The 72,089-nt window shown below is 42.2% G+C and overlaps 1 protein-coding gene across 1 annotated transcript; it reads right to left on the bottom strand.

Annotated features, from left to right (window-relative positions):
• Positions 1-32,306: 32,306 nt before the first annotated feature.
• Positions 32,307-36,595, bottom strand: Gpr50 (G protein-coupled receptor 50). The gene is made up of 2 exons (XM_013025921.1): positions 36,409-36,595; positions 32,307-34,000 (listed from the first exon to the last, which is right to left on the bottom strand). The coding sequence occupies exons 1-2, from the start codon at positions 36,593-36,595 to the stop codon at positions 32,307-32,309; spliced, it is 1,881 nt and encodes a 626-aa protein (XP_012881375.1).
• Positions 36,596-72,089: the final 35,494 nt, after the last annotated feature.

Below are 72,089 nucleotides of genomic sequence, written 5' to 3' on the forward strand. Positions count from 1 at the left end.
TGATAAAGATTTGAAAAGATGTTTGGTACAACTATTCATCAAGAAAATAAATTGTTGTGGTGAGGATAGATTGGTGCCAATTTTATAACAGGGAAACCTGGGGAAATGTAAGATACAGACAAGGATACAAAGAACCTGAACAAACACAGCCATCATAGCTTTGTGTGCAAGCAACATGTGAAATTATAAAAATGTCCCCCATTTGGTTAACTAAATTATTCTTAGAACCACACAAAGGAATACTATGAATGTATTCCAAATAATGATGAAAATATGTATTTACTGATGCTAGGACAATGTTCTCAACATATTATTGTGAGAAAATAAGGCTACAACAATATCCATAAAACAATCTTTCTTCTTCATGAGAGAAGCCTGCGCCTAGATTAGTTATAGATTCTCCAATGTGAAATTATATGAGATTTTTATGGCTTTCTATAGAGCTTTGAAATTATCTGGAAGTTTTGATGATGACGTTTGCAGTACTCTATTTATTTAATCAACACTGTTACAGCATTTATGTGTGTCAGGCACTGTTTCCGCAATTTCACAATTACTAAATTCATTAAATTCATTTTCTGGGAACAGAAAAATGTAATAAAGAATTTCTATGTGGGGGGTCGAGTGGTGGGGGAGGGTCTCCAAAGCAAGAGGATGCCAGATAATATGAGGCTCATATACAAGCAATGCACCGTGTTTTCACTCAAAGCTATCCTCTTTTAATGACACAACAAGGTCAGCAGGTCATGGGAGCCCCATTCCTTTGCCTTTCTCTGATTCCTTTTAATGATGGGACAACTAATTAGCCATTAAGGATTAGCCAAAGAGGGCTTAAGCTGAGGAGTATATTGAAGCTTGGAGAGAGAGGGCTTCCAGTCACATAGGCCTAACTTTGACTGTGAGCTGTGCTACTTTGGAGCTGTGATTTTTGGCAAGGTGTTTTTTATTTCTTAGAATCTCAGTTTCCTCAGCAGTGAGGGGAGGAAGGATTATTTCATTCCATAAAATTATCTGTCTCATAAATTAGAGCTCCCTTGTTTTTCCCTCTTCTTTACAGAGGTAAGAAGGATGGCCTCCGTCCATCCTCAATCACACCTCTGAGTTCATAGGAATCAAAATATCATAGTCATTTGATTACTAGGTTAAGTCTAGACCAAGTTTATAAGGCAATTTTGACTTATCTGCTGTGATCAGAAACGGTTGATTCTTGGCCTTGGATTTCTGAAGGTTTTACTTTTCAAATGAGTTTTGTTTTCTTTTCTGTTAAATCTACACATACATAAATGTAAAGATAGCCCATGCTCATGAATTTGGAGAAGTAATTGTCAAAATATGTCCATAGTACCAAAAGCAGTGTACAGATATAGCTCAATCCCTATCAAAGTAGCAATTACACGGGTCACAGAAGAGAAAAGATTCTCAAAATTCATATGGATCCGCAAAAGACTGATATTCGAAAAAGAAATCTTGTACAAGAACAAAGCTAGAGACGTCACATTTCTTCCTTTTGAATTATATACACAGTTATTCTAATTGAACTAAATGTGCAGCTCATTCTACAGTGTTTGACTAGCCTGCACAGACCTAGGGTTTAATCCTCTGCACTACAAGAAGCAAAGGTGTAATAATTAAAATAATATAATGATAGCACCAAACAAATCAGATCAATGGAACAAAGTAGAGAGCCTAGAAATAAATCAAATTTTCATAGTAAGTTGAGTTTTAAGGAAGATTTCAATAATACACAAGAGGACAAGAAAGTCTCTTTGATAAATTGCGTTCAGGAAAATAGATGTCCATGTGCGCTAAGAAATGAAATTACACTGTTACCTCACACCATGTGCAAAAATTAACTCAAGGGATGTGGAGTAGCTCAGGAATTAGCAGGAACAAGGCTTTGGTTTCAGCCCCAAGAATTAGGAAAATAAAACTCAAAATAGGTAAGACATTTGAATATAAGACCTAAAATGGTAAGAATGCTAAAAGAAAACCCAGAGAAAAGCTTGAGGACATGGGTTTGCGCAAGAGTTTTTTTTTTTAAATACGATACCCAAAGTGTACACTGAAAAAAAAGCAAAATAAAGGCAATAGGATTACATTAAACCATAAAACTTGTGCATAGTAAATGAAACAGTGAGTAACTATACAGCCTTCAGAATAAAGATATTTTTATCTTTTTAACCCAGTGTATTATGACCTAAACTCAACAGCAAAATAATAATTACTAGGCCTTAAGTGGACAAATATTTAATATATATTTTTGAAAATGAGATATACAGATAGCCAAAAAGTATATAAAATATATTCACCATCACTGATCATCAGGAAAATATAAATTAAAGTCACAGTGCAATACAACCTTTACCAGTCAACTTGGCCATTACAAAAAGTCAAAGGAGAAAGATGAGGCGAACACAGAGCACTTGTTTGTGACTGTTGAAAATATAAATTACATATATGTTTTGGACACACTGTGAAATTTCCCCAAAAATTAAAATTGGAACTAAAACATAATCCAGCCAGCTTATTTCTGAATATATATTCAAAGGAAATAAAATTAATAATGTTAATAAACAAAAGCTATAATGTATATCTCAAATAGATATATGCCCTTCTAATTTGATTATAAGGCCATTTATAATACTCAAGATATGGAAACAATGTAAGTGTCCACCAATGGATAATGAAAATTTAGTGCAAATACACAATGCAGATATAGCCTTAAAGATTAAAAGGAAATCCTGCCATTTGCAACAACATGGATTGACCCAGAGGACACCACACTCAAAGAGATAAGCCAAGGACAGAAAAATACATAGTGCTAGTGCTCATTTATATTTGCAATATTTAAAGACACAAGTAAAAATTATAGAAGATAGATGGTGTTGAAAAGATGCAAAATTTCATTTCGATAGGGTGAAGAATTTATTGCACTGAATGGTAGCTACCGATATTAAACGTATATGCTACAACTGAAAATTAGTAGAAAGTAGATTGTCAAGTATTCTTCCCAAAATGGTAAGTGCATGAGGTAACAGATATGCTAATTAATAGAATCTAGCCATTCGATAGTGCAAACTTGCGCAAACAGTAGGGTGTATAACACGAATATTTACATTCTTTATTTGACGGTCAAAAAGAAATTTAAATGAAGTTATATGGAGATAGTAGCCAGGTTGTGAGGAGTGCATTAAATCACTTAGCTAATAAGTGTTTAGGACGTTAGCGGACCTACAATCACCATGAGGAAAGCACACATAGAAGTGAGCTAAGAAGGGCTGTTTGGGAACCTATCATGAGCATGCAGCATCCTTACTGGAGTCATCAGAAGCTGATTGCATCAAGAGTAGCAGGAACAGGGTCTGTCTTTAGCCTGTAGGAGCTGGGAAAGGACTGTAGCACCATCTCCCCAACCCATGTGACTCTGCCAATTGTTTTCAGTACTCAGGTTAAAGTGGCCATTTGTCATGACAGAAAGACGTCAATCTGGAGAACTTCTGTGATGGCTGCCATTTGAGTCTAGGAGGATCCTCACAGCCTAGTGTGATGCTGTACAAGAAACTACTTCAGGAATTTGCTCTTCAGATTGTCATGGGCCATTCTTGTGCCTTCTCACTTAATGACATGTCTCCTATACAATTTGGTGCTTTTCAAAGGATGCCTTGAAAATGCCTTCAACAATTAAATCTTATTATTTTTCTACCTTCACTCCATCTCAGCATCTGCCCTCTCATAAAGGAAATTGAATCAGTAAGTAAACACTCTTTCTTCCATTTTAGGGTACATGTCACCCTGTCTTTTCAAATAGAGTTTTGTGCTTGTTTAGCTCACCCTAAAGATTGAGACGATATAAGGATAGGAACTCAGCTTCTTTCTTTTAGATACCTTCAAAGTTAGCAATTCGGAACCTTGAAAAAACAAGGACCAAGATACAGATGGACAGCATTACATGAAATTTAACTGCTTGAATCAGAGTGATTGTGGGGGAAATTTGTTTGAAAAACAATGCCCAACTGTCCTCTCCAGCTTTCTGAATCTAGTCTTGGAAGAAGAGAAGCTATAACCTTCATTTTTATCAGACGCTTTTAATAAGTTGGATGCGTCCTACAGTCTGAAGACTGCTGGGCTGGACTGTTCATTTATTAAAAGCTCAGTGAAGGAGCAATTGGTTTTCTCAACTGTCAGCTATAGAAGTAAACTAAGTATTAATGTCCAGCCCAGCACTAATATATTCTGCTTCCCAGAATACAATTTTCGAAAATCCTTTTTGTCCTCAAGGCCAACAAATGACTTCCACATACATCTCAGCAGACTTGGCTTCTTAAAGCAAATGAGGACATGAGGTCCCTTCTGAAGGGCTTTACTGGGTTATTTGGACAATTCCAATAGATCACCAGCAAAATTCCACCTGCCACAGAGAGAGACAGAGCAACTACTTTTCTTCCTTCCTGGCCTTAGTGTTTGGAAGCAACTCTTTCCCTTCTTTCCATGTGTGTGTCACAGGAATGCATGGGGATGGCCAGTGTCCAGGCCAGGCCTCATTCATCACCACACCCTCCCTGGGACTGTCCCACCAGTGCCCTGGCTCTTTGTCCTGAGCCACACTGATTCTTCTGCTCTTTTTGATGCCACCAATGCTCCCAGTGGACCAAAGTTCTGAGGGTAGCTCCATCTTGGGTCACACAGCCTCCCATCAATCACCTCATTCAGAACATCCCAAGTGGCGATTAATGATTGATGTCCATGTGGTGATCAATGTCTTTGAAAGTCTTTGTGACTTGATCCTGACCTTCCTATCGCCAGTCCATTATGTATGCTCTAGCCCTGTGCTTTTCTAATTGTGGTCCTGGGTCTGATGTGTTCCTACTGAATCAGAGTTATCCAGAGTGACACCTGGATATGAGCATTTTAACCAGCTTCCTTCATAATCGCGTAAATACCTGAGTTGGCAAATTGCTGCTCTGAACTCTGTACTCTCTTCTCTTCCCTGCACTGATGCGCCAGTCACTAAACTGTTTAGTCTACCACTAGAGGTGGAGTCACTAGATTAAAGAGGATATGGATCAATCAAAAGTAATTTAAATAAAACCAGTACTCAATGGAAAATTCAACTGCAGTTTCAAAGAAAACGACTATCCAATTCCTTAGAAAAAGACTGAGGAAATGGCCAGAAACATAAAAACTGTCCTGTTCACATCACCACTTTTAGAGGCAGGGATCAAAGGAGACAATTGGGAGAGAGCAAGAGAAAGAAAAGAAATGTACTCATTACCTGGCTCATACAAATGTAACCCATCTGTACAGCACCTGTATAATAAGAATAGAAAATAGAGAGATTAAAATTAAAAATTGAAAGAATGCTGAAGTCCTAAGCCTTGGTACCTCAGAATGTAATATTCGATATACATAGAATCTTTGTAGAAGTAGTTAACTGATACCCTTATAAGAAAGAGGAATTTAGATGCAGATGCTTACAAAGAGAGGACAAAGTAAAGACAAAAAGAATGGCCATCTCCAGGCCAAGGAACTAACTCTCAAATTACCAGAAGCTAGGAGGAGGTATGGAAAAGCTTCTCCCTCCATCCTCACAATAAAACCACTCTACCAAGACCTTGATTTCAGACTTCTGTCCTCCAGAACTTGGAGATGATATATTTCTCTTGTTTAACCTCTCTAGATCTAGATTGTGATGCTGTTACAGCAACCTTAGAAAACTAATGCATCCACTTTGGATGACAGAACCCTAGAAAGAAAGAAGTCTTATGGTAGAAGCAGAAGTAAGCACAATAGCTAAGCAGAAGGCTGTAGAAAATACAGAGCCACATGAGAGTAATAAGAAGGGTGTTAGAATCTCAGGAACAAAGTGTCGACCATCATTAAAGGCAGGAAAAGCTCTAAAAGAGGGCTTCCTATAGGAAATGTTAAGGGTCTACACTGAAGATGAATAAACTTCAGATAGGAAGAGAAGGGACTGCCCAATATGTAATCTGAGATTCAAATGGTGAAGTTCTTAAGTGTTGAGCTTGGATGATTTATCAATTATGTAAGAGGAACTTATATTTCTTTTATGCATCTTGGTGTTCATATGAATATATATAGATATATAGGTATGTATCAGAAGATCAAAATTTTACTAATACTCTCTAATAGGGCAAAATAGATTGTAATTTTTTGTCAGTCATGGGGCTTGAACTCAGGGCCTGGGCACTGTCCCTGAGCTCTTTAGTTCAAAGTTAGTGCTCTTGCCCTTTTAGCCACAGCGCCACTTCCAGATTCTCATGTTTATAATCATTTCTGTTTTGGTCGTTTTTGAACCAAAGGACCATAATAGGTCATTGATCATCTCTAAAGACTTTCAGAGTCACGAAGGGAAAGTTAACTCTGAGGCACTGGAATCCTGTTTTCTATTGTTTTCATGCAATTTATATCCATAAAGCAGTAAAAGAATACAAGAAGACAAGAGCCTGCGTTTGTGATCTAGACATAAAGGCAGAGATAACCAGATAAGTTTACCTACAGTAAAAATAAACCCTTGCTGTGCTCTGTTTGCTACAGTTATTTAAGTATGCTTTCATCTAATGAAGTACTTTCACAGTAGTGAGAGGGTACTATATATAAGACAGAAAATTCTACTAACTCACATGATGTATAGCATACAATTTACAACTAATAATAAAATGTAAACGAATCTACTACATGTCATATCATCAATTAATTCTCTTGGAATACTTTCGTTGATTTTTTCTTTTGCTAAGCTCTGATAGCCAGAGTGAATTTATGTCTGCAAATTAACCATGATTTGACAAATCTAACTACATGTCAATCTACTCTTCCCAAGTATATTTATTGTCACTAAACCTAGAACATGATTACAGAGAAGCTCCATTTCAACTTCATGCAAGGTAATATTTACTAAACTGGAACATTTTTCACCTTCAGCATTATATATGCCCAAACTCACTGGTCCATCTTTAATACAAGATTTACTGAAAGAATTCTGTCTACAAATTTTTTGTGCTATGCACAATGGAATGGCTACAAGACACAGTACATTTTGTTTCACTGACATTATTAAGGTTTTCACCACCAGTTTAAGTCTAGACAATAAAAAGAGCCCTGGCTTTTGCTGGTTTCCAATTTCCATGGTATAAGTACTCCCACTGTACATGACTTCAAACTACCAATAAGATATCACTGAAGCTCAGCACTTGTGTGTCACACCTGCAACCTTAACTGCTTGAGGGCCGCAATTGATGAGGTGATTAGAGGTGAGGCCTCCAATGAGCTCTTCATGAGGCCCTTTCTCAATGAAGAATGGGAAGCCTAATATGGGTGGACCACACCCAAAAACACACTGGGCAGGAAAGGAGACCTTATCTCAAAAGTAAAAATGAGTAAGTATCAGGGCTGGATGCAAAGCTGAGCTGTAAGAGTGCCTGTGTGGCAAACTTGAGGCCCTGAGTTCCAAACTCCCATACCAATAAAAAAGAAAAAATGAAATAATGAATGTCATATATAACTATAAAATGTGTAAATTAAACAGTAATGTGAATAGGCAGTAATGAGTTTAGAATATCCACTCCCTTTGTTTAAAATATGATTTATTAAATTATAGGTTTACAAAATTTAATTTTGAAGATGACTAAATGCAGCTCATCAAATTGCAGGAAGTTTAACATTCAACTGTGGAAAGCAGTATTTTTTGGTCATGTCATGTCAGAACTCTGGATAGATGATCTTACTTGGTTTTAGTAATAAGAATTTACAAATATACACAAGAGTAGGTAACACAATACATAAACCTCCATGCAGTCACAACTCAGCTTTAACAGCTTTCAGCATTTTGCCCAACTTTATTTCAGCCATTCTCCTTTCTATTTTTTTCTAGAATAATGTAAAACGGTTTTCATATTTATACCACTTGAATTTCATAACCATAATCACCAAGCAAATATTTTACAAATATTTTACAAGATAATCTCATTGCTCACATTGCACTATGGAATCACCAGAGAAGGTGATCCATCTGTTGGAGGCAGGATAGCCTTTGAAGGATTTAGCAGCTATAGGTGCAAGGGGGTGGCAATTGAAATGGACGGGGCAGCATGCTCATTGGCCATGGAGAATAAAAAAAGAAGGCTGAGGCCAAGAACTGGACCCCAGTAAAGATAAACTACAAACAATGGAAAGAGGGCTCAGGATGAAGGTATATTAGGGGAAGGTCTCTGTGGTAATGCTAGAGGTCAGGGGTCCATGCTCAGGAACACCTCAGTCCCCATTGGAAGAAGGATTTCAGGCCTTGCGGGGAGGATTGGCTGCCATAAGGCAAGAGCTAGTTTCAAGGAGGGACAAAGGGCACTAGTTGCTTTAACAGGACTGATGAATGATGTTCAAAAATGTAGAATTTTAGGTTTCAATTCAAAACTAATGACAAAGCTCAGTCTATGCATAGATACCATGTGACAGCAGCTGCAGACAGAGGACAGCTCACTCCCAATCAGGGAGCACTGCAAAAGGCAGCACTAGCCCTAACATAGCCCAGACCTGAGCATGTGTCAGTCATATAAATCCTAAACAGATTCTTGGGCTCCTCTTTAGTGACTCTGCTTCTGTGGCTATGGAGGAGGCCCAGGATTTTTTCCCTGGAACTGATAATGTGAGCCAATCTGGAAAAAGTGGGTCTAGGACTACCCTTTGAGAAATTTATTTTAAATCTCACTGGAAAGGTAGAACTTCCTTCCTTCCCCTTCTTATTGTATAATCAATCCCAATTCTTCCCTAACATGAGTGAGTTCAGCATTGTCTTTCACTGGATATGACAGATGAGCAAATAAACACCATTCACTTTGGAAGAGGAAAGAAATTTTTACTGAGTGTTTGCTGGGTCCCAGGCCTTGTACATGCTACTTTACAGAAATTGGTCCCCAAGCAAAGAATTCCTTAGTGGGAGGCAGCTGTGAGATGGTGTGGGAGCTCATCTTTATTGAGGACTTCTTCCGTATTGAGATGTACTCGGCATTGATTTACTTTCTCTCACCCTTAATAGAAGTTATGACCAGTATTAATACCCCTTTTGCAAATTTAAAAAAAATCCTGACACTGTGAGTCACTGGGCGAGTGAATGGAGCATCTGGGATTAAATACAGGCCCCGTGGCTCCAGAAACTATGTTTGACTTCTACCTCTCCTATCAAGGTCCTTGGCGAGGAATCAAGATGTCCTGAGTTTCTGCTTGTCCTCTGCTGAGTTAGCTGGCTCAGTGAAAGCTCTTCAGACAGAGGCTTCTATAAGTTCTGAATTTGTCCAGTTACATTCTTTCATTGTGGTAAATATGCAGAACATGAAAAGCACTCTCTTGACCCTTTCAATCCTGTGGTCCAGTGACACTAAGTACATTCAAATTGTTGTATTGTATATGGCTACCATCCCTCTCCAAGACTTTGTCATGTTCCCAAGCTGAAACTTGGGCCCTATGGAGCAGATGAATTTTGAGTAGGGCGTGTGATGGGTCACTGTGCGCTTGCTCGCAGCTCGGTCTCAGCAGGGTACATAGACCGCAGGTCCCCTGTCAGTCCCATGTGCCTCTTCATCTGGGGAAAGCATGATGTACTGAAATAACGGGCCCTTTTCATCTTTCTTTCGCTTTTCACGTTCACAATGCTCCTTTCTTCCTCCCTAATTCACCTTCACAATTGTACATCACAAAACTCACATCTCACAGGTCCAAGCCAATGCAAACTGCGTGAGAAACCCAGGCACAACCCCTTGTGCTGCTCCTCCCTCCCCCCCCCAGCCCCGACGGCTTCCCCCACAATACACTGTCCTCTTTGTATTCAGCCTTGTCTTCTGCTGAAGTGACATCCCTTTTCTCTTCTCCCAGGGCCCCAAGGGCTACCTCTCTGGCCTTCTGCATTCTTCAGCCTCTTGTTGTACACGCTCCTGCTCAGTGGTGCTGCTTCGTGCTTGTGTTATTTTAATGAGTGCTCCCAGGCTGGCTCTGAACTCCCTGTGCTCTGTTCCTTGCAGTCTGCCTCCACATCTTCCATAGGACGCCCTGATGACATGGCAGCTGGTGCTGCTGAACTCATCCTCTGGGCTGACTCCCTCCCTGGACTCAGCCCTCCTCAGGCCCTGCACCCAGCCTTCCTCCCCAGTCGTTGCCTACAAAGCAGCCAGTTCTCCATATGCTCCTGTCTCCTTGACCGCTCACTCCAGCCCAACACCTCTCCGTCCTCCTTTGCTCCTTTCCTAGTTGTTTCTTGCTGTCTGATATTTGAAATCAGCTTCCTGACTTTGTCCCTCCTTTCCCCCCAACTTTCCTGCTCAGACGTTCATGGGCTGATTGCTTCTTCCCTTTCCCCTTTCCTGCTGGCACATGGGCCTGCTCTCATCCTTCTACCAACACAGAGCTTGGGCTCAGTGTCCTTTGGCCAGGGACACTTCTATTTGGTGTGGATCATGGAAATGGAGTTTGAAGTCAGGGCCTTGCACTTACTCACCAAGGGTTCTATCAACCATGCCTCCAACCCTTTTTGCTTTAGTTATTTTCTTGAATAAGATCTAATGTTTCCCCCAGCCTGGGGCTGGCTTTAGAACCCAGTCCTCTTCTATATGCCTCTCAGTAGCAGCTGGGATTACAGGCATGTACCACTGTATCCGGCTTTTTAGTGGTTCAAATGGAATCTCAGGAAGTTGTTGACCAGACTGGCCTGGAACCGTGATCTTCACAACAAACAATTCCTGAACTAGGTAGTATTATTGGTGTGAGCCATGATATCCAGGCTGGCCAGGGATAAGTGTGAGCCACAAAAGCCAATCATCCTGCTAAGTATTTCTTATACAGTACAATGTCCTGTTTTTGCCTGTCCAGAATAACCAAAGTATCAACATTGAAAGCAATTTCCAAGCCAAAAATCAGAACAATGACAGTCGATTCTCTGCCTTCAATTTTGCCAGTATGTGGCATTCCCAGAGCAGAGGAGGCTAAACCCCATTGAGTCCTCACAAGACACAGCCTGAGTGTGACCTGGGAAATCAGCCCTAAGGAGCAGTGCTCCTGTCCTGCCTCAACCCAAACTAGAGTCCCCCTCTTCCCCTTCATCTCCTGGGCCATGTTTCCCAAGCTGTTTGTTTCTTGTGCCAGGACATCAAGTGTATCTCAAGAGCTCCTGGATCAGGTCAATATTTCCCTCCTGCAGGGAATGAGCAGAGTTCCTGATGGTGAGCTATCTCTGTTGTCACTCTGACCCCTTGGATCATCAGACATTCTCCAGCAAAATTGAAATTGCTCTGCTCCTGTGATGTGCCCATCAAACCATACCTTCCTCCCTAGGATGGGAATTACTGTGTTTAGTTACCATCAGATTGTCTCTGGCCCTGGAACAAATTCCCTGCTGTAGCTCTAGCTCCTTGACCCACCCTGAGGAGAGTCTCCCTACCCTTCCTTCCTCTGCAAGTTCCTTAGTCAGGACAATGCAGGTCCCTCAAAACCATTCCCATTTGTCTCCCTTCCTCCAATCTACCTCAGAGGCTGGCAGTTTCATTTGCATTCTAACTCCAAACCACATGGGGATTGCATTACACTGTCCTCCCCCACCATGATTTCAGCCTATATTGCCTCACCCAAATATATATTCCTGTTTTTCTACCTTTGAGCCTGTGACTTCTGATCTATGCGTACTCCTTGTTAACGGTGACCATGTTGTCTTGCTTGCAGCATCCAATTTACTCACAAGTGACCATACTTTTGCTAACTTCCCAAGCCCCCTTTAAGTAGACAGGGATCAGGTAGCATCTCCATTCTTTACTTGGAATGTCAAGGCCCAGAGAGATTTCATGATGGGCCCAGGGTCCCTTGGCAAGTTGGTATGAAGGGCAAGACTATGACTCAGGCTTCCTGGCTCTTAGCTGGGGGTTCTGTCTAGTAGAGACTGCCAGGACTCATTATCCAAATCACCTGTGACTTAGACCAACCAGCTCACAATGAGCCTCGTTTCTCAGACCAGGCCTGCCACTGAGCAATTGAGGATCTGGTAACAGTTATGTCTCTAAATGAGTTGTGCGCCTACCAGAGATTGTGAGCTTTGAATAGCAGACCACCGAGAAATTGTGTAGTAACTAAGCACTCCATTCATGCTCTCTACTCCTCCGTGAACAGTGGAAGGGCTTTGGAGCACAATAGTACACACACACACACACACACACACACACACGGTTGGTTTTTCACATGGCCTCCTTTTTCACCAATTACTAATCTTCTGCTCAAAATGTTCTTGTTTTCTTCCTTCTTTCTCTTGTAACCATGTAATTAATTTGTCATATAACCTCAGGATAGCCATTTACCCTCCTTGCACTTGGTATACACACTAACAGTCTCTTTAGTAAAATAATATAGCATGAGTTTTATCTTGATGAATACAAACACCAACACATGATGCACATATTTTGCAGAGTAAGATGAAAACATGATTCCAGTCATGCTGCTTTTTGTAACTTCATAAATTTATTCTCAATTTCTTCTGGGAGATTTCATGCAACAACAAATATCAAAAGAATTAGAAAAGTAATAAGAGGTGACATACTGCTTAATAAAATCTAAGATCTACTTTACGATTTAGGTGGGGGGGTATAGTTGTGGAGATGGGAGGGACAGGATGGTAGGGAAAAAACAAAGGAGGAGGCAACAATGCTTGATAAGAAATGGACTCATTACCTTGCTCATGTAACTGTAACCCCTCTGTACAGTATTTGCACAATAAAAAATTTAAAAAATATGGAACCAGCATAGAAATAGTTAAGTAGACCAACAAATCAAAAATTAATATTTTATGAACATGCAAATGCAGCCAGGTATGATAAGTCTCACCTGCAATCTCAAATACTCAGGAGGCAGAAATTGGGAGGATTAAGGATAAAAGCAACCGAAGAACAGTTTATGGAGACCAAACTTCAACAAATAAGGTGGACAATATAACCATGTGAAAGGCATAGATAAAATGATCAGAGTTGTTTGTTTTGCAGTGCTGAGGATGGAACTCAGTGCACAATGCTAGACAATGTTTCAGCACTGAGCTATATCAACAGCCCCAAAGATGGAGTTTTAGATGACAATATGCTAATGAAAAGGCCTGAAACCAGAAGTCAGAAAGTAAAATACTGACAGTATACCTATATAAAAAAGTTTAAACTATCTATGTAATAAAGACCAACTTAAAGAACAAGCAATAGACTAGGACAAATATTTGCAACACATCTAGCAGAGGACTGGTAATTTTCTTATGTTAAAAATTTTGTATGTCATATGAAAAAGTAAATGAAGAAAACCAACAAGTCATTCTGAACTTAAAGAAAAAATACAAATAGTTGAGAGCTGATGGCTCACTACTGTGATCATAGCTACTCAGGTGGTTGACATCTGAGGATCACAATGGGAAGTTAGACTGAACAGACAAATCCTGGAGACTCTAATCTCCAATTATCCAGTTGCCAGACTGGAGGCATGGCTCAGGTGACAAAATGCAAGCTGTGAGAAAAACAGCCAAGTGAAAACTGGAGGCTCACCTGAGTTTAAGCCTCGGTATCACAAACACACACACACACACACACACACACACACACAGTATGTGTGAGACAAGGAGAGAGAGAGAGAGAGAGAGAGAGAGATAATAATACCAAGCATGTTGATGCACATCTGTAATCACAGCACCAGAGAGAGAGGCTGACATGGAACAAACATGTGTTCAAGACCATTGTTTGCAGCATAGTGCATTCAAGGCCAGTCTGAGAAAGATGTTGTCTGAAAAGTATATCTAAGTAACCAATAAATATTTTTCAATTAACATATTTTTAAAGAACACAAAAAATTAAAATGATACTGCATGCTTCCAATAAGATTAGTAAGTATTAAAATACAGCTAATACCAAGAAGGTAAAAGCAAGTAGGTATTCTGGTGCTGATTAACAGAACACATGCATACCTATGCACACATATATGTATGAAACTAGGCAGTGTCTATTACAATTCTATGTCTACATGTTACATGTTGCAGGAATTCTATGTATAATCATCTATAAATTCATAATACAAAAACATTACTACGGGCTGGGAAGATGGCTCAGTGGTAGAGTGCTTGCCTTGCATGCATGAGGCCCTGGGTTCGATTCCTCAGCACCACATAAGCAAAAAGAAAAAAGCTGGAAGTGGCACTGTGGCTCAAGTGGTAGACCACTAGCCTTGAGCTGGAGGGATAGAGGTCTCGCCTAGCAACCCCAAATATCACCCCCACTAAAACAAAACACAACAACAAAAACCTGTTTGCAGCTAATAGTTATCCAATAATTCCAGTATCTCTTATAGAAGAAAGAGTAATTCTTTTTAGATCAAAATCAATACTCTTAACACATAGTACGATTTGCATAGTGGTGCCTGCTTCTGGATTTTTGTTTGTCTCATGAATCTTCGTCTCTGGTTTTGACAGCACTGTAACAACTGTCACTGTTCTGTGGTAGCTCCATAATACCTGTGACTATCCAATACATGCGCAGGAAGTAGCAGAGAGAAATAAGAGAAGGAAAAGCCAGGGTTGGGATGTAGCTCATCAGCAAAGTGCTTGCCTAGCAAATGCAATGTCCTGGGCTTCATCCCCAGTATCAAAAAAAAAATTGAAGAAAAACAAAAAGAGGAGGAAGGGCTAGACTTTGTTCCTAGACACTCAGACAACAGCTGCACAGTCAGTCAGTCCCATGATCTAGCAATATCAACCTAGTTTCTTTGAACTGCCCAAAGTTGTGTTTACTATTTATTCTTCTATGCTTCAGTCGTTTTGTTGAGTTTGACTTCATAAAGTTCCTGATGCAACTTCAAAGCACAGAGCTGCCTTCACCCACTTCCAAAAGGCAGAATAGAGCAGACAGGATGGAAGAGTTGACTCCCCCTGCCAAGTGTAGTCAGTGAGCTGGCACTGCCCTGGCTCTGAGGTTGACTGGTGGAAAGGACTGGTGACTTCTTGCTTGAGCAAGAATCAGTTTTACTACGTTAACAAAAGGGGGAGGGGCTGTAATCCTGGAACATGGACTCACACACTTGCCCCTGTCCTGCAGTCCCCACATGACACTTTCAAGAAGCACCCAGTAAGGTTTCAAGGACTTCAGATCAAAGAAGCCTAAACGGGGTTTTGTAAAACCCAGAGAAAATTTTACTTCCCACAAATTCAAATCATGGCTATCCTCTTCTCAATAGACCAGCCCTATATCACGCTTCCCAGGCCCCCCATCATTATTAGTTTATAAAGATTCATTGATATTCAATTAAGTAGTTCTAATGTTCTCAATGCTGCCCTAGACAGCACTTCAGAAAGAATACATCCGCCCTCTGGAGACAGCTGGGGAAGCCAATTAGTCGGAGGAAATTTGCATATCAATCCAGCTGTGGAATGAAGTCAGCCTTGTTCACCAGGCACAATGCAAAGAGCAATTGGAGGAATCCAAGTGTTCCCTGGTCCTTTATTCCCTCACCTCCAGTGAGCCCCAGCTTTCTGAAAAGGCTGGGAATACTGGGAGAGCAACCCCACAAATGCTCCCATTCCCTACCAAGTACACACTAGCTCATTTAGTAGCAATTATTCGTGAGGAATGTTTAATGCTTTCCCAAAGGTTAGTACTATTTCACATAAATATTGTATCATTTAACAAAGCATTTTTGTTACAGGGGTTGAAAAATGGCTAATAAGTCTGTTGTCAAGTTAAGCGTCAATATAATGAGCTTTCCATTTTCAAATGATCCCACTGCCGAGCAAAGATTCAAGTTGACTAAAAAAATAATTTAAGGAGTCACTAGCATGCTACAATCCTGCTCAAAACACCGGGAAGTGAAGGAGTAACTTGATAAGACACACACAATCATGAGTGGTCCTAAACTCCTAGACTGGGAGTTGAAAGGCTTCCTGAACTCACGGAGCCAAATTCTAGATACTTTAGCAAGTTCTGCCGCTATACTTCAGTACTACCTACTAGGCTACCAGTGCTAGTACTTGCTATACTTGTTGAAGTTTGTCCCTAACAACAGGAGGGCCAGATTTGGACACAATACCTGAGAACTGTCCTGACCGGTAGAGCAGGCCAAGATTTGCCCCTCCCTCTCCCTAGACAGCAGAGCTCTGCCTATAGTTAGATAGGCCACAGGCTACAGCTATGTCAGTCACACTCACGATTTTGTGCTGCTGTCTACCATGTCAACTATAGCCTGGTACAAGTTACTAACACTCCCTACACCTCATCTGTCCTTTATGTCTAAGTTATCCTTTGTGGGGTATGCTTTAGGAAGTGTCCTTCTATCGTTAAAGACTGCTTCTTAGAGCAAGGCGAATTCCCTTGCCAATTCTTCACTGCCCAGCTGAAAAGCGTCCACCTGTATGGCAAGTGCAATGTTTGCTATTGTGACTCACAGCCTTGATGGGCCTCCCAGCATGTGCTGTTTCTGCAGGACACTAGAAAATGGCAGACATGTCTGTCTCCCCAGCCAGGTCTGGAACTCCTTGTAAACATATTGTTTGCAAGCTCCTGTGTACACATTGTTCACTGCCTACATGATCTTTTTTTCTCTTGGAAGCTGGTTATTTTCCATTATGAACATTTCTTTTTCTTTCTTATTATTGCTTATTAACTGCACAAAGGAATTTCATTGTGATATTTCCATACATGCACATAATGTACTTTGATCAAATTTGCCCCCTCTAGTACATTGTCATTTTCCCCTCTTCATTTGATAACCATTTAAACAGGTTTTATTATTCTAATTGCATTCTTGTTTATGAAGAACTTGGATTCTATTTACTCCTTTCACCCATTTCTCCCACCATCCCACTGGTTCCTGTGCCCCTGTCATTCTTTGCTTTTTTGTTTTTAGGTGTATATTTTGCATGTCACAGAAAACGTGATATTTGTCTGTCTCACTCTGGCTTATTGCAGTTAACATGACGATCTCCAGATCCATACATTTTCCAGTAAATAACATAATTTCATTCTTCATTATGCTGGCATAATACTCCCTTGTGTATATGCACCACATTTTTCTTTTCAATCATCAGAGGATGAACATGTACATGATCAGCAAATTGACAAGAACATTTCTTCAAAGTAAGGGATGAAAATCCAATTATGCCATCAAAATCAACTCCTTGGATTAGTGCAATTTGATTGCCTGCAGTTTATTGTCCATAAGTTACACTTCAGTAAACTTGTTATAAAGAGTTAATGGTTGCTGGTGCCTGTGGTTCACACCTGTCTTCCAAGCTAATCTGGAGGCTGAGTGGAAGGATCAAGTTTGAGGACAGCCTGAGTGGAAAAGCTCAAGAGACTCTATGGAGGAGTGGGTCAAATGGTAAAGTACCAGCCATCCTAGCAATCTAAGAAAGCATGAGAGTCTAATTTCAAACCCCAGTACCACCAAAAATGTAAAATGATTATTTAAAGTCTAATAGCAGCCAAGCTCTGATACTTAGTTGTAATCCTAGCTACTCAGAGTCTGAGATCTGAGAATTGTGGTTCAAAGCCAGCCAGGGCAGGAAAGTCCATGAGACTCTTATGTCCAAGTAACCAGCAGAAAAGCAGAAGTGGAGCTGTGGCTCAAGGGGTAGGTTAGTAGCCTTGAATAAAAAATGCTCAGGCACAGCACAGCACTCAGGCCCTGATTTCAAACCCCAAGACCCACACAAAAATATTAAATACATACATAAATAGTCAAATAACAATGATGTCAAGTTTGGTTTAGAAGACAAAAACCTAAAGCATATGATGATAGCACAAAGTGTAGGGGATGTTTTACCACTTGAGCCCCAGTTCCACTTCCAGATTTTAATTGCAGGTAAGAGTTTGTCGGATTTCTCTGTCTGGACTGGCTTTGAGCCATTATCCTCAGATCTCACTCTACTAAGTAGCTACCACTATACAAGTATGCCACCAGCATCATTGAACACTGCCCCTTTTTAAATATACAGTTTGATGATACTTTTCAAAAATGCACATTCGTATAATCACTGACACTAGTTATGTAAGCATTTCCATTGCTCTCAAATGCCTCCCCATGTTTCATTGCAATCTGCCTAAATGTATCTCTCAAGGCCTTGGGAAATACTGAAAACCATGATTATTTCCCCAATTTGAAGGAAAGTATAATGTAGTTTATGTGGGTATGTTGCCAACAATTTTCAACCACAGTCTAATTTTGAAGATTACATATGAAAAAAGGTCCTCTACTTCTCTTCTGTCTCTGAAGTACTTTACAAATACAAGTGACTAATATGAGACACTAACAATGGCTAAAATTATTAGCCAAGGAGACTTGGTTCCTTCAGTCAGTTCTAAATTGCTTACTTCTCATATTTCCCAGGAGGAAAATCAGGCTCTGAGAGTGACAAGCCTTTCCCATGGCCTTGAGGCTACGCATGCCTATGTCTTCCCTATAGAACTCCCCTCTACCCTTGCTCTTGTTCCCCTTGGGGGAAGAGAGAGCTCATGGGAGGAAAGATTTGAGTCCTGATCTGACTGGTAGGATGCTAAAGATTTCAAATGGCTCTCTCTACCAACCCTGTTCCAAGACATCTTCAGATATTCATTTTCTCTAATTTAAGACTTGACATGTCAGATGCCCACAGGGAGCAGAATCTGAACAAATTCAAATAACATTCCCACCTTAGGTTTGGATCAAGAACAAACAGAAATAGAAGTCAAGTTTAAAGTATCTATAATCATATCTTCAATTTCTCACTCCTTTTTGTTTAATTTGCATCTGCTTTGATAACTAATTAGACTTCTTTTAATTTATCTCAACAGATGCCCACCCCATACCTGTACAAGATAAAGGTACATTTAAAATATTTTGACATCCCCTGTAATTCCATGACTACTGAGAGTGACAGGTTTCATAAAACAAAGCTAGAAAACTCAATTATGAGCTAGGAAATTCAAAGTCACACATGAGGTTGACACATCCCTGACAGTACTTCCTAGAACAAGAAAAAAAAATATCTTTTTCTTCCAAAGGCATCAATCAAAGTATAGAAGCCAGTATGGATTCCATGTGAGGTTTCACAAAGAGCAAAGCTTCACAAGTAGAGGTGAAGGCCAATTTTGTCCCCAAGGGTACACCTGGCAATCTAATGCCAACTTTACTTGTTACAGCTTAGGAAATGTGCTACTAGCATCTCAATGGGTACAGATCAAAGTTACTGCTGAATATGTTACAGGTCAATGGGCAGCCCTACACTACAAAAGTACCTGGTCCTAAGGTTAAGGAGCCCTATTCCAGGGAGCCAATTGTCCAGTCAGCAAATCTTGGATACTCTGAGTTCCAGTTTGTCATTGGCTAGCAGGTCCCCCGTGAATATGTGCAAGATGAGCAAATAGTAACTGTAGCTGGCCATTCTCTCTCCTCATCCATGCTGTTGAAAACCTTCTTAGATTCCACTTTTTTTTGTCAGTCATGGGGCTTGAACTCTGGGCCTGGACGCTGTCCCTCAGCTCTTCAGCTCAAGGCAAGCACTCTACCACTTGAGTCACAGCATTACTTTTGGTTTTCTGGTGGTTAATTGGAGATAAGAGTATCACAGACTTTCCTTCCCAGATTGGCTTCAAACTGCAATCCTCAAATCTCAGCCTCCTGAGTTGCTAAGATTACAAGCATGAGCCACCAGCACCTGGCAACTCCACTTTTGATTTATAAAGTGCTATCAAGAAAAGCAGAGTTTGCCTCTATGAGATGAAGCAAAAAAAAAAAAAAGACAGAATGAACAAATCCATGTGGGGACCCAAGGCTTAGAGGAAAGCAAATTTTCTCTTTGGAGAGTTTTTGCTTGTTTTCTGCTTGCTTGGTTTTTTTGAGACACAATCTCATTACATATCCCAGGATAGCCTAGAACTTTAATCCTCCTATCTCCATCCCCCAAGTACTGAGATGACAGATGTGCTCCACCCTGCTTAGCTTTTGGGCAACTTTGATATTACCTCCACCTCTATCTGTCTTCCTCTACTCTGCAGTGGCCTGGGGCAGCAGGGTAGATATGCCTGAAGGTGGAGTTGATCCTATGTCGACAAGGACTTAGACAGGGGAAAGCTATGAAAAGTCAATTCTACCTAAAACTCCTGCATAGAAAGGACACTGATCCTAAAGAACTATGTGGAATGAGTTGGCAGCTGATTCAAATCACTAGATATTCCGAATTTTCCATCACCTGTGGTATTTTAGCAGAACCACAATGCTGAGTGCTGTGAGCTGTCAGAAGAAGCCTCTGCTGCAAAGCAGGGATTCCTCGCACAACCCCAGTCCCCCACCCCCACCCCTGCGCCCTACCTTGCCCCAGAACTCCCTAAGTGCAACCTTCCTGGCCACAGCTCTCTTGGATTCCCCACGATGGCATTAATGAGCGATGGTGAGCCAGAAAAATATGCCCCATCTTAGACTTGGTGACTCTAATTCCAAAAGAAAAAGGAAACCCCAACAAAATCGACTATCCTCAAAATTGTGTGTGGAAGATACGCCATCACAAAACCCAAAGACGGCATGATAGAAAATGTCTCCAGCAAATAACGCAAAGAAGTTGTTTATGTGATGGATTAAGAACTTTTGAAAATGGAGAGCTGCTGAGACAGGGAGCAACAAGGCTGGGCAGCTGAGCACAGCCACCATACAGAGTGGGCACAGGCAGGGACTTGGCGGCTTGAGACTCCGTGTGTTTCCTCAGCTTAAGAGGAAGATTGAAGAAAGGTGTGTTTACATCACAATTTACAAAGCACTCTCTGCCTGCTTAGGGAAGGTGGATTTGAAAGGCAGCGAGAGAGGTTCATAAGCTCTTGAAATCATCCATCTGAAACATAATAGTGTTTGGCTCTGTAGCTGACTATGAAGAGGAAGTCGAGCTAAAGTAAAACGTTATTGAAGGCACAGCATTTTGTGGATCTCTTTTTCCTTTTTTATTGTGAAAATGCCATACAGAGAGGTTACAATTACGTGGGCAAAGTAATGAGTACATTCTTATCACTCATTGTTTCCTCCTCCTTTGTTTCCCCTTCCCAACCCCCCCAACCCAGCCAAAGTTGTAAAGTTTGTTTTTCGACATAACGTCTTGTACATCTCATTGTTGCAATGGGTCCACCTGTATCCCTAGTTAAACGATTTGTTTTTCCCCTCCCCTCCTTTTGTGGATTTCTTAAGCACACAACAGTGGGTGAAGTGGGAGTGTGGACAAAACCAGGATTTTAACATAGGCAACCAGGTGGACAGTAGTGTCACTTTAATTCCAGCTGAGATTCATGTGATGATGCATATAAACTGATAGAATAACTCTGTTATGGGTGTAGAGATCATACAGCAGGGTTGGCTATTGTTCTGTTAGCCCTTCCCCCTCTAATCCATTGTGATTGTTCCTTATAGAGGATACCTGGTAGCCCCTGGAATCTGATTGTCCACTTATAACAGTAGCTTGGATATTTTAAACTTAGTAACTATGCTCCTTACCACAGAGCTATATACCAAGGCATACGGATCAAATCAATCAGAACATGACAGTGGATAATGGTTTTAACTGGAAAAGTAAAAAATTGTTCTTATATTTAAACAATTATCTTTAAGTAGCTGTACAAAGGAATTGCAATTTAAGAAAGCACTTTATCAATACAATGCATGTTGATCAGTGTCACCCCTTTCAACCTTCTCACCCATCCTTCCCCTACACACTCTTTTCCTCACTTTCCTTAATTTTGTAGGATATGCACTGAAACCTGCAGTCTCCCCACTTCTCTTTTGTTTTGGATACCCTTCTCCCTATGGCCCCAGCCCCACCTTTTTCAAGTATCCATTTCCTGGTTGGGGGGGGGGTTGTAGGGCTTGAACTCTGGGCCTGGGCGCTGTCCCTCAGCTCTTCAGCTCAAGATGAGCTCTCTACTACTTGAGCCACAGTGCCACTTCCAGTTTTCTGGTGGCTTATTGGAGATAAGAGTCTCAGGGTCTTTTCTGCCTGGACTGGCTTTGAAACAAGATCCTCAGACCTCAGCCTCCTCTGAGTAGCTAGGATGACAGGCATAAGCCACTGGTGCCCAGACCTGGTGTTCATTTTGTTGAACTTTGACTTTGCCTTTTTAAAGAATTACACTATTTGAGTTTCCCTTCAATCTCCCATATTTCAGTAATACACTTGTATACAATTGCACATCATCTATTTTATTTACTTCTTAGGTTATGTGTTAATTCTCCCTTCCACATATGAGGAAAAACAGGCAACCTTTGTCTCTCAGGACTTGACTTACTTCACTCAGCGTAATTTTTTCTAAGTCTTTCCAATTTTTACCAATAGTAAATTATTATTCTTTTTTATGGATAAGTAAAATTCTATTACGTGTGCATATATATATATATATATATATATATATATATCACATTTTCTTGACCTAGTCATCCATTGAAGACCATCTGGGGTGATTCTAGACCTTGGCATTAATAGGATATGAACATGTTCAAAATGCATTCTACGTGTATGTAAATGGAACAATGACACTTCTGAAAGTTAGTTTTGGAAGGGAGAAGAAAAGAAAGTGATAGGGAGGTTGATCTGATCAAGTTTTAGTTTTCCTTCAACTGCAACACATATGAACAAGAGGCAATGTCACTAAGAAGCTGAGCACAGTGATGAAAGAAGGAACTGTGATGTTGGAAACATCAGCTAAACTTTATTTAAAATCCACTTCTGAAACCACATGGTTTTCTTAAAGAGAAAAACATCCCATCATAACATGTCCATGGGCTTACTACTTGTTAAAGGGTTCCTGAAAAGCTCCCCACACCACAAAAAGACTATGCTGTGGAGTCCAACTCACACATAGTATCTGGGCTCTCTTTGCATAACTTTCCACTTTTGTCTGTATATAAACTTCAAATAATACAAGTGACAACATTTCTGTGAGGATTTGAGATGCCTGTTACAATGGTTTTATAGACTTACAATAGAGCCCTATACCCAATAAATACACAATAAATATATGCCAAAGCTATGATACTTGGTTTTTCACTTGACTTTTCTCTTTTTTCTACCTTAGAGCCCTCCTCATTGGTTAATATTTTTTAGCTGTTTGTCTTTCTCAAACTTGAAAGCAAATGCCAAGCTATGCTCCAGATTCTTACCTTGTTATAAAACTTGCTGAGGGCTGGGAAGGTGGCTCAGTGGTAGAGCGCTTGCCTTGCATGTTTGAAGCCCTGGGTTCGCTTCCTAGCACCACATAAGCAGAAAAAAAAGCCAGAAGTGGCACTGTGGCTCAAGTGGTTGAGTGCTAGCTTTGAGCTGAAGAGCTGAGGGACAGCGCCCAGGCCCAGAGTTCAGGCCCCACGACCGCCCCCCACTCAAAAAAAAACTTGTTGATAACTTCCCCAACTCTACTCCCAACTCCACAGAGGAGTTTCATTCAACCACTGAATCTCAGTCCCTGTCTAACTTGTGGGAACAAAAATTATTCGGGGTGCTGAATCTTCTCTTGAATTATTACTGTTATTGAAAATGTCCAGTAGAATTATGAACAGTAAACTAACAATCAGTTTGAATTTAATCCAAGTAAACCATAGCTATTAAAAAGTCATTTTGGCAGGGTGCCGGTGGCTTACACCTGTAATCCTAGCTACTTAGTAGGTTGAGATCTGAGGATCATGGTTCAAAGCCAGCCCAGTCAAGAAAGTCCATGAGACTCTTATCTCCAATAAACCACTAGAAAACCGAAAGTGGCACTGTGGCTCAAGTGGTAGAGCACTTGAGCCTTGAGGTGAAGAGCTGAGGGACAGCGCCCAGGCTGAGTTCATGCCCCACAACAGACAATAAATAAATAAATAGGCATTTAATCTGCTCATAAATATTTTCATAACAACTGTTAGGACCTGTCTACATAGATAGGCTACTCTGGATAGTAATGGAATAAATGTGGGTGTGTGATTCTATGATGACTTGACTTATACTCCTTTGGATACACTAAATAGGCAAAACTTAAAGTACAACAACAAAACCAGATGCCTTCTTGTGGAATGGGTATTCTTGCTACTGTACCAGTCCAATCCTTCCAAAGACAATTTCACAGTGACTAACACAACCTTTCAGCCCAGACATCAGAATTCTAAAATACCTGTCCTTGAAGATGGGCTTGCAGCCATCAGAAATGCATAGGCACAAGGAGACTTTGCACTGTAGTTAAAACAAATTGCAACCACAAGAGAATGAGAGCAACTTAATACTCATGCAGAGAGGGAATATATGGATTCTGCAGCACTGGCCCAGTGTAGTCCCATTCGGCTTTCAAGACTACGGAAGCTCTGTGGCTGATGAGGAGTGGTTTCCATAATACATCATGCAAGTATCAAATTCGCAATGCTGCATGGGACATTAAAAGAATGGCAGAGAGATTGTAAAGGAAAGCCCATGACAGTAAACAAAAGGCAGAAAAATCATATTTTTCATAAATCCTGAAAGTAACCTAAGGTTTGGAAAAGTTCAACAGCATACCTTGCTCATATAATTGTAATGCCTCTGTACAGTATTCTCACAATATTAAAACATATTTTTTAAAAAAGAAAAAGTTCAGCAGCAGTACTTGTGAATATCAGGGACTTAGAAACTGCTGGAGATTTCAAAATAGGTTTGGAGCTTCTCAAACCCCCAGACCCCCACCCCCAGAGAAATAGGGGGTATTTGATTAGTCTGGCAACTTGCTGAAATGTTCCAGTGGCAGGGATTGTCTTTATTTGAGCTGACACAGAGCTTGCTTTCTGGTAATAGGGTTATCCCCCAGGGCATCTGTCAAAAACAGCCACTGGCAATTGTTTCACATTGGGACTGCCTGAGGCTACTTTGCCACTTGATATTAACAAGAAGCTGATTAAACAATTTGAAAACTAAAACTGGAAAATGACAGAACCATAGAGGACATTAAAAAAGTTTCCAAATATTCCTGGAAATCTAGGAGACCACACACATGCATAAGGCTGGGTGCTTGGCTGTATCAGTGTAGACATTCAGAGAAAATTTGAGATAAACAGAAGACTGGTATTACCTCACTTCTAGATATTCTACAAAGCTATATAGGGTGGCATTGATGAGACAACAGACAATACATAGTAGAGGAAAAAACAGAGGCCAGAAATTACTTCATATGTACATGGTCAATTTATATTTAACAAATAAGTAAGTGTTATTCCAGGAGAAATAGTTGTAGATCAATATACACAAGTTCTACTGTGATGAACCTCAAAATACTATAGATAATAGACTCACAACTTTCCCAAAATACATAGATAAATTTTTAAAGATTATAGTGTTAAATGTAAAACATAAAAGACAAAACTCCTAGAAGATACCGTAGGACAGAAGCCAGGTGACTTTGGAAGTGATAGTCACCTTTTAGATACAACAAAATATCAACCTATGAGATATGAAATCAGACATCATTATAATTCAAATCTTCTACTCTGTTAAGAGAGTGAAAAGAAAAATGACAGGCTGGGAGAACATATTTGCAAACATGTACTTTACAAAGGATTGACACCCAAAATATACAAAGAAGTCTTAAAATTCAACAATTACAAGCCAATTCAAAACAAGCAATTGGTTTAAACAGATGTCACCCCAAAGATGTACAGATGGTCAATCAGCATATAAAAATGTTACTCAGACATAAAGAAGAATGAAATTATTTAATTTGCAAGAAAATAGATGGAACTGGAGATCATCATGTTAAGTGAAGTCATCCAGACTAAAAAAGACATGTTTATCCCATATGCAGAATTCAGAGAAAAAAAAGGAGGGCAAAAGGGAGGGGAAGAAGAAAGATTAAGAGAAGATAGAAAAAGAGAATGATAGTGTGTGTGGGGGAGTACATTGTATATGTGTGTGGAAATGTCTCAATGAAATTCCCCCTTATGTAATTAATATATGCTTATAAAGCTGGGCACCAGTGGCTCAGGCCTGTAAATCCTAGTTACTCAAGAGGCTGAGATCTGAGGATCGAAGTTTAAAGTCAGCCCTGACAATAAAATTCCATGAGACTCATGTCTAATTAGCCACCAGAAAACTGGAAGTGGCTCTGTGGCCCAAATTGGTAGAATGATGGCCTTGATTGAAAATATTCAGGGACAGCACCCAGGCCCTGAATTGAAGCCCCATGATTGATGAAAAAAATGTGTATGTATGTATGTATATATATATATATACATATATATATATAGTATGTATATGTGTATGTGTTTATACATGCTAATAAAAAGAAGTTATTGATGAGAATATGATACATTACATGCTTGTATTGAAATGTCATAATAAAAGCCCAATATGCAAATTAGCATATACTAATAATAGGGGAAGCTTCTCCCTTTTGGATTCTATTAGGAATTCAACATTTATTTATTATTTATTTATTTATTTATTTAGTGACAATATTGGGATTTGAACTAACTTCACCAGCTGCTGGTGACAGAGATTTCAATATATGAGCCTTCTGGGTCTAGACACTTCAGAATCACTTGGATGTGACAAGTTGTTTCTCTTTTGCTACTTTTAAGTTCTCTCCTAGACACTGCAGTTCTACAGTTTGCCTCTGTTATGTCTAGGTATGGATCTCTTTGAGTTTCTCCAGCCTTGGAGGTCATTGAGTTCATTGGATATACACACCAGTGCTCTCAATCTTATTTGGGAGGATTTTGGTTCCTTCCCCCCGCCCCCCCCCACATTATTTCTTCAAATATTCTAAGTGTTCTACTATCGTTGGGCTACATCCCTTCCAAGGTTCAGGTGATATTAGTGTGATAGTACTAAGAAATGGAGGACTTTAGAGGCTATGAGGGCTTCTTCCTTGTGAATGGAATGAAAACCCCTATAATAAAAGGGTGATCCCAGCATTTGATACATTTACCCTTCCCTTCCACCTTTTACTATCTGAAGACAGAATGTCCCTCTGAAGGATCCTATAGTAAGTTCATCATGTTGGAAGTATACAGCAGCCCTCACCTGACAAATAAACCTGCCAGCAATATAGTCTTAAACTTTGCAGCCTCCAGAATTGTTGGGAGTTCATTTCTATCCATTATATATTACCAAATTAGTGGCAGTCTATTATCACAGTATGAATTACAGCAGTGTAAACAGATTCTCTTTCTCTCCCTCCCTTCCCTCTCTCTTTCTGTAACCGTCTTGATCATGAGCCATGGGTCTCTAAGGGCTTGTTAAATTTTTCAGTTCTTTCTCTGTTCCTCAGACTGGATAATTTCAATTGCTCTGATTTCAAGCTTGCTGATCTTCCCACATCTTTATTAGCATTCGTTAATTGTACAAGGGAGTTGCATCTTGCATGTCCATATATGTAGATAGTATACCCTTCCATCACTGTCCTTCATCTTCCCTCCAAAACCCAATCTCATCAAGCTTCATTGCTCCAGTTTCACACATGGACATAAAATCTTTTAGCGCCATTCACCCTCTCTTACCTTCTCCATCTGCCCTCTTCCTGCCTCTAGTAGCTACATCCCTGACAGATATTGTTTTATAATCATGTCTTTTTTTTTAGTGCATGCTAATCATTCAAAGGGGTTTCACTGTGATATTTCACACTTGCATAGACAGTATTTTAATCAGATTAACTCCATCACTTACTCTCACTTTCTCCATCTTCCTATCCACTCTTATTTAGCAGCTTTCCATGATTTTTATTTTATTATGTTCATTCACAGATGCACAGGCTCTCCATATTGTTCACCCTCTAACATTTTCTTTTTATGAATTTCTGTTCATTGATATTCTCACTTTGGTAAGACCTGATTGTTATATTTTGCTTTAGCTCTGTAGGCCACTTTCTCAGAGCCTTTTGAAGATATTTAAAGGCTGTCTCAATTAGTCCAATGTCTGTATGTCTCAAAAATACTATCAACTATAATGCTTCTTTTCATTGAATTGCCTCTTTTTTCACTATTATTGATTTCTGCTGCTATTCTTTTTTTTTCAACCTATTCTAGGTTTTCTCCAGCTTCCTAACATGGAAATTGAGATTATGTATTTTAGCTCCTTTCCTTATATACAAGTTCAATGCAACAGATGTCCTCCTAAGTACTATTGTGTTGTATTTACATTTTCATTTAGTTCAACATGTTTTAAAACTTCTCTTTAAACTTTTTGCTGTAAATTATTAAGGATTGATTAATTTCTAATTATTTTAATGTTGTCAAACAATCTTTGTGTTAACTGATTGCATTTTAATTTCACTACGGTCATCATTCTCTCCCTTCCCTCCCAACCCAACCTCTCCCTTCCTTAATTTTGTACAATATACTATATATTCTTACCCACAGTACTGTCTTGCCTAGTGAATATCTCATGAGCTTCTGAAAGACATATATTCTGCCTATATTGAATGAAGCATTCCATAGCACTGTTCAACCATATCCCTATTCATTTTCCATTCTCTGGATCTCTCCGTTGGAAAGACAGGGACATGAGTCTCCAGCTGTTTAGATTTGCAATTCTATCCCTTTGGGTTTACGGATTTTGACACTGTATTGTATGGGACGTAGACTTTAGGAATTATATAATCGTAAAGAATTTATTCCATCTGCTTATGTAATGTCCTCATTATCCCTGATAGTTTTTTTTGAATGAATTAATACAGTTAGTATGCTACTTGTTTTTGTTTTTCTTTTTTTGGGTCTGGTCGTGGGGCCTGAACTCTGGGCCTGGGCACTGTCCCTCAGCTCTTTAGCTCAAGGCTAGCTGTCTACCACTTGAGCCACAGTGCCACTTGTGGCTTTTTTTCTTTTTGCTTATGTGGTGCTGAGGAATCGAACCCAGAGCCTCATGCATGCAAGGCAAGGGCTCTACCACTGAGCCACCTTCCCAGCCCTGGTACTTGTTTTTAATCTAGAGAGTCTCTTGGTAGAAAGCATATTGTTGAATCTTGTTCTTATTTTTTAATCTCCTCTGACAATCTCTGTCACTCCTTGTTTTCATCCACTGTTTCAGTTACTGTTCATGTTGATTATTATTACGTTTGTAACCATATTCTATTCAATACTTTGTTTTTTGTTTCTAGTTTTTATTGTACCATTTCTCAGCCTTCTCCAGATTTTATTGAGCATTTTCTGGCTTTCTTTTCTCTCCTCTCTCAAATATCAATTACACATCCTTAAATTTTTTGTCATTTCCCTGGAGTTTATTCTTGTGACCAACTGTTAACTGTTAGATTAACTGAAAAAAATGCAGGATTTATGTTACTTTCACTTATTCTCTAATGTTCTTCATTTAAATATAGAAACAAGCTTCTGGCCTATGTCATTTTGCTTTTCTGTGAAGATTTTTCTTTCAATATTTCTTGCAGAATAGCTCTGCTAGTGACAAGTTCCCTCAATTTTGTTTGCCTGTGAATGCTTCTATTTCTTCACATTTAAAGGATTATTTCACCAGACATAGAACACCAGCCTGGCAAGTTGTTTTTCAATACTCTAAGTGGTTCACTGTCATCTCCTCTTGTTTGCGCACTTTCTGAAGAGAATGATGGAATTCTTTTTATTCTCCTATCAGTAAGAGATGTTGCCCTCCTTCCACATTTTTTTCAAGCTTTTCTCTTCCTCTTGGATTTTCTTCAGTTACGTCACTAGCTAGAGATTTTTTTCCCCTTGATTGTGTTCTGTACATTTTGTAAATCTGTGTTTGAGTGCGTGATGGTAAGTGTAGAAAACCCGAACCCATTTACGGCTTCATCCCATCCAGGGACGTTTGGCCACTGACCTACCAGCCAGGTGAGTTTTTTGGTGACTGTAGCTTACAGGACAAACAGCTGAAGCAGCTGCCACCAAGAGACTGGACTGGGGTCAAGGGCCGAGCTCCATCTTAATGAAGATGGAGTTTTCCTGTCTGAATGAAGGTGGAGAGTTTTCTTGCCGGTCCCGTCTTCTTTCAGATCCCTTCCTCCATGAAGCCTGTGCAGAATGGCCTTAGGAAACATGGGCACACGGCATCCCTGATGTGAACACTGACCCTCTCCCAGAACCATTCAGTGGGTAGGAGTGGAGAAGAAGAATGTGTGGGAGGGCTGCCACTGGCCGATTTGTAAGCAGTTCTTTCTGGGACTTCAGGAACATCTGGCAGTGTTCACAAGGAAGGGTGAGCCAGTGCCCCCAAGTCCAGCATTCCCACTAGTGGGGCAGGACATCTGTAACCCAGCATTGAAAGATGATCCCACTCAAACATACAGGCTTTGGAGACTAGACAGAGCAAGCCCATATATGTAGTTGTGAGTTTCTGTGTATGCATGCACATATTGAGCATGTACAACTTTTTTCCTGATGCCCTATCCTATATTATTTTGACTCTACTTCAATTTTTTAAAAAAATTTGGGGCAGTTTCTTCACATTACACATTGAGGCTGTGTTCCTGAGTTCAGGCACCTTTTTCAGTGCTAGGTCCTGCCACACACCTCCCATTCCTATGCCTCAGTCCACCCACCACCTCAGCAAGAAATGCCCAGTTACCTCCAGGGACTGTGCTATGCTATGAAAGCAATAGAAGGGACAGGGGTCCTGTCACTGACCTGTAATATGGCCAGCCTTTGGCAGAGACAGAACTTGCACCCAAGTCTTCTGACTCCAGAAGCCCAATGTTTTTCCACCTCCCCTCATTCCATTCCCATCCCACAATAAACAAAAGGAAGAAATTATACACAAAAGCCACAAAACCACTTTTATTTCATTGCTACACAAATACAGAATAGAATTAAGGCAGTAGAATACATTTCCATTTATCATTACAGGCTTATATACAGTAAGCTTTGCTTAAAATGTCCATTGGAATTAACCATTAAATGTTGTTTAAGCAGCAGATTTTTGTTCTTGAATTACAGAGGAAAGCCATTCCCTGGCTTGTCAGATATGGCAATACATAAAACTACCTTTGCCAAGTGTGGTGGATTGTCTAGTGCTGGTGTCTCTTCGTCCTCAAGCCCTCGCCTCCAGGAAAGCCCACAGGCTTTTGGAGGAAAACTCATTTCTAATCCCCATGATATGAACTATTTGCTTCAGGGTACCAGTAATTATCATCTCCCATTCCCTCATTAATGAAAAAGGAAAGTGTAAAAAATGACTGAGTAAAAACATTAGGATGGGTTTTTTTTAATCTAAGGTACAGAGTAGTAATGAATTATAATATTGAAAACAACTGTCATGATTCTAGAAACCATGTTTGAATGTAATTGATTCTAGAAACCATATGTTTGAATTTTACAAGAAATTAGTTTAGGGGCTGGGAAGGTGGCTCAGTGGTAGAGTGCTTGGCTTACATGCATGAGGCCCTGGGTTCGATTCCTCAGCACCATATAACAGGAAAAAACGGAAGTGGCATTGAGGCTCAAGTGGTAGAGCGCTACCCAGGCCCAGAGTTCAGGCCAAGACCAACCAAAAGAAAAAAGAAAAAAAGAAAGAAAGAAAGAAATTAGTTCATTAACGGGCTTATTTTGGTGGAACTAAGTGAAAGAAAATCCTGAGATGCACTTAAAAAAGGTCACTAAGTAATCTTATACAGTAAAAACATGTCATCCTTTTGCTACCAAATCTAGAAAAATCAGCACCAATGTCTGAATGTTCACAAAATAGAAATAATAAGTTGGTGTGACCATATCTTCTCATCTGTCACTTGATCTGACTGGCATAAAATATTCTGCTAAGGGTTTATCAAATTGTATTCTTCAGATATAGATCATATTTTTTGTGCCTGAAGTTTACAAGGGAACCTTCCAGGTGCTTGCACTTTATCATAACTGCTTTTCTGACTGCCAATAAAATTACAATATAGAGTTAGCATTTAATGGGTAAAGCTGTGCAGCCACAGTCACTTGCACAAGTGGTCACCTACATACACCTTTGCCATGGCGCATGCAATTCCTCCCTGGAATGGGAGAAGAAAGCTGGAACAAAGCAGAGGAAAAAAGGAGTGGGGGAAGGGCAGAGAGTGGAGAGAAATCCTTTTTAGTGACCACCCAGTGAAAGGGAGGCTTAGAACAACAGATAGTACACCTGAGGAACATGCCATTTTCGAGAGAGCAAGGGCATATACAATACCTTTTGGAAGAAGGAGACTTCATAAGGAGTATACCCAGATGGTAGATGTAGCTTACACCGTGATCGATCTATGGGTCCGTGTTTGCATGTGTCTGTCTGTGTGCAGGTGCTGTAAAAGCATCTCATTTAGGATTGCAAATGTGTGACAACCTAGAAAGTGGACCACCACCCATCCACGCACAAGAACATGTTTTTACACTGCAATCTCATCAGAATCCTCCTCCACATCAATAACCACAACCGCAGGGTGATCATTGGTGCCAGCAGCCGTGGCAAGAGTGTGGGGGAGCTCTACAGCAGCCGCAGGTTCCTGTTGAAGGACAACAGGCTCTTGGGACACGGTGGTAGGGCTGGAGGCAGGCTCAAGGTCAGTGATGTGAGACTCGGGGGGCTCAGTGGGGATGATCATGGGGCACTGGGGCTTAGGGAGGTCAGGATCCACAGCAACAGTGGGCATGGAGTGGCAGCTGGTGGCAGGCTCGAAATAGTCAGTGCTGGTGGACTCAACATGGCTGGCAGCAGCCTTGACATGTTCGGTGGTGTGTGTAGGGTGGTGGGGGGTGGGGCTGCAAGTGGAGCTGCTGCTAGCAGACACATGGTGATTAGTGGCAGGCTTGGAAATAGGCTTGAAATGGTAAGAGTCAGCCTTGAAGTGGACAGAGTCACCCTTGAAATGGACAGAAGCTGGCTTGAAGTGGACAGACTCAGACTTGAAGTGAACCGAGGCCGGCTTAGGGTAGACAGTGGCAGACTTGGGGTAGCCAGAGACAGACTTGGAATGGCCAGAGACTGATTTGGCGTGGCCAGAGGCAGCTTTGGAGTGGCTAGAGACAGGTTTGTGATGGGTAGAGGCAGGTTTGCGATAGGCCGAGGTGGACCTGGTATGGATCTTGGGGTGGCCAGAAGCACGATCGGGGTGGCCAGCTGCAGCATCTCCAGGCAATGGAACATTTCGAACACTTCTCGGGGTTCCCTGTGTAACAGGACGAGCGCGAGCAGGGTCTTGTTCCCGAGCTTGTTCCCGGGTTTGTTCCCGGGCTTGATCTCGGGCACGGACACGGGCACGGGTGAGGGCACGAGCTTCCTGCATCTCCCGGATATCAGCGATGAGGCCAGAGAAGAACAGGATAGGATGGCGAATAGCATGGAAGATGGTCCAGTACTCTCGCCGGAAATTCTCATTAAGGAGCCCATAGATGACAGCATTGAGGCAGCTGTTGAGGTAGGCTATGAGGTAGGCTGCAAGATAAAGCCAGTGGGGAATCTTGCTTGCCATCTCCTTTGGACTTACAGCCACGAACACCATAAGCACATTGATAGGGCACCAGCATACTGCGAAAAGGAGAAAGATCACAAACATGGTTAGAAAATTGCGAACCTCTGCAAACTGGTTATCGGGATTCTGTGCAGCTGAGTCTCGAGCTGCCAAGACTTTGGTCCAGATCCTCATGTAGCAGAAGCCGACTATGATGAGAGGGAGGACAAAGTGGATGCAGACAATGGTCACGGTGAACACAGGGTTGCTCAGATAGTTGAAGATGCAGGTGTAGGTGTGAGGATCATATTCGATGGTGCCAATGTACATGTTGGGCAGCACAGCCAGGACCGTCATGACCCAGGTGACCACCAGGTAGACACAGGTGTTGCGCACGCTGAAGATCCGCTCATACTGCAGGCTGTGGCAAATGTAGCAGTACCGGTTGATGGCGATGGCCATGATGTTGAAGATGGAACCAACCACACTGAGCCCTGTGACGAAACCAACCATTTGGCACTGGAGCTGGCTCAGATTCCAGCCCCCAACCGACATGGTGTACAGCATCAGAGGGTACGGATAGATGGCTACCAGCGCATCAGCCATGGAGAGACTAACCACAAAGATGTTGCCTGGAAAACACATGGGGTGGGGAAGAAGGGGAAAATTCAGAGGGGAATACGTGGTTGAAGTGTGGAAACATAGGAATTTAAGGTGGAAAGGAACCAAGTCGCCCGTGGTAGGACTGTGCAAGCAGGTTAGGGAGACCTCTCCTTTTTCCACTTTTGCTGCAGGAGAGAAGGAAACATAAGTCAGTGAGAGTGAGCACAAAAGGATACATGGAGGCAGAGTCACCTAACAGCATTTTAGAGAGAAACAAGATGCAAGCTTCCTGCCCCATAGGGGGGCAGGGCAGGAGGAGGAAAAGCAGGTAGAGGTGAGCTAGATCCAGGAAGTAGCTGAGTGGTGAAGGACACGCAGAGATGCAGAGGAATGTCAGGAAGTCTCAACCTACAAAAAAAAAAAAAGTAAACAAATTAGCCTTGTCGCTTTATTTTCCTAGCATTTATCACAAAATCCTGTTCTAAGAAAGCATCATGAGAGGATTTTAGAGGCTGTTTTCTTCCCACCTTTGTCCAAAGGGATCAGACTGTAATCTGAGACTGAGTCCAGGCCAATACTTACCATTTCTGAATTCGAGAGGAATGGGAAAGCCTTGCAAAATTTACTCTGAGGATCAAGAAACAGTGATGAGGGAACCAAGGAAAATCTTGACCAAAATTAGCACAAGTGCCAATCTTTGAAATCTGGTCAGTTAATGGGCAGAGGCTGGCAGTAGCCCCTTGGTGTTCTGCAGGGGTCCCCTAACATGAAGCATTCCTGCAGCCTGTGGGGTAAACGAGAGATGGTGGCAATTCCCCCACTTTTGTTGTGTAAGACACTAGAAGGAACTTTTTCTGTAAAACTTTCCACAACACAGAGGAGGTAGAGGCCAAGTGCTGGTACCCAGCCCTCTATCTTAGGAAACACCTCGCTGCTAATAGGCAGTCTATCCTGGACGAGAAGAAAACGAGGGCATTTGAAAGGGCCAACGTATGTCTCCTGCCAGCTTTTAGGGGCTTCCCTCAAAGTAATGATTTCGGGTCGTGGGGAAATGGGAATCTTAACAAAACCATAATAGCTATAAGTACTTTTATTAGAATTACAGAAGGAAAAGAGAAGAAAGAAGAGGCGAGAGGAGGAGCGTATAGAAAAAGGGTGTCTTCGGTGGCCTCCTGGGATGTGCACCTCGGTATCACTTGGGCTGAGTGTAGGCACTCCAAGGATGGAGCATCTTGTCGGTTGAGAACCAGCAGAAATCTGACACGGGTAGCAGAGTTGGAAAGAGAATGTTGAGAGAGAGGGCGGGGGGGGGCGGGGGTCCTCAAACCTCTTAGATCCTTGAGCCTTAACCTCGAAGTGGGCAGAGACATTGGCAAGATAGACTCAGGGCGTCACCCTTGTCCCTTCTCCAGTCCCATCCCGCGAGTTCTGCCCCTAGGCTACCCCCCAGCCCCGCCCCTTACCCAAACAGAATTGGAGGATTGTCTTTCTCCTACCTACATTCCTAGCCCCTAGCCCAGGTGTCCGCGCGCAGCCTCCTCCCCCGTGCTCCGGGGCTGCACGCGCGCCCCGCCCATCCCTTCTGCACAGCCGGGCGGCCAGGGGCGTGTCGAGCCCAACAACTTCGCTGTCTCTGTCTTTCGCGGCTGCATCCGAGCCCGCTCGCCGCCCCGCTGCCGATCCCAAACCCCCCCGATTGCGTTTCCCGGTGACCTGTCCCCTCCCAGCAGCGCCGAGCTCGCCAACCGATCCGCCCCTGCAGCCTGCGCCCCCCGCCCCACTCCAAACCTCGCTTACGGACCTCACGGTCTCTCCTACCGCCGCCTTCGCTGCCGCCGCGGGTGAAGCCCGCTAGCCTCTCTGCTGCACACCCAGGACGAGCGGACAGAGCTCAGCTCCCGCGGGCTCCCACTTTCGAGCTTGATCCTTGGGCTCGGGGTTCTGCGCTTCACCTGCGCGGAGCCTCTCGACACCTCAGCGCCACGGCGACCTGCGCGAACTGAACTTTTCCAAAGCTGCACCGCACAGCTCCGTGCACCCCGATCCGAGCCGAGGTTTCCTTGTGGCGGCTGCCCTCCGACGTGCAGTTCGGCCGGCTGTCCCCGAGCGCTGCTACAGTGCTCAGGGGCTGATCGTCTCCGATCAGTTTCCCGACGGCACAAGGCTTGGCGGGGAAACCGGAGCTTTGGATTTAGATGCTCAAAGCTCATGGTCGGAGCTCCCTTCAGTCTCCGCAAGGTCTAAGTTCCTAGGATCCTCGACACCCTATAGCCTCCGTCCCCTTCCCTCTCCCCAGCCCAGGCTTACGGGAATTTGAGAGCCAGATCGTTTAATTCCCGACTCCTTAACGAATGCCCTAGGAATTGCAAGTTACGGCGCGAATGGAGTAAGGAGAAGAGAACGGGGGCGCGGGGGGGAGGAGGCGGGGGGCGCTTACCAGAGTTTCGCAGCTTCTTGTTCTTGGTCACAGCCAGAATAACCATGGAGTTGCCGATCAGGTCTACGACGATGGTGATAACCATCGCGCAGAACATGAAGGTGACCAGGGCCGGTGGGTAATCGGGCTGCGACCCATTACAGCCAACGCAGTTCTTTGAAGCTGGAGGCCTTAGGGTAGGCCCCATATCTTTCCTAGGGACCCTCAAGATCTCTCCCAAAAGTAGCCGATCAGCAGCGGGGTCCGACAGCGACCACCTGCGCTGTCACCGGGAGCTCCGGGAAAGCGTGTCTTCCTCTCAGAGACTGTGAGGGGAAATGACAGCGTGCACACACCCCTCTCCGTAGAGCTTTTAAAGCCTCTAGAGTTGGGGAGCCCCTCCCGTGGCCCCTCCCCCCGACGAATCAGAGCTCCTCGACCTTCCCCACCGTACTCATCACTCTTCGTGGACAAATCCCCAGCAAGGTGTCGTCTTGCTTCCGAATGCCTTCTTTGTGCTTTCCGTCTCCTCTACCCGCCCCCCCCATCTCCCAGGTACCAACTCGCTCCGAGTCTCCCTCTCCCTCCCCAAAACCCTTTTTATAGCAAGTTCTCCCTCCAACACAAACAGTTCGCAGACAAGTAACTTTCAGAGTAGGGGTCACAAGATACTTTGAGGGCACTAATGCCCACTCCAACAAGGTATGGGAAGCAGCCCAGTTGGTGTCCCATTGATTCTTCCTCCTACCGTCTAAAGAGATTTATCCCTCGCTGCACTCTGTTGCCTATTGCATAGTTTCCCCAGCGCAGGAGGCAAACACAGCACAGCAGCCCCAGATCTCCCTCTATAAATCGAGTAACTCAATCCTGTCCTGATCTTTCCTTCTCTAGGAAGAAATATGTCGTGTATGTTTGTGGACATACGGACAGCGTCTGCACTGTAGGGGAGGGAAGAAGCAGCTGGTGGTAGCTTGGACCCCAGCTTTGGGGCGGCTGCAGGGGAATCGCAAATCTTCCCAGCTGAGATCACCAGCACAGTAGGAATTTCGGGTCGGCTTTGAGAAAAATTAAATGAACACGAAACCTTTCTACTTGGGTTGTGGCTCTTGGCTGGGGTGGGGGAGAGGGAGGAACCAGAACGAGCGACCCAACCTTCCCCCACCGGCTCGGAGCATCTCGGCTGCTTCTTACAATGAGGGATGGGTGTTCGGCCGGGAAGCGACAGGCTCTGCTTTAGCCCAGAGAACCGGCTGGGGCCGGCACCCCCAGGCTCTGTCGGAGCAGCTCCTCCCGACCCTCTCGTGACAAGCCTGGCCACGGGCATCAGGGACACTCCTTCGCGATAGTGCCGCCCCACGCACCACGAATCTCGCGCTCCAGAAGACTGACTTTCCTGCCGGGCGCCCAACACGTCCCGGCGCCCCAGGCGTGGAAAGTCGAAATTATTAGGCAAACTTAAAACGGGCGTGATGTGGACTTGGGCTCCTTTAGCAACTTGCCGGAGAGGACAGAAATTCTGGAACCTACTAGAAGGTGACTGCTCACGTCGAGAAGCCTTCCCGGGAAACCCCAAGCGGACACTTTCAATCTGGGATCACCCCAGTGACAGTAGGGAGAGGGCTTGCCCTGGCCCGGAGCGCCACCGTCTGGACACAGCAGCCCCCCTACCCACGGCGGGTGCCTATGGGTGGTCAAAGGGCGGGGGGGGGGCGGGGGATAGGGGAGGAGGAGGAGATCTGAGACGGAGTTTCAAATTCAAAGAACCTGAACGGAAAATAAATAAATAAACACTACTGAAAACCGAAATGACACACACTTTGTGTCGCTAAGAAGCTCGATGGGGAAAGGTGTTGTTCTGTTTGAAAATGAAGCCCCCAACTCACTACGGATCCCAGGAATGGGACGCCAATGGCAAACTCGCGCCTGCAGCTGTTCCTATTGCTGCTGCAGAGCGGGCGGGCGGCGCGTGGTCTCCTAATTACACTCAGCCCAGGTCTCCCTGCAGATGTCCTACAGTGTGCCTACAGCCCAGCCACCCGTGCAATCTGGGCTCCGATCTGTCAGGCTGCCCACATAGACGACCCAAGGTTTACAATCCTTTCACTGGTGGGAAAGACTGGTTTGGCATTCAACTAAACTAAATAAAATGGGACGACAACATGTCGTGGATGGGTTCTTTTCTGATACGGAGTGTCTATATGTGGAAAGGAAGCCAAGGAATTTGAGGAGATGGGTGGGGTTGGGAGAGATGGTGAACAATGATCAAGATGCACCACACTCACACGCTGACAGGGTGAACTGAAACATCTTTACACAGTTACTGAAAAAGAATTTTAAAAATACATTTTCAAAAATAAAAATGAGCAAGTGGAGGAGCTGATGTCCACTTCCTCAATATTTATAAGGAAACATATTTTTCAGAGCGTTGTTATTCTGTCATTGTCCAGAAGTATCCCTAACATGGGTGGAAACTCATTTCCATGGAACTGAGGAACAGGCAGGACAGAGTGCTGAGTCCCGACCCTCACCCAGTTTTGGACGCCACTGACCACAGGCTCATTTCTCACTATCAAGAGGCAAATATTTTAATCATCTAAAGGGAAACCAAATCTATATGTTGTTGGATTAAGTGTGTTATTTTTATGAACTAGTCCTTATAAATATTCAGGACATTGCGCCAGTTCAAAGAAAGCAAATGGATATTAAATCCATTCTATGAGGGAAAGAATCAGGACCTGTTTGTGTGAATGGAACACTTGTGTGCAATAAATTCAGTTGCTCTGGAAACATTGTAGAAGGGGAGCCCTTTATTTGATACAGTGTGGAGTGGATGGTTGTAAGTTGCAAGGATTTGCCAATAAACTCTGTAACTAAAAGCTTGCTAGAAGTCCTCATAACAAATTGGTGGACATGAGATTTGAGAACTTCCGAGACACAGAATATGCTTTCTGCTCATTTCTACTCAGGAATACAGAGCTTTCCATCTGCTGCAACCAAGCCCTCATCTTCCCTTCTGGTGGCACTAGTGGAAGATTATTTAACTCTCAAGCAAGATAATAATACCTTGCCTGTTTGACCTAATGGACTTTTGTTTTTTGTTTTGTTTTGTTTTTGTCGGTCATGGAGCTTAAACTATGGGCCTGGGTACTGTCTCTGAGCTCCTCCCAAGGCAAGCACCCTACCACTTGAGCCACAACACCACTTCAGGTTTTCTGGTGGTTTATTGGAGATAAGAGTCTCATGGACTTTCCTGCCCAGGCTGGCTTTGAACCACAGTCGTCACATCTCAGCCTCCTGAGTAGCTAGGATTACAGGCGTGAGCCACCTGTGTTGGTCTCACTGAATGGACTTAAAAAAATAACCATTTTGTAATTTCTAATGTTGATTGTAATATATTTTTCCAATAGTTCCATTAAGCACATGAAAGAATTTGACCAAGGTGATGTAACACTATGGCTCTATTTTACTCTGATTTTGCTACCGTTTTGCTCTGGGACTAGATGAGGTCGACACTGTTCTTTCTTTGTTTTTTCTGATGATTTGTGTTTGAGGATAGGAATCCAACACCTAGGCTTTGCACATGCTAGGCAAACATTCTACTACTCACTTATACCCTTAGCCCTTCTTTCTCCTTTTCACTTGTTTATTTTTATTGAGATGTAATTCCCAAGACATAATATTCACAATGTGTTTCTTTTGTATTTATTTTTATATTCTTTTTATTTATTTTTTATCTTGATTTTTATTTGGCCACTTAGGACATGTACAGAAAACTCAATTAGAAAACAAATTCTGATTTCACAGCATTGTTTCTTTTTTTTGGGTCCGGTCGTGGGGCCTAAACTCTGGGCCTGGGCACTGTCCCTCAGCTCTTCAGCTCAAGGCTAGCGCTCTACCACTTGAGCCACAGCGCCACTTCCGGCTTTTTTCTTTTTGCTTATGTGGTGCTGAGGAATTGAACCCAGGGCCTCATGCATGCAAGGCAAGCGCTCTACCACTGAGCCACCTTCCCAGCCCACTCACAGCATTGTTTCTATCTTTAGACTGGTTCTCAATAAGCAACCCAGACTGGCAAACCTGAGGTAATTTTGGCTCAGCTTTCCAAGTACTGAGATTATAGGATCAAGCTATCACCCCAAGCTAACTCTGTATATTGATTGCACTTGGCTTTTTTTTGCGGGGGGTCTGGTTGTGGGGCCTGAACTCTGGGCCTGAGCGCTGTCCCTCAGTTCTTCAGCTCAAGGCTAGCGCTCTACCACCTGAGCCACAGCACCTCTTCCGGCTTTTTGCTTATGTGGTACTGAGGAATCGAACTCAGGGCCTCATGCATGCAAGACAAGCACTCTACCACTGAGCCACCTTCCCAGCCCGGACTTGGCTTTATTTATTTATTTTTTAGTCCCTAAAGTTTTAAAATATTTTGTGATCTTTCTTGTGTTTTGTTTCTCATGACAAGATTCAGGTGTGGTCCCACATTTGAGATCCCACTGCTTCTGCCTCCTCAGTGTTTGGATTACCAGCACGCACTACAATGCTAGGATTTTTTCACTTTGGTGTACAATTCAGGCACTTTCTGTATGTGGAAAAAGTTGTGCAACCATCATCACTCTTTAATTTTAGAATTCCATCATCTCAAAAGAAACCTCATTAGCAATTACTGTACAACCCCCAGTCACCTCACACTGGAGACCCCCAGCTCGTAGATGTCACTAATGGTCATGTTTCCATGGGCTTGTGTACTTGGCTATTTCATAAATAAAAGACTTATACAATATGTACTCTTTTATGTTGGACTTCTTTCTCTTAGCATAATGCTTTGAGGTTCATCAATGTAGTAGCATGGGCCAGTATTTCATGCCATTTTATGGCTTTATCATATTCCATTGTGTGGCTAGCCTACCTATTTTTTATCCATTTATCTGCTATTGCAAGAAAAACTACTAGCAACATTCACATGCTCGTTCAACCCCAAGCAACCCTGGCCCAGGTATGGAGCTGCAGAAAGCCGCTCTCTCCTCTACATGGTATGGATGATGGCCTCAGGCACTCCAGTCCCCTCTGACCAATGCTTCTCTGAAACTGCTAAGCCATTTGCAATGGCCATGTGACACCTGTGGTTGATAGCCCAATATAGAAACATGACAAAATGGGATTCTGATGTAAGCCCAGAAAAAGGGAAGATGCCTTTTGGCTTGAATGTATTCAAGACATTCTCCATTCGTCTTTCCAGCTTTGCGAGGTCTATGTCCTCGTGGAAAAGGCACACTGGAGCCTGGAAGGCACTGGGTCTGTCCACGCCCACCCCTCCCATCCTAGCAGTGAGGAGATGCAGATAAGGAAGGTAAAATGAAGTCATGCCTAGAAACACTTAGAACACTACCCCGCACTGATGAAGCACTCACAACCACTAGCTATGATTATTATTTACTATTATATTATGACTATTATTCTGAATGTTTCTAAAATTCTGTCAAAACTCTATCTTGGAAGTGGCACTGGGGCTCAAATTGGTAGAGTACTAGCCTTGAGGAAAAAATACTCAGAGACAGTGCCCAAGCCCTGAGTTTGACCTTGTAACCAACACACACACAAACACACACACACACACACACACACACACACACACACAAAACAACAACAACAATAACAGATTTTAAAAAGCTTTCCATCTTGTTGCACTTTCTTGTAAGAGAAGACTCTGTGGGAGATGAGACACTCTAGACCCAGCTGGCTCAGGTCCTAAGTAAGGTCTCTTGCCTCTAGTCCCTAATTCCTGGCAGGTACAGTACTGGGACCACCCCCAGAATCCCAGGCCAATAAGAATGTGGCAGAGAAAGGACCACATGTTTTGACTTCTTTTGTGACTTACTGCCCTCCTCCATACCCACATGCTTCCCTGGCATGGGGTTTGTGTCTTCTTCACAAGAAAGAGCAGTCACTTCTCTTGCCATCAGTCATCAGGAAAGCATGGAAGATGATTGGTGCTGAGACAGGTTAGTCCCAAGAGCCACAGCTGACTAGATAAACTTGGGCACAGGTAGCTGGGCATCAGCTCAGCCAGGGGAGGGCCTAAACTAAGGGACCTTTGTTGTCAGGTCCAGAGTCTGGCCAAGATTCCAGGGGTGAGGCTGAGATCTCAAAGGAACAAAAGAGGGATTTAGACAGAAATCAAATCATGGATCCAACAGCCAGCCAACTGAAAAACAGTTTCAAATAGGTGCTAGGTTTTCTCATAATCAGACTAGTTCTGGTCACATTTACTTTAGTGACTTAAACATACCATCTACAGTTGTTAAATGAACAGAAAGAATGTCCTCTCCAAATCCTCAGGGCTGAATTCATCATGGTTACAGACACTTTATCTTCTGCCTATGCTTGAGTCATTCAAGAATACAAGGCACATTCATTTCCTTCAGTACAATCAGAGGTGCACCAAAATAATTAGGAGGATCGCAGTGCCTGAGGAAGACTTCAGGATAGGTGGTTCAAATGAAAGGGTCACCAGGGACAGACACAGTAGTAACACTCAGACACTCCTGACCCTGTGTAATTTACCTGCTAATTAGAGCTTAATGAACAATATCCATTTCCTTAGCTTTTTCATTCAAACCAAGCATGATCACGTGTGCATTTGGAGATTGTCCTCTTTATTAATTATTCTCAAAACCTCTGATACAAGCTGGGCACTCGTGGCTCACACTTTTAATCCTAGCTATTCAGGAGGCTGAGATCTGAGAATCATGGTTCAAAGCCAGCCCAGGCAGAAAAGTCCATGAGACTCTTATCTCCAGTAAACCACTAGAAAACCAGAAGTGGCGCTGTGGCTCAAGTGGTAGAGCGCTCGCCTTAAGCTGAAGAGTACAAGGACAGTGCCCAAGCCCAGAGTTCAAGCCCCACGACTGACCAAAAAAAAAAAAAAACACACACACACAAACAAAACTCTGATACAACAAGTCCTCTACCACTTGCTCTGAAGTTCTGTTCCAGCTCATCCCACCATAATACATCCTACTGTAACTTGTGGGTACATGGTCCAAACTGATCTTCTTTCTCTCAAGCAAGCTTCTTAGCCCTCATACCTACTAGCACAGACATACAAGTGCTTCTAAAGGTCAACGTCTTGATTGCTTTGCTCATATGCCTTTCTTTAGCCCTGTCAACAGGCCAAGGAGATTGGCACAATTATTATCCTTGCCATATAGGTGAAGAAACTGTGGCCCAGAGATGTTGTCACTTTCCTCAGGTCACAAATATATAAATAATAGAGGCAGAAATCTAACTTGGGCAGTCTGGTACAAAGTTCATGCTTTAACCACAATGCTGCATAGCTTCTTGGCATATCATATCTGTTGTGTACTCTCACATTTAGTCCGTGGAAGAGCCACCAGAGGTGCCTTTCAGGAATTCTAACTTTGCAGGTCTATGGAAGGACCTCATAACCTCCAAGTTACCAAGAGGCTCAGGTAATTCTGGCGCAATAATTCTAAAGACGCCTCTTAAATCAGTACAGCTCTTCTCTTCTCTCACCTGCACCTAGCCTCTGGGCCTGTCAGGAATCTAGCCTTGTCAGTCAGCACCTAGTACCCTGACTGCTTCGAGGAGGTGTTCTGATGGGACTTCATCCACCTATTGTAATTTATAGGATCTGGCTGCCATCCTCACAGTAAACACCATTCTGCCTCAGTTGTGGTGATAAACTCTCAGACCATGCCTGTCAGTTCCCTATCCGGTTCGGTGAAGCAAGGCTCCATTGCCCTCCCATAGCTACCTCCCTGCTGCCCGTCACCTGATGGATGCCTGCCTCATAAAAGAACTGAAAATCCAGGATGCCCAGCTACATTTGAATTTGGAGAAGTCATAGTGTAACCGTGTCCTGTGCACTATTTAGATATACTTACAGTAAGAATTATTCTGTTCCCAAAACCTGAATTGAACTGGACACTTCATATTTTATCTAAGAATCCTGTGATTTAGGATCCTCATCCATAGAGGATCCTAAATGCATCAGAAATAAGAATTTAGTATGGGTTGGTACAGGGAATTCCTCTCTAAGGGAGACTCTGAGGAGATGATTCACAGTTGGTCTCTCACCGCGCCGCTCTGCCTGTGGCACATGTTGGTACAACATGCTCCTTCCAGCCTCTCACCAGAGTCCCGTATTGGCTGCACATATTCACAAATCACCTCAAGTACACACCCATTGGCCTGACACACATGGCAGTGACATTCTGACCCCTGGTATTTTGAGGTATGTTTGTACACTTCTATGCTTTCATTTGGGCTATACTTGAACACACACCCCTTCTGTTTTTAACCATCTTATAAATATGCTTACTCTTAGAACTTTGATCTCAGCTTTCCCTGGAGATTTAACTATTAAAGGTTCCTTCCCAGGATTCTACCAAATCAAAGTCTGTATAAGCATGGAACTTACCTTCTAAGCCAGACCATCTCAAAGCTACCTCCCAATGTGTCAAACATTCACCTAGCCATTTGACCTGATACAGGTAGAAAACTTACTTATATTGAATTAGCTTTGGACATTAACAACAGAGACAGGAGCTCCTTGTGTACCTCTGTGTCTTCCTGAGGCCGGAACCCCAGGGTACAAGTTGGAGACTGAGAATATGCTCATGGCCACTTTCTCAAGCTAGCTTTCTGGAATGCTGAAAAAACAAAAGGAAGACTTGCAGTGAAGCATCCAAGCTGTCATTTATCTGGCTGAAAGTCACTGAAGGAATCATTGGAGCTTTCTGGAAGAGGAAACAAATGACAGAACAATCCTACAATGGCCTGAGTCAAAAAGGAAAAGCCACATACCAGTAGTTCAAGCCTGAAATCATAGCTACTCAAGAGGGTAAACACTGAGGGTCATAGTTCAAAGCCATCCATGGCAAGAAAGTCCATAAGACTCTTATCTCCAATTAGCCAGGAAAAAAAAATGGAGAACTAGAGCTGAGGATCAATTGGTAGAGCTCTATTTTGAGGAAAAGTACCTCAGGGACAGTGCCAAGACTCTGAGTTCAAGTTTCAGGACTACTGCGTGCATGTACACACCCACATGCACACGCGCGTGCACACACACACACACACACACACACACACACACACAAAGACATCAAGACTAAAGGCCTTCACTGATCTCTTTTGCTGAGTCGGGAGTGGGTTGGTCAGCAAGACTTGAAGCCCCAGGGAATTAGATTGAGCACATGCTGTACCTGGGAGACGCTATGTACAGCACAGACTCCATGCTGAGCCTTCATTTGGAACAAAAACTGAAGGCAGGCAGTTTCTGAGACTCCTCGTCTGGCCTGGCGTGGAAGGCTCTGATGTGAGAAGGATCATCTGAGGCGACAGTATCTGGAGGAAGCCCCTCCTCTCCTGAACCTTTAGAGTAAGTAAGCTAAAACTTCCAAAATTTTTGTTCTCTCAACTAGTCAGCTCATGACTAAGTTCCACTTTCTAACCCAAACTGCCTTGCTTGACCAGTATATTCTTTTCACCATCTACTTTCCATTTTCCTTGTGCTCCCACCCCCCCATGCCAACCATTCATTCATTCATTCATTTTTACAGTCCTGGGAATGAAATCTAGGGCCTTCCACATGCTATATATAATATATAAGTGCTCTATTATATTGCCAACCCTACATCACTTTCCTTGATTTTTTTTTAAAGAGGGTTTTGTGATTTTTCTTGGACTCTGCTCTGCCCTTGACTTCTATGGGAAATGGAAGCTATTTGGTTGAAACGTTTTTATGTGATCACCAAACTCCTTCCTTTCCTCCTTCCTCTCTGCCATGTTCTACAGCCTTGGAGAAGAAAGTTTCTCCATTTACCAAGTTGATCTGCAGAAGCTGGAACTCAGCAACTCTCCATGTATGAACAAAACTAAAGAAGACAGTCACTCCTTATCAATAGCCTCTGGGGGTCAGGTGGAGGGTCACGTTTATTTGTGTCAATAGCTTGGTGGGCTGTGTGTGACTGTTGGGGAACTGAGGCTCTGGGAAGGAAGGCTGTAAGTTGCTTCTCCATTGTCCTACCCCACTCCAGGTAGACTCGAACTGAGCTTGTGGCAGATATGTAGAGAATATTCCCTCTGAAATTACTTTCAATGCTTTCTCTGGACTTGGTCTGATAGAGCCCAGGACCCAGGTTCAGGATGGAACTTAGAGTTCCACTCAATTTACCTAGCCTCAATCATTCAGGAAGCAAAATGCAAAGGTTCTGCTTGTTGTTGTTTGGTGGTGTGGTGGTGGTGGTGGTGGTGGTGATGACGATGATGATGATGATGTGTGTATGTATTTATGATGTAAATGAGTGCATTAAACATGAGTACCTTCTTCTACTGCCAAACAGATTTTATAACCTCTAGGTGGAGACAGGGCAGGGGGCACAGAGGGTGGGTAGTACTCTCAACTGCTCCCTTAACTCTGTGTTTGACTACAGGTTCGTTGGTCATATGTAACTGGCAATATGTACACTAGGCTTCTTGTTGCCAAGACAACAGGCCTCCTCTCTTTTCACACTGGCTACCAACAGCTAGCTGTTCCCGGGCTTTGACTACTTGTAAGATATTCTTTCCTAAACATGAAGCCCTGAAGATATTCGCCTATGCCCTCTTTAAAAACCATTGTGATTTTTTGTTCACATTTGGTCTTTAATTTATCTGGGCTTGACTTTGATGTCTGTGTGAAGTAGGTATCTAATTTCTTTTTTATAAATATACTCAGTAGTCCTTGCCCCACTGAAAATGCTAGGACCCTAATCTGTTCTACCAGTCAATTTTTCTCCCCATATCAGAACTATGTTGTCTTCATTGCTGGGCTTTAATTTGGTCTTAATATACAGCAAGACCATCCATGTACAATTCCACATAAGAAACAAAAATGCAATTTTGTTGGTAATGCATTAAATCTGAAAATCAATTGATTTAAAGAGAACTGACATTTTCATAACTGTTTTTATGTCGTTTTTATTTATTTATGTAATTTTATTGTCAAGGTGATGTACAGAGGAGTTAGTTACGTATGTAAAGTAGTGAGTACATTTCTTGTCCAACTTGTAACCCCTCCCTCATTTTTCTCCCACTTTCCCTCCCCCCAATTCCTCCAAGTTGTACAGTTCATTTCCAACATATTGTCATGTGAGTATTGCTGTTAGATGGCTTTGCCCTTTGTCGTTTGTCTCTCCATTTTTTGTTCCCCTTCCCTTCTTTAATTTAAATAAATGAATATACAATTCCCAGGGTACCAAAATCAAATACAGTGACAAAAGGGGATAAACCATAGGAAAAAATCATAAAAGACAGAAGAAATCACATAGTACATTAAAAACAACAACAAAGAAAATCCTCTTGCTACCATGTCTTGGAATACATTTCAATTAACATCATTTTCTATGGTCATATGTACATAGCTATTTAGCTATTCTGCTCGTCTGCTAGGACTATCCTAGACATATTGTAATTATGATCATAACTGTTTTTAATCAATCAAAATGGCATACTTTCTATTTACTTTAGTATCTGAAAAAGAATCCTTGCAAAAACTTTGTTTCATTTAAAGATACCTCAATATGTACATGCTCAACTTACTAATTCTAATAACATATTAATTCTGGTAATTTATTTGTTGATTTGCTAGAATTTTCCATATAGGAAATGAGATAATTTGTGGTCAAGAGCAACTTTGATTTTCCTATTCTTTTCCTCATCTCAGTGTGGGCCTTACATAACAGTTTCAGTAGAAATGATGATGGCAGATTTGCCTTTTCCTGACCTCAAAGTGAAATAGTTCAGTATTTCTTCTCCAAGTATGATACAACCTGCAGCTTCATTATATAGCCATTATCAAGGCAAGAACATCTTTAATTCAAGGTTTGCCATAAATTTTAGTATGAATATATAGTCAATTGTATTAAATATGTAATCTGCATCTATTAAGCAAAGTATTTTGCTAAAGTGGTATATTACATACTTGTATTTTTCTAGTGATCAACTTTGTGTTTTGACTCAAGTTGGTCATCACTATGACATTGCTGTATTCTATTCTCTGATGTTTTCTTTCTAAGTCTTTGCATTTCTGTTCACCAGTAAAATTGACCTCAATTTTTCTCTTTCTTACATTGTCTTTGTGGGAGTGGCACGCTCCCTGGAAGACCTGTGTAGGTTTCTAATTTTTCTTCTTTGAAAATTTGGTTTGTCTTGTCAATGACATACATCTAGTCTATAGCTTTCTTCTATGCAAGTCCTTACTAATTAAACTTCAGTGTAGGGATGACTATACTGTTCTGATTTGTGTTTTAGTTTTGAAAGTTATACCTAAAATGTTTTGCGATGAAACATATATAACCTAATATTTACTTCTGTCATCATCCCCAAATGCAACTCCATCCCCATTAAAATGAATTCCTCATTCCTCCCTCCCTCACTCCCTGGAAACAGCCACTTACTTCCCATCTCTATGAACTTACTTACTGTGAGTATTTCATGTAAGTAGAAACATGCAATATATGTTCTTTTGTGTCTTGCTGACTTGTATCTTCAAGATCCACATAGCACGTGCAAGTACTTATTCCTTTTTAAGTCTCAGTAATTGTATAGTGCAGCTCCTCCCCCGCCCCATTTTGTTTCTCTCTGCATTTGGGTTGTTTCCACTTTTTGGCTATTGTCATTTAAATCATGGTTGTGTCTGAGTCCCTGCTTTCAATTACTTGGGGAATAGATTTAGATGTGGAATTGCTGGATCTATGGTCAGTAGTTATATATTCTTTTAGTTAATTAGTTATGTACTCATTTATCAAAACTGCCATATGGTTGATAGTGCCCTTCAGTGCAATAAAGTTTTTAATTTTTCAGTAGTTCTATTTATGTAAATTTTCTTTTGTTGTCTATGTTTTTGTGTCATATCCAAGAATTGTCACATCCAACAGCATAGTAAGTTCCCTTATGCTTTCTTCAAAGACTCTTATAATTTTAGCGCTTATATTTAGATTTGTATCACTTTAAATTAAGTTCATATATTTAATAAAATCAAGGGTTCAACTTCATTCAATTGTGAATATCCAGTATCCCTGTACCGTTAATTGAAAAGACTGACCTTTCTTCTTTGAATGCTCATGCCATCTTTGTAAAAACCAACTGGTTATTTGTCTGTATGCCACAGCCACATTGCCTTGCTTACTGTAGCTCTGTACTAAGCTTTCTAAATCTAATTTTATTGTGAAGGTGATGTACAGAGGGGTTATAGTTACATATGTAAGGTAGTGAGTATGTGTACTAAGTTTTAAAATTAAGAAAACCAGGTGTAAGTAGCTCAAGCCTGTAATCATAGCTACTGAGGAGGCTGAGATCTGAGGATTGCAGTTCAAAGCTAGCCCTGGCAGGAAAGTACATGAGACTCTTATTTCCAAAAAATATTCAGAAAAATCCAGAAGTGTCTCTGTAGCTCAAGTGGTAGAAAGCTAGTCTTCAGCAGAGATGCTCAGGGACAGAGCCTTTAGGCACGATTGATACCTTAACAGCCCCATGGACATGGGGTGCATTTCTATTTATCTGCAGCTTCTTAATTTCTTACAGCAACGTTTTTGGTTTTGACATATACATATTTTACCTCTTTGTTAGTTTTAGTCATATTTAATTTTTTATTGTATGTAGTGCTAACACTGAAAACAATTGAATTATTTTCTTAATTTTCCCTTTGGAGAATTCATAGTATATAATTCATAGTATATAATAATATACAAAAATTGAATTGGATTTCATGTGTTGATCTTATATTCTACAACTTTGCCGAACTTATAATCAGTTTTGTGGCAGGAGGAATTTTTTAGGGGTTTCTACATACAAGATCATGTTTTCTGTCAACAGAGGCCATTTTATTTCTTCCTTTTGTTCTTGTTTGTGTTTGTAGTGATCTATTTTCTTTCACTGAAGTAACCACTCTGGGTAGGGCTTGGAGTACTATGGTGAACTGTAGTGAAAGTAGACATTCTCCTTTATTGTTAACCTAATGCTTTCAGTCATACACAATTGAGGATGATATTGGCTGTGGGTTTTCCTATGCTTTACTATGTGCTTAGTTGGTTGAATGATTGTTATTATGAAAGGGTCTTGAGTTGTGTGAAATGTTTTTCCTACACTAAAATGCAGATGTTTCTTTTCTTGTTCTTCTTGTTAATGTGGTATATTTCACTGATTTAGTTTTTTATACTAAACCTTTCATTCCAATAAGAATGGTGGATGACTATTTTACTGTACTGTTAAATTTGATTTTCTAGTAGGCATTTTGTTGATCATTTTTCCATCAATGCTCATAATGCATAGTGATGTGAGGTTTTCTTTACTACTAGTGAATTTGCCTGGTTTGGGTATCAGGGTAATCCTAGCTTTATCGAATGAGTTTGGAAATATTCTATCATCTTAACTCTTTTGAAGCATGTGAGGAGTGTTTGTTAGTTCTTCTTTAAATACTTGGAAGAATTCATCGGTGAAGCCACTCAGGCCTGTGATTTTCTTATTTGGAGATTTTTGACAAGTGGCTCAATCAATTTCCCTTATAGTAACCTGAGAAATGACCCAGACACAAACACAAGAGCTCTTTACTGATAAGAGGGAGTGTTGTTTTTTTTTTATTCCAGTGTAGCAGCCACTAGTTGCAAATGGCTATCCAGTGCAACTGAGAAAGTGAGAGTTTTATTACATTTAATTATTAATTTAGATTCAGAAGGTTGGTATGAATGGGCTTGGACTGCTTACTCTACTGGGACCCCGACATTCACCCCCTCCTACCCTGACTTGTTCTCCTCTTATTTTTTCTCTCCTTGTGGTCCCTTATGGGCAGCTACCTGTGTCTGCTGGCTACACAAGTGGCCTGTACAGTTGTGGAAAATAGGTTTTGATTTTTCCATCCACTTCAGTGCTCTAACAACCTCTATTTCTAATCAGAGGGTAGGTTAGTTCAATTTCTTTCATTTTTAAATCAGCAGAGTTTAAACAATGTCATGGGAATAATTTGAGAAATCCAGAAGTGAAACAAGAAAACCTGATATTTTTTGTAGATGCTACCCAGACATGTGTATTTTAAGATCTCTTTTATTAACCAAGCTGAAATTTTATTATACACAAGCCACTCAGAAACTTGTTTGCTTTCACCTAAAAAGGTATCTTTGCCACCAGGCACTGGTAGCTTGTGCCTGTAATCCTATCTACTCAGCAGGCTGAGATCTGAGGATAATAAATGAAGCTAGCCCCGGCAGACAAATCTGAGAGACTCTAATCTCCAATTAACCACCAAAAAGACAGAAGTAGAGCTGCAGCTCAAGTGGTAGAGCACTAGCCTTGAGCAAAAAAGCTAACAGACAGTACCCAGGTATTGAGTTCAAGTCTGAATACTGACACATGCATACATGCAAACACATACACACACACATACACACACACTCACTCACAAGAAATCTTTGTCATCTTTCCTTGGTCATTCTTAGATGACAGAGTCTGGATCCATATTGTGTGTATGTGTATTCCAATCCTGGTTGTACATTTACTAGCTGAGCAAGTCTAGTCAAATTGTGGGGATATCCATCTTGCCAACCAGCTCATGTAGAAAGCGGATACTACCTTGAAAGTTACTATAAGTACTAAATGAGGGGCTGGGAAGTTGGCTCAGTGGTAGAGCGCTTGCCTTGCATGCCTGAGGCCCTGGGTTCGATTCCCCAGCACCACATAAGCAAAAAGAAAAAAGCTGGAAGTGGCTCTGTGGCTCAAGTGGTAGAGCACTAGCCTTGAGCTGAAGAGCTGAGGGACAGTGCCCAGGCCCAGAGTTCAGGCCCCATGACCGGACCCCCCAAAAAACATTACTAAATGCGACAACAGTGCCTAGTGCAGAGTAAATGCCACATCCTTCACTTTTGCTAACAGACTGTGCTATCCTAAACTATAACCGCACCATCATCCCAATATAGATGTACATTGTCAGTGCCTCCAGTTTTTTACTAGCACAGTAATCATGCAATGAGCATCTCTGGCATGGTCCCAAGCATATGAGTGTGGAGGAGAATTACATAAGGGTTGAGCTGGCTGTGGCAATTTCTCTCTGTTTAATACTGTCTCTCCACATGTGTACCAATATCAGCCTCCCATAAGATAACTTTGAATTGGAATCAGTAACACTGACACTATCAGCATGACTGTGCATATTGTTATCTACAGCTTGGTGTTATCTTTTGCTAAATACTTGTCACTACTGGCTCATAAATATAGCTCATGATTGCTTAGAAATGGCCAGGTGACAAATTCCTTAGAGTTCCTTCTTTCATAAGAGATAGACACTATTTGCCCAGATTCACACAAGGAAAGATTCAGAACCATACAGATTTGGTACTGGAATAATGGAACCCATTTTGTTTTAAGACATTACACTGTCCAAATCCTTGGTTCATTTGCAGTAGATTATGGAGTAGCTTACTCAGGGATCACTCAGCACTTGAGGAGACAAACTAGGATGGGAGAGGATCATGATCATTTGAGTGCTCACTTCCAGGAGCAGGAACGAACTAAGCCATGTTGTCTGTAAAATACCTGAATGCATAACCCTTGATATATCAGCAAAAGCAAGGACTGTAAAATGGTCATTGAGCTTTTAGGAAGATGCAAAATCATTTTTTTGTTTGTGTGGGAATTATTTATTGTTCTTCTTGTGCACTACAAAGCAGCAAACAAAAAAAATAATAAGGAAAGAAGTTGTCAACTCATCAAATTAGAATTAAACATCTTAAAATGTAAGAGTCCAGAAATCAGAGATCTTTCTATTGTCACTTGCATAGTCCCTTCTAGTGCAAGTCAAAGAAGTGACGGGACCTCAGTCACCAGGTACAACCCATTCAGCTCAGCGCATGCACCCCAGGTCTTTGGCAGGCCCAGGCCCTATGCAGGGGGCTAGAAATGCTGGGAAGAAAGGAACAAGAGCACAGCCAGTGGCTTAAGGGTGACCAAGTGACCTGCAAAGCGGATACTTTCACTTTCTGGTGCTTATTGTATCAACACACACTAGTAACTGCTTGGAATGGGGAGTGTGCAGCGTTCCTACCACAATGTCACAAAAGAAAATCATCACTTTCCTCTGGAACCCAGGCATTGTGAGGGTTTGAAACTAGTTATTAAAGAAAAAAGTGAGGAACACACTTCATCTCTCAAAATCTCAGGCTTAAGAAGGCAAATGACTAGGTAGCATCCAGAAAACTGTGCCAAGGGCACAAGCATTCCGTGTTCACATACATACATGTACACACACGTGCACATAGATCAAATGGGCTTTGCTGAATTTTATATGCATGCAAAAGTCAGAGGAATCCAAAAAAGAAAGAGATGAGGTTTGTTTTTCATGGACAGATCAGATGAAACATTACAGCAAAACTGCAGTCATAACGCATTCTGTAAATGTGTGTGTGTGTGTGTGTGTGTGTGTGTATAAAGAGAGAGAAACAGAGACAGGGAGAGACAGAGAAGAGAGAGCGCCTTCATTGTGGATAGGAGAGAATATTACATCCCAGGGTCCTCCAGGGCCCTCTAAATGACAGATACTCAGTGAGAATAAATGAGCACCACCTCCCCCAGCCTGCGTCCCAGGGCTTTAGCTATAGAGCAGTGGGATGAGTGTGCCTTTCCTCTCTCTGCAGAAGACTGGCAAGCAGGTGAAACCCTCAGAACAGATTGTTGCCCTGTGGGGGTGGGGAGTACTTGTGACTCACTGGGAAATGAAGTGATTTGAAAGTCATGCAACGCACTTGTGCTTGCTTCCATGGGGACTGAATCACCTGGGCTGACGACAATAGAATGACAGTCACGATGTACTCCACAGCAAAGACGCAGGGAGACACCTCTGGGAAAATGGCCGGTAGAGCATTCTAAATCCTGCGCCCTATCCCCAACCTACCCCTCCCCAAATTCACAAGGAAATGTGGTTGTTTTCCCCCAATATGGGGGGGGGGCAAAGGTGTTCATTAGTACTTTCAAAGCAATAGTGTAGATGAGAACAAATAAAAGCCTCAAAGTAAATTGGTTAGTGAATGGCAGAGCCAGGATTTGAAGCCCAGAGTTTCTGATGTTGCTTGTAGAGTTCTGCCTCCAATACACAGCACGGAGCACTGACATTTTTATATGGTTCACTCATATGTTCTCAGGGGAGAACAAACAATTCCAAAGTAAAGCAGAGGTTCCTCATCCACGGCCCAGATCAGATTAGCAGGAGCTAAATGATACTGCCATGGGGTCTTCTCATGCTCACCAATATCCGCACTCCCACATATTTAAGAGTCAATGGTGGGGCTGGGCAGGTGGCTCAGTGGTACAGTATTTGCCTAGCATACATGAGGCCCTGGGTTCAATTCCTCAGCACCACATAAGCAGAAAAAAAGCTGGAAGTGGTGCTGTGGCTCAAGTGTACGATGCTAACCTTGAGCTGAAGAGCTGAGGGACAGCACCCAGACCCAGATTTCAGGCCCCATGACTGGCAAAAAAAAAGTCAATGGTGCCTAGCACCGGTGGCTTACACCTGTAATCCTAGCTACTGAGGAGGCTGAGATCTGAGGATCACGGTTCAAAGTCAGCGCAGGCAAGAAAAACTGTGAGACTCTTATCTCCAATGAACCACCAGAAAACCGGAAGTGGTGCTGTAGCCCAAGTGGTAAAGTGCTCACTTTGAGCTGAAGAGCTGAGGGACAGAGTTCAAATGCCACGATTGACCAAAAAAAAAAGAGGAGTTAGTGGTCTGGGCAGGTTGCTGCAGATGGCAGCTTGTTGCTATGGGCCGAAGGCCAGGAGGGGATGGTAGCCAAGCTTAGTCACACCTAACAATGTTTAAACATCCCTTATTCTTCATCAGGGTATCCTCAAAGACACTAGTGGAAAATAACTGAGCCAAAAATCCCACTGCTTAAACAACAGCTCCCCCAGTGTGCAGAGTGGCAGCACATGAGCTGAAGTACAAGTGTTCAGCAGACAATGACGACGGATGGCTAGAGATGCTCGGCAGCAGCGGTGGAAAAGTACTGCTTGCCAGCCCGCACAGCAGTGACTCATCACAAGGACACCAATTACTCCTGCCTGCTACCAGCTCCCCAGGAGGTCAATATCTCAGTGCTCTGTGCTGTGTATTGGAGGCAGAACTCTACAAGCAACATCAGAAACTCTGGGCTTCAAGTCCCGGCGCTGCCACTCACTAACCGATTTACTTTGAGGCTTTTATTTGTTCTCATCTACAGCATCGCTTTGAAAGTACTAATGAACACCTTTCACACACAAAGTGGCAGCCCCATCATAGCCACTGCTGTCATGTCTCACTTCAGTATATGGATGAAGGAAGCTGCTAGCCACACAGGACTGCAATGCATCCTTTACCCATGACCACTGGCTGAGATGACAAATATACGGTAGCTCTGGTGGGAGGAGGGATTCAGACAGGCCAGGCTGAGCCCTCCTGAGAGTCGGGATGCAAACACATGAATGTGGACTGAAAGTGATAATACCTGAGACCCCATGGTAGTACAACTCTGGATACAGCCAAGGAACTACAATGTAGCAAGACTCATTTTCAAAAAGGCCAAAAGCCAGGTGTGATGGTACACACCTGTAATCCCAGATCTCTGGAGGCTAAAGCAGGAGAATTCTGAGTTTGAAACCAGCCTGAGCTACATAACAAAATCCTGTCTTTAAAAAAAGGAGGATGAAGGAGGCTGCAATGCTTGGTAAGAAATGTACGCATTATCCTGCCCATGTAATTGTAACCCCTCTGTACAGTATGTTCACAAATAAAATAAAATTTTTAAAAAAAAGGAGGATGAAAATGAAGAGAGAGGGGCAGATAAAAGAAAAAAGAGCTGGGTGCCGGTAGCTCAAGCCTGTAATCCCAGCTACTCAAGAGACTGAGATGTGAGTATAATGGTTCAAAGCCAGCCCAGACAGGAGAGTCCATGAGACTCTTATCTCCAATTACTCACTAGAAAACCAGAAGTGGAGCTGTATCTCAAGTGGTGGAGTGCTAGCCTTGAGCTGAAGAGCTGAGGGACAGCGCCCAGGCCCAGAGTTCAAGCCCCACAACTGGCCAAAAAAAAAATAAAGAATGAAAGACAATGAAAATGAGAAAGAGAAGGAGGGGAACCAAGGCAATGCATGAAGAGTACATCATTCTCTGTGCAGGTGCTCCCTCTGGTGGACAGAAGAGACTATACCAGTATTAAAGAATTCATAAGGGGGTGGGGAAGGAGGCTGGGAAGGGATGGGAAGGGTAAACAAAGGAGGAGGCTGCAATGCTTGATAAGAAATGTACTCATTATCCTGCCCATGTAATTGTAACCCCTCTGTACAGTATGTTCACAAAAAAATTAAATTAAATTAAAAAAAAAGAATTCATAAGATGAAGGACCACTACCTCCAAAATCAGACAGAAATATGCTACCCTTTTCCTCCAAAAATTGATGAATCCATGGATGCCAAGTTCCTTGAATAAAATAGCATATTAATAAATCCTCCTAGACACTTTAAGTAATCTATAGCTCACTTAGAAAACCTAATAAGCTAACCATACTATACAAATAGTGATTACTTTGTATTGTTTAGGTTCTAGGGACAAAAGTGTGTATATGGTCAATGCATGCACAGATTTTCTCCAATAATTTCACCTGCATTTGGTTAACCATATGGATAAGGCATACAGAGGTAATCTAAAAAATGTGAAGGTGAATTCCACTCGCATATTCACCCCCACAACACTCTCACAACCATGAAAAATATTTCCAGGGCATACGTTTGGCTGTTGGACAGTTTTCCTCTGTTGATCCCAATTATTCTAGCTTCAAATCAGATCCCTGCCCTAAATGGCTGGAATTTCCAAATCTAGAATTACCCATTTTCCATAAACAACTAGAAGTCAGCCTGTATGATACAATTCATTTTAGGCATTACACACAAGGCACCATATGAACATGGTATGTAAGGCAAGGAAAAAATTAAGGTGAATGAAAACCCTTGAGACAAGAAGAGTCAGGAAGAGCTCAAAGGCTCCCTGAGTTGAAGAGTTTGTGAGCAGAGTTCAAATTGAGGTGGCTTGGAGATGCAGGACAAAGATCAGAAATGAGGCATATGTATCAGTCCCAGACATGCAACAATGGCTTTCACAGAGTGCTTACTGAGTACTACAGAGTATCTGGAGAGTATAAATAGAATAATTTCCAGTGCTCACAAAAGTTTGGAAGATTTTCAAACTCCAACCAGAAAGAGTGGAGAGTCCTCACTAATAATCCAAACAGACCATGTGGTAGTAACTAACCTGAGGATTGGACATGGTGGGTTTACCTACCAGTAATTCCAACACTCAAAAGATGAAGCCAAAGAGGATTTTTAAGGTCCAGCTCAGCTTGGGCTAGAAGACTCTATCTCAAAACCATTTTTCTTTACTAGCTAGAAGTTAACACCCAGATAGAGACTATAGAAAAAAGATATGTAAACTAAAAATGGTGATGAAATGGGTACAAAAGTAAGCACAGGTAGAATGAAAAGACTGAAAAATTAAATAGCCTCAGTAGGCACTGGACACTTAGGAAGCTGAAGTAGGAAAATCCTGCCAGCCTTCACTACACAACAAGACTCAGACTCAGTGACCTAGAGGGCATTATCAAGTAATTGAATACACTTTTAACTGGATACACAGAAGACTATAGAAAAAATATTTGAAGATGCAATAACCAAATGTTAATTTTCAAAATGAAGTTTATGTAATCTAGAACTTCTAACATCAAACATAGACATTAACAGTAATTTCACTAAAATTAAGCTGTAATCAATTTCTAGATAACAGGCAAAAACAACACAAATCATCCAAATAAAAGAAAACTAGGGGGCTGGGAAGGTGGCTCAGTGGTAGAGTGCTTGCCTTGCATGCATGAGGCCCTGGGTTCAATTCCTCAGCACCACATAAACAGAAAAACCCAGAAGTGGCGCTGTGGCTCAAGTGGTACAGCATTAGCCTTGAGCTGAAGAGCTGAGGGACAGCATCCAGGTCCAGAGTTCAGGCCCCACAACAACAACAACAAAAAAAAACCTAGGTATTCTCAAGATTTTTAGATGTCTTTTTTTGAAAGACTTCACAGGGAAGGAAGGAAAACTCGGCAATGCTAAATATTGGAAAGTATGCAGACCAAGTGTGACTTTTGTCCTTGATGGCAGAAAGCAAATGCACACAATCATGTCGAAAACTATGTTGGTAGTTTCTTCAAAGAGTTAAACATTCAATTATTTTGGTTATGAAAACATATGTCCACATACATGTTTCTTCATGAATCTCACAGCACCTGAATTTTAAGAGCCCCAAACTAGGAACAATTCAATATTAAGAGCCCCAAATTAGAAACAATTCAACATCTACCAAATGATAGAGACAGTTTAAAAAAAATTGTACTCTTACTCAGCAACAAAGTACAAGTGAATCTCAAAACTCTTACACTAAGTGGGGACAAAAATACTAGTATGAGTATAATTATTGGAAACAATATAAACTGGAGAAAAACCCAAGTAGCAATTTCTTGTGGGATTAAGAGGGGATGGTTTGCTGAAAAGGTTTTGGGGTTTTATTTGTTATGGTTGTTGTCATTGTGATTTTTTTTAAAGAATACCAAATACATTGCAATTTTAGAAGGCAAAAGTTGAAAACTAGAAGAAATTGTAGAAGAATATCTTTAGGATATTTTTGGTAATTTTTAATTAGGCATAACATTTCTTAGCATTATAAAAGTCATTACTGAGGGGCTGGGAAGGTGGCTCAGTGGTAGAGCGCTTGCCTTGCATGCATGAGGCCCTGAGTTTGATTCCTCAGCACCACACAAGCAGAAAAAGCCAGAAGTGGTGCTGTGGCTCAAGTGGTAAAGCGCTAGCCTCCAGCTGAAGAGCTGAGGAACAGTGCTCAGGCCCAGAGTTCAGGGCCCACGACCAACAACAACAACAAAAAGTCACTACTGAGTAGCATTCTACTGAGTGGACTTGTCCATTCAGTCCCAAGAAGGACATTGGGATTGTTGCAAATTGAGAATCTTAAGATGAGGCAGAGGCAGGATTTTTAGTAAAGTTGAAGAAAAACACAAGCCACAAAAAGAAAAAATGGTAAAAATGTAAAATTTTCCTGTGAAAAAGATCACTATGTATGTTAAAAGACAAGCTATATTCCAAGAACATAAATATTTACAATGTATGTGACACTTAAATGTTTATTGTACCAAATATATCTTGTGTAAACATGACAGAAAAAGGATTAATTATTCAACTGAAAGCTGGGCAGTGGCTATGGAAATAAACTTCACAAAAGAAGAAACCTAGATGTTGGATAAACATTGTAAAACTGTCAACTTCATCCATAGGAAACACAAATTAAAACAATAAAATACCATGTTACATTCATCAGATTAGAACCTGATAAAAATGCCAACAAATCTGAGATGGAATTGTGAGCTTTTTATGCTGTTGAGTAGGAAATCTGAATTTCAAGAAACAAAGGAGTTGTTGACAGATCCTAAGGCAGTCTCAAAGAATTTAAAACAATGGTTATAATAATGATCAATAAAACTGAACAGTACACAAATGCTTGAAATAATTCCAATAGATTGAAATGAAGTGCTGAAAAAAAACAAGGAAGACAACGTGGATAACAAGGAATTCAGTAAAGAAACTGAAATCCCAGGGGAAAGGAATCAAATTGAAATTTTAGAAAGGAAAATGCCAAAAATCAAATGTAAACGCAGTTGTAAGGTATACCAAAGACAGGATCAAATTGGTGTTGAAATATCAGTGCACAAAGACAGATTAGGTAAATTAGAACATTCAAAAAAATGAGAAAATATGAATGAAACATAGAAGTTTTTTAGACCACTGCTGAAACATCTGAACCGTAGGCATACAACAAGAGGTACAAACTAAGGACATTGAAAATATATTCAATAAAATACAAGCAGAAATGTTCTCAAATATTGGAAAGGAGATTGTTATCTAGACTTTAGAAGACTAAACAGACAAGATCACAAAAGAATCTTTCCATTTCATATTATAGACAACATTGAGTATATAGAATAGGGGGAAAAAATGAAAACCTGCAAGAGAAAAGCACCAAGTCACATACGAAGGCAAACCCACTGGTTACTCAATAGACTAAGAACCAAATCAACATGTGATAATATACTACTAGTCTTCAAAGAAAATAAATGACATTGTATAAAATTACATGGCAAAGCTGTCCATTGGAATTGAAGGAGAAATTAAAATTTTCCATGATAAACATAATCTAAATGAATTAGTGTTCACTTAGCCACTTTTTCAGAAGATAGACTAATCCTATACACATACACATGAGGAAGATTATAAAAAATAAGGAAAGATAAAATCTTAATAAATGAGCAGATAAGTAATAACCAAACATTACAAAAATTAATAAAATGACTGGAATGACTACATATCTTTCAATAGTAACTCAGAATGTTATCTCAATTCAATTCTCCAATCAAAAGACAAGACTGATTGATTGGATTAAACAAGATCCAACCACTTATTTTTTATAATGAATGCACTTCACAGGTAGGAACAAACACAACCTTAAAGTGAAATGAAAATGAAAACATAACATAACCATAGGGATCTAGCAAAGGCATAAGAGGAAAATTTACAACCTCATGATCTATCTTAAGTTCTCAGAAAAATAGGAGCAAGTTACACTCCTAATCAATAGATGCAAAGAAATAATAAGTGTCTACTGAATGGCAGGAATGGTAAGAAGTTATTTTTAAAAAGAAAGAAAGAAAACAAGCCAGGCACCAGTGGCTCACTCCTGTAATCCTAGCTACTCAGGGAGCTGAGGTCTGAGGACCACAGTTTAAAGACAGACTGGCAGAAGAGTCTCTGAGACTCTTATCTCCAATTGACCACCAGAAAATCAGAAGTACAGCTGTAACCCTAAGTGGTAGAGTGCTAGCCTTGAGCAAAAGGGCTACTCAGGCCAAATTCAAGCTCCATGACCAAACCAAAAAAGAGAGAAAGGAAAAGAAAATGAGAATGGCAAATAAGAGTAATAGAAGAGATGAATGTAAGCAAAGTATATAGTATGCATATATTGAAAACAAATACGCTCATAAGAAATAAAATTTTGAGGTACTGGACTTTGAACTCTGGGCTTCACATTTGCTTGGCTTCTTTCCTCAAACACACATCTAGCACTGCTCTTTTTAAAAAAGCCCAGTTCTAGGGATTGAACACAGGGCCTGGGTGCTGTCTCTGAGCTTTTATGCTCAAGGCTAGCACTCTACCACTTGAGCCACAGTTCCACTTCCACTTCTTACCTCTTAGAGGTAAGAGTCTCACGGACATTCCTGCCAAAGCTGGCTTGAAACAGTGATCCTCTGATCTCAGCCTCCTGAGTAGCTAAGATTACAGGCGTGAGCCACTAGCACCAGGCTTATCTTCTAATCTTAACTGCATTTTGCCAAGTTATCTGACTTTTCCACTATTCTAGTCTCCACTTCTGTGAAATCCATCATTTTTGTCTTCCTACATGTGTTTTACTTTGATACAAATATCTAAATATAAATCTGTACCAAATAATTTAGAAGTTGTTTGGTATATTTGCTTCTGGTCAATTCTATGAGTTAATATCCCCAACAAGAGAGTTGTCTGGACATACTCTCTGAGGTTAGAAACTGTAATTTCTTATTCATAAGTCTTTTATATGTCAGCTTCTACCCTTTTGGTTCATGAAAAATGGCCACCCATAAGTGTATCTACTCATCCAAAGGTGCTTTAGGTGTATTATTTGGAATAGTCTGCTTCTAGTATTATATTCTGTGTTAATCAAGATTCTTAAGTGAAATCAATAGACACTGGTACTTGTAAAATGAAACAAAAAAAACAAGCAAAAGGATATTTGATAAATCATTAAGTCACCGGGGATACTGGGCAGCTAGAGTCAAGCTATGTGGTCAGATACAATGAATTATGTCACCCTACATAAGTAACCTGGTGACAATTTACTGCTGTAACGAATAAGAACTAAATGATATAGCTTATAATTCTGAAAATATGAGCAGCATCCACTGGATGCTGCTACTAACATTTCTGAAAATGCTACCCCTGGAAACTTGGTCAGGGTCCAGTGACTACCAGCAGATGAAGACTTCTCTTCTGCCCCAATTCTTCAGGGTACTATTGGAAATTTAAAGACTCAGAAAACTTATGATTGACTGAGTCAGTCATGGGTAACATTATAGGTGCAGTGAAGATGGGATATGTACTATTTTCATTTTCTATCTTCTCCTATACTGATTCGTGAGACAACGACTTCCATAGACGTATCAAGAGATCTAGACACAGAGCAGTAGCAGAAGAAAAAAATATATCCACTTCACCAGTATAACTTTAGCTACCTACCACCTACCATATCATTAGTAGCTTGTAACTATTTGTTGATCGAGCATAGAATATGTAAATGAATATGTTCCTAAAGATGTAATTAGGTAAATGAGATAGGACTTGATTAGCACCCTCACTGGTACATACAATGGGATTTGTATTGTAGATGTGTGCACAGTGGTGCCTGGACATAGCTCTTTCAGCTTTTGTTGTCATATCCAATCATGACCTTACAATCTAGGACAATTGTCCTAGCAGGATATTATGCCTGGAACAAAAGGCACACAGACTTTCCCACTAGTAGGTGTTCAGATGTGCTTTTCTGGCTTGTCAACAGGTGGAGTTACTGGAAAAAATTCAAAACTCTGAGAAACATGAGTGCAAAAGTTAAAAATAAATAAATCAGGTGACATCTAAATATAAAACAGATAGAGATGGCAAGATGGATGCCTTGTATTCTAATCACTCAAAGTGGCCCCTTTTCCATTGTGAAAGCCACAAACATAGCATTGTCTAATCTTTTTTTTTTTTTTTTTTGTCGGTCGTGGGGCCTGAACTCTGAGCTTGGGCACTGTCCCTCAGCTCAAGGCTAGTGCTCTACTCCTTGAGCCACAGCACCACTTCTGGCTTTTTCTGCTTATGTGGTACTGAGGAAACAAACTCAGGGCCTCATGCATGGAAGGTAAGCACTCTACCACTGAGCCACCTTCCTAGCTCAAGTTAAGGATCTTAATACATGGAGATTATTTCAGATTTTCTAAGTAAACCTGATGCCAGCACGAAGTCTCCTTATAAGGTAAAAGCAGGAAAATCTGAGAGGACATGACAACAAAAGCAGACTCAGCAAGAGTAAGAGATTAAAGGGGCTGGGAAGGTGGCTCAGTGGTAGAGTGCTTGCCTTGCATGCATGAGACCCTGGGTTTGATTCCTCAGCACCACAGAAACAGAAAGGGCTGGAGTGGAGCAGTGGCTCAAGGGGTAGTGTGCTACCCTTGAGCTGAAGAGCTCAGAGACAGCACCAAGGCACAGAGTTCAAGCCCCATGACAGACAAACAATTTTTTAAAGGTTCTTAATGATAAGAAATCCATTTTGACATGTCATATCACATAGTCACAGGTTTCTTGGATTATGACAAGAACATGTGTGGAGAGTATAATTCAAAAACAGTACTTGAACTCCTATGTTTTTCTAGGAGCTAGAGTTTGTTGGGTTCAGAGAGCAGCTGTGTCTAGAAGTTGGAGCTTTCTGTGGTGCCATCAGAGGTACTGGACTCCATCCCAAATCACACCATCAGCACTTCAAAGCTGTGTCCGTCCTGAGCTTGTGAATGGATGTTAAGTGCAAACGGGATCTTCGTAGAAATAGTATCTGGTGCTGAGATTATCCTATTCTAAATACAATGGTTTCGAATTTTGTAATGAGAAGAAAAAAAACTGATGTGAAGAAAGAGATGATACGCCTGAGGTTTAGTGGTGGAGATTGCTTAGTGTGCACAAAGGCTGGAGAGAGGGAGAGATAGATCGGGGGATGGGTATCTGCGTATAAAATATCTACAAGGCAAAGATCATCAAGGGTTATCAGCAACTACATAGCACATAGCAGAAGCACATAGCGCCTCAAAGAAGGCACCCACGGATCCTTTCCACATCTCCCAAGGCAAGGGAGAGCACTATGGCTAATTTTAGTCTTTAGATGCTATCTATGAGAGAGGCAAGGAGAAAAATGGTTCTAAACCTCTAGGCAACCTGGCCAACAATTGTTTTTTCTTTTACTTCCAGCCTCCCAAGGTGTACCTGTTTCTAGTGCTTTTATGAGATCATAGGAATTGAATGCAGGCCTGGAAGTCAGGTCATTGCATGTGACTCTATATGAAAGAAAGAAATTCTATGGCCTAACTAGGACAGCTTGAGCTGCGACCACCCCCCACCCCCTTGGGAGTCAAGGTGAAACCTTCATAGATATATCCCATACTGCGAGGTACAGCCACTCACTATATGTTCTGCTTTTCCAAGTTCAACTCATATACTGAACTACAGCTGGGAACTCACAACCTATCTGGAGCTACTGGTGCAGATGGTGCTGGCCTGCCAGTTGTCCCACAATCGGGTCAGGGAAGGAGCTGGTTCACTAGATCAAGTGCCCTCTGGCACAATTTTTAGGCATCCTGGCCTATTGAGTTGGAGACATGTGGTATAATGGCCACCAGAGGGCAGTCCTGCACCAGCAGAAGTTGCAGAAAAAGCACCCTGAAACTTCCATGTTCCTGGGCAGATCTGAAGGGACTTGAGGTGAAGTGACCTTGGTAGTGCTCACACACACACACACACACACACACACACACACACACACACACACTTCCTGAGTAATATCCAGCTAACTCAGTCTGACTACTAAAAATGGGTCTGACTCTTTGCCTTCCCTCCCCCCCATACAATATTCTCTAACAACCATGGTTTCTACGAAGCCTGGGCTCTGGAAGGCGCCCAAGGATCCCTTCACACATCCCAAGGCAAGGGAGAGCATGCCTTAGGCATGCACACTTGGGCATCATGCCTGATTTTAGTCTTAAGAGTGATATCATTGTTCAAAAGTTCAAGTGCAAAGTCTCTTCTGGGACTCATGGCCTACTGTTCGTGCTAAGTCCCTGTCAAATGAAAACACCAAGTACATACTTCCAATATATCTTTGCACAGCACAAACACTACTATTTCAAAAGGAAGGAATGAAGCTATTATAGAACAGAGGATTTGGAATGGATCAAGACCAAATCCCAATAAAGCAAACATTAAACCAAGTGCAATATCGGGGGTCATTGGGCCATGATGTAAGATCTCAAGGATCTGGGCAAATCTGCCTCTATGGGACCAATTCTAGCTCTTCTGGCCTCTCTTTCGCTGCATCTCCTTGCTGCCTGCTGCTTTCCTTGTCGAACAATTCATGCTCCTGGTCTCTCTGATTTCCTGGGGACTCCATGGTCTCTTTGACATCACTCTTACAGTGTCACACACCACTTTCTTGCAGCGCCATGAAAGGACCATGACTCTGGTATACATTACGTTCCTTTAGAATGTGGGTTAAAGCCTCCTTGACTCCATAACTCTTGCATTCTGCATGTCCACAAACCAGCATCACAAGAACAATGCCCACATTTGCTGCCAGCTGGAGAACAAGCCAGGCCTCTTTGAAGCATAATGTGCCCAGATCACTCAACAGGGAGAAATGTTTCGTTAGGGAGCCTTATCTGAACATGCTGTGCCAGAAGTGCTATCTTATCAAGAGAATGTGTATTAAAGAAGTACTCACGTTTACCCCCCTTCAGCCTGCAGTACGTGGGTTCTGGCTGATTCCTAAGATGTGCTGGCTGCATCTTGCATGTGGTCCCATCTCAAAGTACACTTCTTCACAGTGCCCCAATCTCTTCAGCCCCCACGTTTGTCTTGGGCCCAACTTTATGTATCTTTCTTGTATGTAAACTACAAGGCTGGCAAACTTTCCACTCTCTTTTCTGCTCACAGATCTCATTGTGAAGTTGTCTACAAGCAGCCAGCTAAAAAATCATGCCATAGCCTGAATGTGGGGTTACCTTGGAATTGTCTCCATCCAATGACTTAGCCTATTTTTTTTAACTTGGTTTCCTACAAAGTCTCAGGTTGTGAGTAAAATGTAGACAAGTTCTTTGCCACAGTGTAACGTCCATGGCCAGTAGCCCAGTTCCCTGGAGAATCCTCATTCCCATGGGACACTTCATGAGCACAGTCTTTGCTCACCAAGACTGCATTCTGGTCTTGTGAGCTCCCACAAAATCACCCACTAAGCTCTGCTTATAGCATTCTAAGGGCCTTTCTAGCCTACATCTTTCAAAGTTTTCCAAGTTGTTCCACAAAAGCAAGTCGCATCTCTCTCAAACCCACTCATCCCCTCAAGTTCCCCGGTTCCATTTTCACTTAAATGCATGCACGATTCTAATTGCATTTGCTTACACTTCCTCTCTCCACTCCTCGCCATTGTTTGACCTCACCCCTCCTGATGACACATGTTTCAACTTCTTGAGGTTTATTGGGTGAAACTAAGGTAGTTGTTCAAACGAATTATCCCCATTGGAATTTTCCCCTGCTTAATCTATATTTCAATAAAGCTACTTTGTAACACTCTCGTGGCTGTGATATGTCCTAGTCCTGATCAAAATCGAAGCAAATAGCTGCTTTAAGTTAGCTTCTGTAGAATTGTATCATCACACTATATGACATTACTGAACCCTGCTTCCTCCTCGTCTTCATTAACCAGGCCTGCGAGCCGGCCCCTTCCTCTGATGCTTTTGTCACTGTCATGTGTTCATGCCCCATGAACTCTGGCCTATCCTCTTTTCCCCACATCCCCCTGATGCTTGCTCTCTACTTGTCTGTTTCACAATTTGGTCTGAAAATATTTGTAGTTAAGCATTTTCCCATTTCACCTCAACCAAAATCCTATGGTGACTGGAAGAATATCTCCACATAGTTCCTCTTCAAATCTTTGGTTGGGGGGGGGGTTCTCATTCTTCTCAATGTATTGCCCTCTTATCAGCAACTCTAGCTACAAGAGCCTTCATTATATCCTAATTGCCAGTGCCAATTGCCCTTATTTTTTATATTAAAAATCCATTTATAAATGCATTTCAGCAGCTCCACCAGCTCAGCATCATTGCTAATTCAATCTCCCTCCTCCTCTATTAGCGCTGCAGGGGGCTTCCCAGAGCAGGAGGCACTAGGGCTAATCAGATCACTAGTTTGTCTGAACATTATGCTCAGCAGGAACTCAGTGGGATGTACTGGGTCAGGCTGAGGGCAGATTAAATCTTCTATCAGCTCACAGGACCAACTAGGGGAGGGTCTGGAATCTGAAATAGCTGAAAGATGGACCGTAGCTTAAAGAGGCTGACAGTCTGGGCAGTTGTTAGGCAAGGTCTCTGCCACTGAGGGCTGTGTGAAGGCATACTTTCATAAGAAGGGGAGTTTCCTAGAAGATGAAATTACTATTTTACTTGCTCACTCATCACCTCTCACAGTCCCTTCTGCAAGGCATGCTGGTAGAAAATTTGCAGACCAATAAGTCAGGAGAGTGAGGAGTTGAGACAGCTCTTCGCTGCGTAGCTTTGTAAACTCTTTAATCGCTAAAGGGTATTTACAAGTTTCATTTGGAGTAATAATCCCAACTTCACCATTTTGATGAGAGCCAAACTAAAAGAAAATGTCATTTGGTGACCTCCTGCTGTAAAGATGCACTGTTCTGGGCCCTATGTATGTATTGAATCATCCAATTTCTTGAGCACTGTCATAATCTTACAGTACTTTTGAGGAAACTGAAGCACCAAGAGGGCAGCTACTAACACCATATAGAGTAAGATGGAGACTAGAGAGCTTAGAGAATCCAGGAAAGCAAATATGTATTGGAAACCAATGACTGAAAGTTTGAATCAGTGTCTCAAAAGATTGGCTAAGATAAAGGCTGGAGAGTGACAGCCGACTTCCACCACATTTGATAGTGGTTTGGGAGATCAGTACCAGAGACTGCATGCAATGATCGAAGGAAATTGTGGATGCTGAAAACATAGAGACACAGTGCTTGTTAATGTCTACAAAGGGCTCAGAATAGAGGCAGGAACCTGAATTTAAGCAACTAATGTGATCATAGGTTCTAGACAGGGGATGAGCCCAAATGCCAACAAAGTTGCAGGGCAAATGCACTGGGAGCGCACTTCTAGCTCCTAGGCACAAAAAAGATATTCTCAGTTATCTTTTCCTCCCTGAGCCAAGAATTTTTGGATGCCAAATACAGTGACAGAGCTCCTGGGTTTGTGAGGCATATCCAAGAGAAAGGAAGACCAAGTGTCTGCCCCCTTCTCTTGGGGAATGGGTCCTGTTGCCCTAATGTTCCCACCCTGAGACACTTTGCTGCCCAGAAACTCTTGATGCCTTTCCCTGGGTGTGAATTCCTGTTCAAAGGCATGTACTGTCTGTCTTTATCAGATGATGTAAAGTCACGAAGTCGTAGACAAAAAGCAGAACGAGTCCACTATTGTTTTCAGTGTGTTTTCCCGCAGAATTAGGAGTTTGCAATGGCTACAGTGGTTCTCCATGAGCAGAGGTCAGATCTCGCACAAAGCTTGGGACAAAGTGCCTTTAGATATTGAAGCGGGCACAATAATTAAGTTTGCAGGGTGTGCTGCTGTCACGGAGAGGGCAAAGGCCACTCACGCTCTGAGTTCTTCAAAGATATCTCAGGGAGGGACTGGAGAACAAGGAGCTTCAGCCAGTGCAGGGAAGGTTAGAGTCATGAAGGTAGAGGTGGCTGCAGGGCCTGAGGCGTGATGGAGAAGGCAATGCACAAGTTGTAGTAAAAGGGAAACAGGGTGGGGGTAGGATGAATTGGAAAAGTTACAAGCCAGTGAGGCTGGTGAATCCCTGAGTCCGAGACAATATGGCACAAAGCAAGCATGTATGAGAATCAGATGTATGGATGTGCATAGGAGCCCGAAGCAAGTTCTGAGGAGCCTCGGCTGTGTTCTTAGTGACACTGTAGGTTATGGTGTAGCTGTGGATGTGACCCAGGGTGGGGGAGATTTCAGTGTTGACTACAGGATGTCTACGTAGAGATGGCCAAGCTCAGGGGAAAGAGCAAGGCTGACTGCAAAACTATGGGCTTCATTTGTAAACAGTGATAATTCCAATTCTGGGTGGGATGAGCTGGCTTTGGAGAGAGTGGAAGGGAAAGCAAGAAAAGGAGCCCAGAGCAGCAGCTTCACAGAACAAACACCCTACAGGGAGACTGGGAGACAAAAAGGACACACAGATTACAGGGAAAGCTGAAACAGCCTTTCAGAAATTGAACAGGAGTGACTGAGCTGCCAAAAGGTACCTGGCACCCAGCAACATTCCTGACCCAACAGGTCAGATTTGTGGGGAAATGGCGTTTTTGAAAAACAAGAACAAAAACAAAAAAGCCTACAAGCCCCGTGCTGATGCCTCAACGCATAGAATCCTAGCTGCTCAGAAGGGTGATATTTGAGGATCCTAGTTCAAAGCTAGCCTGGGAAGGAAATTGCACGAAATTCTTATCTCCAATTAATCACCAAAAAAAAAAAAATAGGAAGTGAAGCTGTAGTTGAAGTGATAGAGCGCCAGCCTTGAGTAAAATTGCTCCGGGACACCGATAGCCACAAGCACCTTGTAAAGTGGCTGTTACTCCATTGGGAACATTATCTGTGAATCATGGTGGAGGGGATCCCCAAGAGAGTCAGCAAAAGACCGTGGACTAGAGCCCCCGAGTTGACTGGCAGATACAGCTGCAGTGTTTCAAAACCCCGCCTCACACAGGCACAGCTTGCAGAATGAGAAATGACCGCCAGGGGGCGCGTGACAGGCGTCCTCCCAGACAGCACGGACGGGGCCTCTCTGCCGCCGCCCATTTGTATGCTGAGAGAGCAGCTCAGCTGGTGAATTATTAAAACTGAGACTCACGGGGTGGTTGCCGGCGCGTTGGCGCGGTTCGCCCTCTGCGGAGCTGGCTCAGCGCTGTCAGAGAAAGGAGCCTCGGGCTAAGCCTTAGTTCGGTGTGTCCTGACGAGAAGCCCTTAGAGGTCACCTAGGCCACCCCCTCCCGGAGGAGACAGGGCCCTGCCCAAGATCCATGATGGTACAGCCAGGATAAGGAAGTTGGGCTCCTGAGTGGGGAGCCTTTGCACAATTGTCGTTGTCCTAAGTACTGTACTCCATAAAGGACTTTCCGCTAACCGTTTTCCTGGGCTTTGCTTCCACTCACCCCTAAATTCTCACAGTACCCTGACTCCCCCCCTCCTCTGGGCCTCTATCCAGATGCACTGCACGCCGCGGTCCTGAGCAAATCCAGGGCACAGCCACGGGTGGAAACGGACATTAGGTGCATTTGAGGAGGGGGATGAGAGGCGTTTCTCATCTTCCTTGGTGTTCTGAAATCTTTTGGATGCTGGAGGAGAAACTGAGGCAGCGACTCAGTGGAAGAGCATTCAGCCTTACAGACAGGAGCCTGACTACCAGTCTGGGGATCAAACACGTGCATGTGTTTCCAAGCACACGGGATCAATCTACCTTCCCAAGAACCTCCACACCGAAAGCCAGCCCTTGTGTACCCTAGCCTCTTCCCTGCCCCGTGCAATACCCACAGCCAGCTGTGGAGGAGTAGGAAACAATTGCTTTGAGCCCAAAACGGTGTCCATTTGCAGCTGGGCTACACCTCCACCCCACCCTGCCCTGTTAAACCTGCATTATGTCAAAGGCAGATTTCTCCGTTCATCAGCTCCAACCAGCACATGGGCCAGGTTGCCACAGGTGGCACTCAGCCTGCCACTCAGGCTGAGTGACTGCCTCAAACAAAAAAGCCAAAACCTCAAGGCCCTGAGTTCAAGCACCAATATGAGCATGAACGTGTGCACATACACATGTATAGGTGTGTGTTTGCACACACACACACAAATACACACACACCTTGTCCAGCCTCCCAACTCATAAAGTTTAAAGGCTCAAGGCTTCACCGAGGCCTGCAGGTCCTATACGCACCTGATTCTTCATGTCTCTAGTGACCTCACCCAGCACTTTGCCCCTTGTTCTCTGAGTTACCCACACAGGTGGGCTGTCCCAGCTGTTGGCATGCATCACCTTTCAGATGCCCCTTCATCATGCAACACTGCGCAAATGCCATTTGCTTATAGCATCATTCCCTAGGTGCTCCCATTCAGAACCTGACCCATCCCCACGAGGATGTTTTTGGCATTGCACCTGCTAATGTATATGTTATTTCATTACTTATGATAGCTACAGGATGGGACTGTCTCCTTGATAAAAACCAAACCTCAGAAGGGCAGGGATGTTATGTCACTGGAGCAATCCAAGGGCCCACACAGTGTCCAAAGGAAGGGCCAGTGCTGGTATGTGAAGGCGACCTAAACGCCCTCATGGTTCCAGACATTTACCATTCCCTTTCCGGTGACTCTGAGAAGCAGAGAGAGAGGATTGAAGGAGCTCACAAGCAAGGCTTTTAATCAGAAATGGCCCCGAATCCATAAGGGAAGCAAATAAGATGGATGAACAGCGTTGATGAGACATAGAAAAAATAATCCAGTGTGTCAAAAGCATGTCTTTTAGCCAAAATATGCTTCTGGAAATTCATCAACCTTGCTGAAATTGTGAGAATGAGATCTAAGGCAAAAGGAGGAGGAGGACGAAGACGAGGTGGAGACATAGGAAAAAGAATGAAG

This window comes from Dipodomys ordii, unplaced genomic scaffold, assembly GCF_000151885.1.
Source record: "Dipodomys ordii isolate 6190 unplaced genomic scaffold, Dord_2.0 Scaffold89, whole genome shotgun sequence".
In the NCBI taxonomy this organism is placed as follows: Eukaryota; Metazoa; Chordata; class Mammalia; order Rodentia; family Heteromyidae; genus Dipodomys; species Dipodomys ordii.

What these genes read in the sequence shown, in the direction of transcription:
- Gpr50 (XM_013025921.1), bottom strand. Translation starts at nt 36,595, where the DNA reads ATGGGGCCTACCCTAAGGCCTCCAGCTTCAAAGAACTGCGTTGGCTGT. An exon ending in CAAGAAGCTGCGAAACTCTG is followed by an intron (nt 34,001 to 36,408) that starts GTAAGCGCCCCC and finishes TGTGTTTTCCAG; the next exon opens with GCAACATCTTTGTGGTTAGT.